This window comes from Ornithorhynchus anatinus, chromosome X1, assembly GCF_004115215.2.
Source record: "Ornithorhynchus anatinus isolate Pmale09 chromosome X1, mOrnAna1.pri.v4, whole genome shotgun sequence".
Classification (NCBI taxonomy): domain Eukaryota; kingdom Metazoa; phylum Chordata; class Mammalia; order Monotremata; family Ornithorhynchidae; genus Ornithorhynchus; species Ornithorhynchus anatinus.
In genome coordinates, this window is record NC_041749.1 from 25,374,071 (window position 1) to 25,445,343 (window position 71,273).

At 45.3% G+C, this 71,273-nt stretch overlaps 3 protein-coding genes across 4 annotated transcripts; 1 reads left to right on the plus strand and 2 right to left on the minus strand.

Annotated features, from left to right (window-relative positions):
• Positions 1–3,820: 3,820 nt before the first annotated feature.
• Positions 3,821–26,673, minus strand: HMMR (hyaluronan mediated motility receptor). Its single transcript, XM_029051031.2, has 15 exons — positions 26,581–26,673; positions 23,659–23,757; positions 22,285–22,376; positions 21,181–21,237; positions 16,722–16,910; positions 14,565–14,651; positions 14,380–14,480; positions 13,767–13,841; positions 13,470–13,645; positions 11,363–12,528; positions 10,977–11,191; positions 9,835–9,934; positions 9,269–9,445; positions 4,718–4,880; positions 3,821–4,331 (listed from the first exon to the last, which is right to left on the minus strand). The coding sequence occupies exons 1-15, from the start codon at positions 26,624–26,626 to the stop codon at positions 4,312–4,314; spliced, it is 2,763 nt and encodes a 920-aa protein (XP_028906864.1). The 5' UTR covers positions 26,627–26,673; the 3' UTR covers positions 3,821–4,311.
• A 494-nt stretch (positions 26,674–27,167) lies between these two features.
• Positions 27,168–33,145, plus strand: NUDCD2 (NudC domain containing 2). The gene is made up of 4 exons (XM_029051032.2): positions 27,168–27,394; positions 31,358–31,406; positions 32,072–32,223; positions 32,433–33,145. The coding sequence occupies exons 1-4, from the start codon at positions 27,206–27,208 to the stop codon at positions 32,514–32,516; spliced, it is 474 nt and encodes a 157-aa protein (XP_028906865.1). The 5' UTR covers positions 27,168–27,205; the 3' UTR covers positions 32,517–33,145.
• Positions 33,146–34,846: 1,701 nt separating this feature from the next.
• On the minus strand, positions 34,847–43,748 carry CCNG1 (cyclin G1). Of its 2 annotated transcripts, none has more exons than XM_029051612.2 (7): positions 43,701–43,748; positions 40,534–40,797; positions 38,950–39,203; positions 38,131–38,209; positions 37,947–38,045; positions 37,568–37,758; positions 34,847–35,991 (listed from the first exon to the last, which is right to left on the minus strand). In XM_029051612.2, coding segments are annotated over exons 2-7 (888 nt in total). In that variant the 5' UTR covers positions 43,701–43,748; the 3' UTR covers positions 34,847–35,990. The 2 variants fall into 2 exon arrangements, with proteins under 2 accessions (XP_028907445.1, XP_028907443.1); XM_029051610.2 differs by having other exon boundaries at positions 34,847–35,995.
• Positions 43,749–71,273: the final 27,525 nt, after the last annotated feature.

A 71,273-nucleotide genomic window follows, 5' to 3' on the forward strand; every position in this document is an offset into this window, starting at 1 on the left:
GGTGACTTTGGGCAAGTCACTTCGCTTCTCTGTGTCTCAGTTCCCTCATCTGGAAAATGGGGATCAAGACTGTGAGCCCCACGTGGGACCACCTGATCACCCTGTATCTACCCCAGCGCTTAGAACGGTGCTTTGCACATAGTAAGTGCTTAACAAATGCCATCGTTATTATTATTATGAGAAGCAGTGTCGCTAGTGGAAAGAGCATGGGGCTGTGAGTCACCAGACTTGGTTTCTAATCCCCACTCTGCTGTCTGCTCTGTGACGGCGAATCACGACTTTCCAAGCTCTTAGCATAGGGCTCGGACACAGTAAGCGCTCAAAAAATATGACTGAATGAGCTTATCTGGGCCTCAGTTGCATCTATAAAATACAGTTTAAGACGGTGTCCAAGCGGATTACCTCCTACCTAGCCCTGCATTTAGTCACATGAGTTCATATTCCACTCCATTACGCTGATTCTCCACGATGTAGTGATAATGTGTTCCTCAAGAGTGGGAAGGTATCCTCCCTAGCCCTATCACTGGGTTCCCTTCCCCTATACGCTTGCATGAAATTGAGATCAGCCCCTCTGAAAAATATGACATAATTCCTCTATGCACCGTTACATTAGAAATCACTTTTGTTTAATCTCGGTTAAAGTAACTCAAAGCACATCATTAGTACGATTACACACGCTTGCAGGAAGCTGCAAAAGTAAAACGTTGTCTTGCTGAATCATTTGTCCAATATAAAAATATATACATGTATATATATATATATATCCTTTATAGATTCTTCTTTTCATAAAGGACTTCGTAGCCGGCCATTTCCTCCCGAACATCTCTTACTCTTCATTCAATCGTATTTATTGAGCGCTTACTATGTGCAGAGCACTGTACTAAGCGCTTGGAATGGACAATTCGGCAATAGATAGAGACCACCCCTGCCCGTCGACGGCCTTACGGTCTAAGCGGGGGAGACAGACGGACAAAAACAGTAACTTCCTTACAACTCCCATTTGCTTCAGGATCGGCTTCATTCGTTTTGATGAATTCATCTTCTTTAAAAGAGGTGCAAGTTAATTTGATCCCCAAGTCTTGTCTGGCAGTGAAACGTACACAACTTGATCTGTTCTGGCATCTTGCAATTTGCATTAGAGAGTCGAGATGTCCAACTGTAATGACTGTGTCCCGGAGTTGTATGTAAACCTGAGATATGCATGAATAAAAATGGATACCCTACTTCCGGCTCATCCCTTCTCCCAAATTCTCCTTCTAACTTTGCCTCAAGCTCATCTCTCCTGCATCTGATCCCTTTGCTCAAGTTATTTGTCCAAACTGAAACTCCCTTCCCCCAAAATTCTACAAGACTACAGCCCTTCACTTTTTCAAAGCATTCCTAAAAAAAAAAAAATCCCACCCCGTCCTCCTCCTTATTCTAATTCATAAGAATCCAGTTGCATCAATCCAACCCTGTTTTTTTACACTCTGCTCTTCAGATGGATTGTACGTATTATATCCTAAATTTTTGCAACTCTCTGCTCTATCTCTGTTCTTCCTCTTGCTTCCGCTGTTTATCTCCCCATAACACGTCTTCCCTATTTCTTGACTGGATAGTCTAATCTGCTCGTTTCACCCGCTATTGTAGAGATTTACTTGGAAAAAGCTCAACTTCCTTGGTTTGCAGATATCCTGTTATCTAATGCGGTTTTAGTCAATGTACTTCAACGATGCTACTTTTCTTTCCTACCAGTGTGAAATAAGCACTAAAACTGTGATTTTTTTTAGACTACAAAAGAGAATTGTTTGAAACTTCTAAATCGTAAATTTGCACTTGTATGAATAAGCATTCGCCACTCAGACTTCAGATTATATCAAATGGAATCTTTAGGCATATTGAGTACAATACACTGACTTGAGTTCATCGTTAAGCTAAAAGTAGCAGATATTTCAGATAATCACGAGTTTGGCTTGTACACACGTTCTTACGTTTATTCAGGGATCGAAGCCTTTATTCCTTTTCACATTTTTCAGTCACCCACTAGATTAACTCATTTGGATAATGATTCACATTCTATATTTCACATCTCAAAGCTTAAAACGGTCAGTGAAAGCAAATATTTTAATGAAACCAGGGTATTAAAATTGACTAGTCCAAGTAGAGATGTTTAGGACCTATGATTCATATAATTAGCTTTTCAGGGATAACGGTAATTTTGTTCAGAGGAACCATCCAAAAAGGACAATATTCAACTTCAACAATCCAATGCCACACTGAAAGTTGGAAAAATAGAACGAATGAGTTCACGACCCACAGCTAAAATTAAAGTTGTCAATTTTCAAGAAAAGTAGATTTGTAGTATCATTGAAGAAGACTAATGGAATGGCATTCAAAAATTGCACAACTGTTCAGGGTGAATTAATTTGCTACAAGGTACTTCATTACAGTGTATACCGCATAAAGGAATTTCATATTATTTTTCTAGAGGTTCTGGAATGGATCCTAAGGTGACATTCTAATTTACCAATGTCCCCCTCTTTATAACCCCTCAAAAACCAGTTGTATCACAGCCTATAAATCAATAGTACTCATCCAATTAGCCAAATAATTGCCCTCTGGCCTAGAGAAGGAAGTTTGGCTCTTCATATGAATTGTAATTATTTCACTGTGATGAAAGCCCCTTTAATTTCAGTCTACTGTTTCCCCAAGTATGAGAACTAAGTCCAAGAGAAAATCTACATGGCAAAACTGTAAAATCAACACCATTCTTGGAGTACTTGGTAAAAATGGTGTTGATTGCAACGTCTCAGAGAAATGTTTAAATTTTCCGTAACCACATGAAGATAAAATGACATTTTACACGTTTCGTTGTATGAATGTTTATTCATTAGCTAGTATAGTGAGGGACTACACAAAGGTTTGGAGAAAAGGAAAACCCAGAGACTGGAAGTTTTGACATTCAGAACCTACAATCTTACATGCTGCAGCAGAATACCTTTATTCCTAGGAACAAGGGTAAATGTGAAATTAATTCTATGAGACTGTAACCTAAAATTCAGGCATAACAGATATTATCTCTTCTCTCATGCAAAAGTGAGTTTTCAGCAGCATGGCTCAGTGGAAAGAGCCCGGGCTTGGGAGTCAGAGTCATGGGTTCTAATCCCGGCACCACCGCTTGTCAGCTGAGTGACCTTGGGCAAGTCCCTTTACTTTTCTGTGCCTCAGCTACCTCATCTGTAAAATGGGGATGAAGACTATGAGTCCTATGTGGAACAACCTGATGACCTTGTATCTCCCCCAGCGCTCAGAACAGTGCTTGGCACAGAGTCAGCGCTTAAACACCAACAACATTATTATTATGAAAAGAGCTTCATGGGAACACTTTTCCATCTAATGAACTAAATCATTCGTATATTAAATTCCCTACCAAAAGGAGGATGTCACAGCTCTGACAGAATGTTGCAGGTGTATATAATTACCTTGTTTTGCAAAAACCTTTAATATGCAGTGTGGAAGTAAGGCCTACTTTAATAGACCACGATAGAGCAACACAAACTCAGATATGTCTAACACTGGAGGGAATTTCTAGGAAACACTGCTTTCAAGTCGATGTTTTTGGTTTCCATTAAGATGCGCACAGGGAAAAAGAGAGAGAAAGTTAACTGCCTAAATAGTAACCCCACATATTCTCATCTGGATGAAGTACAAAACCAAAATAAACAACTGTTCCGGAGACAAAATAAAATTTCCCTCCGATAAATTAAAGGAAGGTCAATACCTTATTTAAATGAAGGATGAGGAATAGCGTGGTGTATAAAAGTACAAGGTATGAACGCTGTTAAATTTTGTATTCAGTTTTAATTATCAAAATATAAAGCTTTATCTTACAACTGATTGGTTTTCATATCGATTAAATCATTATCCCAAACACCGTGATTATACTTGTCTATGTTAGCCCCTGAATCTGAAAAACACCATTTCACACATAATAGTGAATAAACTGATTATCATTCTTCTGGCCTATTTCAGTACACTCTTCATCAGACTGCAGCCACCAAGTTGCAATTTTAGCAGACAGCACATTCGCGGAATGGACCTATTAACAAACTCTCCAGAGTTCGCGGCCAGAACGCAAGCTGGCAATTTACTCTTTAGGTAAATCTTATCCACCGTAGAGTGCTATTATTCTCCAACATATCAAATGTAAAAAGACAAAAGACACATAGATGTAGAATTTACATATACCCACTTGCATATATTCATTAGAACGATACAACTGTGCTCGGTTTCCCGTGAAATTCTCCTCGGTTTTAAGCAATCCACAGGAAATCAGCAGTAATTTATCTTACCTGCAAGATTTAAAATGTTAATAGATTAAAAAGTAATCTTTCTGCAAAAAAAAAAAAAAATCTACCCTCATTTCTCACAGCTTGATCACCAAAAGCATATTTTTCCTGGAAAGGAAAACTATACACACCCCCACGCTCCCTCAAGCACATAGCCTCTCCCATCAAAGGTGAAAAGCAATCTCTCATTCCCTTTAGCATAATTCCACCTGTGACGATATGTAGTATATTTATTGAGGCCGACTAATACCTTTCTCAATGAAAGGTGTCCATAGTTTAATCCAGCACTTAAAATCAAGCAAACCACTGTTACTCAAAGTAGCAAACTTTCAGAAAGCAAAATCGTTTTACTGGTTAGAGTTGAAACTTTAAAATCCGAGTTCCCTTACTTTCTTTTAAAGGCATTTTAGGAACAACATTTTCTTTGCTCTCATGTTGAAAAGCTTTGGCAGGGTCAAACCGCCTTATACCCTTTGCTTCATTCAGTTGTTCTTGAAGTTTCTTCCCAGTTTCTTTTTCTTTCACCAGCTGAGAACGCAATTTGGAAACTTCCTGAAGGAGAGAAATATGATTATTGAAGGATTTCTCTCCAAAGTATATTAAGCAGCCATGGGTGACAAATCGCTACTTTCAGAGAAAGAACTTAAAAGTTGTTGAAGCGTACTTGCTATCTTTAGGAAATTACTCCACACAACCTCTAATATTTTGAACAATTTAACCTAAATGTGGACTTGGCCTAGTAAAAAATACTAACTTCTAAATTGGTGGGCTTCCAATTTTCACTCTCCTACTCCCAAACCCACGAGTGTCACTTCCATTTCATAACTCTTCTGACCAGGGTCCTGGGTGGCAAAAATAATAACAACAGTAATTGTGTCATCTGTTGTTACTCTGTAGAAAGCACTGACTAAAATGCTGGGATAGATAGAAAATAATCAGAGCAGTCACATTCTCTGACACAACCGGATCTTACCATTTAAAGGGGAGGGAGAACAGGTATTTTGATCCTCATTTTACTGATAACGAAACCGAGACTGAAAAGTGAAGTGACTTGTCCAAGTTCACACAGTAGGCAGAGCTGGGATTATAACTCAGGTCCTCCGACTCCCAGGCCTGCCACGTTGCTTCCCGTAATTAATGGCCGAAAACCGTGGCATTATTTGTGGCATAAGGACGGCCTAGATGTGGAACGGACATCACAGCCGCAGGTAAGGCTACAAAGCTTTATGAAGGATAGCTCAGAAATAGAGGATGATCGTATTCTTGTTTTGGAAAAGTCCTTGCTTTACTTTCTGGAAGGGTGGCTGTTAGGGATGGCTCTGTAGTTAGGCAATTGCCAACGAATCAATCGATGGTATTTACTGAGTGCCAACGCAGGGCAGAACACCATACCAATTACTTGACAGTGTACAGGACAACCGAGTTGGTGGACATAACTGGGAGCTGACAGTCTACCGGAGAAGACAGACTAACATAAATGACGGTTATATACACAAATGCTGTCGGGCAGAGGGCGGGTGAATATCCAGTGGGAGAGAGCGTGGAGAGTAGGAATAAGAAGGATTAATCGGAAGGCCGCTTAGAGGAGGAGATGGGCTGACATACATGGAGGGGGAAGGAGTCCCAGGTCCGAGGGAGGATGTGGGAAAAGGATCAAGAATCACGACTTCCAATTTCTGCCTAGAAGCAGCTATTAGGTGCTACTGCGCTGCCAGGTGACGTAGCAATTCTTGGCTCGATGCGTCCTCTGATAACCCTGCTATCTTTCTACCTCCAGGTATCTACCTGGATAAGGTACAAATACACATATATCTGTTGATGTTGTTTTTTCATTTCCTATTTTCACACTAAAGATGAAAAGTCCCCCTGGCCCTTACTGCCTCTGAGTATCAAAAGTTAACTCTGGCTTAATGGGTGGGGCATAGTAACGTATGCCGCCCTTCAAGTTTCAGAGATCCTCTGTTCTGTAACCACATACTACACCTGTTCTCCCTTGCAGGGTGTGATGCTTGGCACAGGGGCCTGGGTGAGAGTGTGAATGGCTCACAGCAAACCATCACCACTGCTGAAACAACCGTGGGAGTGGGCTCTGGGTGGAAAGACATAATTTTCTCCATTTAACCACTGGAGACTCATCCCAAATTTGAAAGGGCCAGAAAAGGTGCACTCTTGTATTTTCATGGCCACAAAATCAAAGCGATTCCCTCTCAAGGACATTCACAACGCACAGATACAACTCCAACACCAGTGTCATCTACGAACTCGGGGACAACTTTTCAAACTCATTCCTAACTTCTAAGACTGCACATTTGAATATGGCAGAATTTTTTAAAAAGACTATACGTTATTAATACGTTGCTTAATACGGTGGTTGAAAACCTCTACTGTTATTCACAAGAACCAAAGGAAATTAAAATACAGAATTGAATTCACTTTTTAAGGATAGAATATCTACAGCAGGGCATCCGGGGGAAAGGTTCAGTCATCCAAGATTAAAGGAAAAGGTAAAAGCAGGCAATGGAGACGGGGCAAAGAGAACAAAGATAGAAAGATGCACGGGAAGAAAACGGGCGTCGGAGAAGATGAGAGAGATGGAAGGGAAACAGCTAGACCTAAAAATGAAGACGACGGAACTTCGCAACACACTAGAATTTACCCTTTCCTCTCCAACTATGCATTTGACTGCCTTAAGCCCTTCACTACTTTCGCACATATCCTTATACTCTGTTATTTTCCCTCTCTGTAATTTATTCTAGGGTCTGTCTTCCCCCGTACGCTGCAAGCTCCTCACGGGAAGGGATGTCTACCAACTCTACTGTGCTGTACTTTCCCAAGCTCTCAGTAGGGTGTTCTGTCCACAATAGGTACTAATAATAATAATGTTGGGATTTAAGCGCTTACTCTGTGCAGAGCACTGTTCTAAGCGCTGTGGGAGATACAGGGTCATCAGGTTGTCCCACGTGAGGCTCCCAGGCTTCATCCCCGTTTTCCAGATGAAGAAACTGGGGCCCAGAGAAGTGAAGTGACTTGCCCACAGTCACATAGCTGCCAAGTGGCAGAGCTGGGATTCGAACCCATGACCTATGACTCCCAAGCCCGGGCTCTTTCCACTGAGCCACGCTGCTTCTGTAAATATCTAAATATCATTGATTGACTCACTGCTCCTAAGGGCTTCTCTCCAGGACTTCTATTGCCAAGGCCAATTCTATAGGAAGGAAGAATTGCATATAGGAAGGCCTCTTGACACTCCTGAAAAGCAGCACCCAGCATTAGCTCGGAGCCTAGAACTGGTCTATTTTTTTATGGTATTAGCAATTACCGTTAGTCACTGTTTGAGTTATTAATAATGTAATAATTATGTTGGTATTTGTTAAGCACTTCCTATGTGCAGAACACTGTTCTAAGCGCTGGGGGAGATACAGGGTCATCAGGTTGTCCCGCGTGAGGCTCCCAGGCTTCATCCCCATTTTCCAGATGAGGAAACTGAGGCACAGAAAAGTGAAGGGACTTGCCCACAGTCACACAGCTGACAAGTGGCAGAGCTGGGATTCGAACCCATGACCTCTGCCTCCCAAGCCCGGGCTCTTTCAGCTGAGCCACGCTGCTTACCAGGCACTGTATGGGGCAGCCGGGTAATCATCCTAATTAGGATAACCAAGCGTAGGGTAACCAAGCTAATCTTCCTCCTCCTGCTCCCAGAGTAGTCACCTTCCTTGTGCGTGCCATGGACAAGCTGACAACGAGCTGTACGTGATCCATCAGCTGCCTGTTTGCCATGTCTGAACTGGAGTGTAAATGCATTTTTTTTTAATTTCAGAGCGCTCTGAGCAACCAAGCAACTCAGAGAAGCAGCGTGGCTCAGTGGAAAGAGCCCAGGCTTGGGAGTCGGAGGTCATGGGTTCTAAATCCGGCTCCGTGTGACTTTGGGCAAATCACTTAAACTTCTCCGTGCCTCAATTCCTTCATCTGCAAAACGAGGATGAAGACTGTGAGCCCCATGTGGGCCAACCTGATTACCTTGCATCTACCCCAGCGTTTAGAATAGTGCTCGGCACATAGCGAGCGCTTAACAAATACCAACATTATTATTATTTATCAGATGCCTGTGTGTAGAACACTTCACCAACTGCTGGGGAGAACCCTCCCTTATAGTCATAGCTGTAACAAAAATCACAATTCATAGCCACATCTGCAAAAAATCTGAATGATCTTTCACAAATAGCAAGAATAATTTGTTCTTAACAGTATGATCATTATTGCTTATGTTTAATACCGTTATTATTAAGCATAAAAGTCCTGTTTATTCATTCAATAGTATTTATTGAGCGCTTACGATGTGCAGAGCACTGTACTAAGCGCTTGGAACGTACAAATCGGTAACAGATAGAGACAGTCCCTGCCCTATGAAGGGCTTACAGTCTAATCAGTCTATTTCACAGCCACCTAGCTCGCTATTTTCTCACTTTACATTTTCATAGACAAAGGATCTAAGTGTGCAAATTCTCAACCACACTCACATCAACGGAGACAATCTTAATGACAATAAATCGTACAATCCAAGCGCTTAGTACAGTGCTCTGCACTTAGTAAGTGTTCAATGAATACTATTGAATGAATCTCCTTCCAAATGACTAACAATTCTATAGAGAAGCAATTAGCTTTAGTACCTATTATTAATATTTTGCCATTTTATGCTAATATTTTGCTATTTTAGCAGAATGGTGCTAAAAATATAGTTTCAGTTAGAAAAATTTTAAATCCAATTTGGTATCTGCATCAGGCACTGACTCTGGCTTCTGAAATGCCTGTTTTTAATGTTGAACTTTAGTTGTCGATACTGTTGTTCTATAGATATATTTCATAATATTTTTGATTCACCTATTGAGGCCTCCTTCTACAAAATCACAAATATTAAGCATCAAGTATTTTAAGTTACACACCGATTTAAGCTGGCCATTTTCTTCTTTCAATTTCATGACGTGTTTGATTTTCTGCTTTTGATTCTGATGACCCAATAATTTAGCATATGATTCACTTAATTTGGTTAGCTCTTCCTGGGCTGCACCGTGTTCATTCAGTAAAGCATTCTTTTCTTTTTCATATGCGTCTAGTTGTTGCTGAAAGATAAATTGTTTTTAATAAGACACTGAATCTTAATTGTAGAAAAGAAAATCACTCTTTACTTATGTATTTGATCAAGCTAATCCTTTAAATGGCCACAACCAAAACCCATATTACAGCATTTTCCCACTTCGGTTACTTCAGTTTATAAAATTTAAGTTTTATGATTAAAGTTTTCTCTAGACATCAGAAGAGAACTAAAATGAGTTTCCTTGAAAGATGTGAAGGGATAAGAAAGCGGTTAATAAGAAAACAGGCTGAAAATCAGATTCAACTACCTAGTTGAAAATTTCACCTTCTAGGCAATAAACCGTGGCATAAGAGATGAACATAAAATGTTTCTTTATATCCTCAACGTTATCAAATTGTTTCGAAGGGAACAAACCTCAAAGGGCTTGGTTTTATTGTGCAGTTCTTCATAGAGGAAACGCCATGTTTTTATTTCTTCTGTTAGCCCTGCAATAGTATCCTCGTTCCCCATTTTCCTAGATAAAAAAGAAAAAGTTTTGATCAAGAGCATTTATTGAGCATTTCCTCGAAGAAGAGCACTACACTGAGGCCTTCGGAGACTGCAATAAAGATAGAAGAGATGATCCTTGTGCTCTAGCTTACATTCAGGGAAAAAGTCACACAAAAATTTACAAATATGAGGAAGAAGAGCATGAAAAGAACTGAGAAATGTACTTCTTTACTGTGTATTGTTTTAGTTCTGCCTGACTCAATATCTTGTCTTTGTAAAGTACATGGAATCCTATGTAATTCCCACACTTGTGGAGTTTTACATATTTAGAACAGTTCCCTGGCAGATAATTTTGTTAAATTAACCAAAGGTTTTCTCTCAAGTATTAACATGGTTTGAATCTGATTGTTGACGCCAGTTTGCTGGCATAAGTTCAGTCTCTGTTTTACTATTTTGTAATAAAGCGATTCACATTGCAAATGCTCAATTTTTTTTTTATTTTTTTTTTTACAAAACAGGCTGAATAGAAGGAAAGCTGTGATATTTTCAATCAAGCTACTATGCATTTTACAAGAAAAAAACAATGCATTGTGTCAACTTGAAAAAAATCCTTGCTGAATTTGAGGAGTATATCCTAACCTTGATTTTTCTGCATTACAAAGTTAGTATTGTCATCCCTCCTTAGGGATATAATAGTTAATATTGCTGACTAGATGAAAATAACAATATGGCACAATTTTATTTCCTCAAAGGATTTAGGTGGGTCTCAAACAGTATAAAACGACAGAATATTAATAGGAATACCACAGTACCTTTCACCCAAACTGAGAATATTTTTAAATAAAGCAAGATACTAAATAAAAAGAACGCTGCTCGTATGGGGAAGAGTGAATTTGTAATAACCATAGTGTGTCAAATGTATATCCCCACATTACTGAGGATACCAAATAAATTAAAACGGGGGTAAATTTTCAAGGACAGAGCAAGAATGTATGCGTGAATGGACTTCACATTTCTGTGCGCACTTCAAAATCCACAAGCCATAGGCCACAAGTCCTTCTACAAACCTTTTTAGCTCTTCTTCTAAATGTTTTAGCTCTTTGATCCTCAGTTTCATTTCCTCTTCCAAGTCCTTTACTAGGTTTTCAGCCCGTTCTTCTTTCTCTTGTAACTTATCCAGCTCATCTAATGTTTGTTTCAATTCTTCTTCCAAAAGGTTTCTCTCATTAGTCATCTCCTCTTGAAGGTCAAGTAGATTTTTTTGCAAGCCACAACACAAATCCTATGGGCAGACAATTCAAATCTTTTTACCACGAAATAAAAGCTGGCTTATTCCAGTGGTGAATTATTATAAGCTGTCTGATAATCCAACAGTGGAAATTAAGTTGAAAAGTTGGGAAGCTCTAATTATCGAAGCACTGTTTATGCTAGTAATTAGTCAAAAAAAACATACCTTCTCTCGTTGCAGGAGTAAAGCAGTTTCTGTCTGTTCCTGCTGTAGTTTTTCATGTTCTTGTTCTTGGAGTTTTAATTGATCTTTCAGGCTCTGTATCTCTGTAGCTAAGCTGCTTTCCTGCTCCTGCTGCTGTTTCTCATGCTCTTCTTGTTCTAGTTTTAATTTCTCCTTCAAGCTCTGTATTTCTGCCCGTAAACTGTGCTCCTGTTCCTGCTGCGCTTTTTCATGTAGTTTTAATGTATTTTTCAAGCTGTGTATCTCAGCACCTAAACTGCTTTCCTGCTCCTGCTGCTGTTTCTCATGCTCTTCTTGTTCTTGTTTTAATTTCCCCTTCAAGCTCTGTATCTCGGCACTAAAACGGTGCTCCTGTTCCTGTTGCAGTTTTTCATGTTCTTGTTCTCGGAGTTTTAATTTATCTTTCAATTTCTGTATCTCAGCACCTAGACTGCTTTCCTGCTCCTGCTGATGTTTCTCATGCTCTTCTTGCTCTAGTTTTAATTTCTCCTTCAAACTCTGTATCTCGGCACTAAAACTGTGCTCCCGCTCCTGCTGCAGTTTTTCATGTTCTTGTTCTCGGAGTTTTAATTTGTCTTTCAAGCTCTGTATCTCAGCACCTAGACTGCTTTCCTGCTCCTGCTGCTGTTTCTCATGCTCTTCTTGTTCTAGGTTTAATTTCTCCTTCAAGCTCTGTATTTCCACACATAGACCGTGCTTCTGTTCCTGCTGCAGTTTTTCATGTTGTTCTTGCAATTTTAATTTATCTTTCAAGTTCTGGATCTCAGCACCTAGACTCCTTTCCTGCTCCTGCTGATGTTTCTCATGCTCTTGTTCTAGTTTTAATTTCTCCTTCAAGCTCTGTATCTCGGCATAAAAACTGTGCTCCTGCTCCTGCTGCAGTTTTTTGTGCTCTTGCTGTTCTAGCTGTAATTTCTCTTTCAAGCCTTGTATCTCGGCACTAAAACGGTGAGCCTGTTCCTGCTGCACTTTTTTGTTTTCTTCTTGTTCTTTTAGTAATTTCTCCTTCAAGCTGTGTATCTCAGCACTTAAACTGTGCTCCTGCTGCAGTTTTTGGTGTTCTTGTTCTAGTTGTAATTTCTCTTTCAAGCTCTGGAGCGACACATTTAAGTTGTGTTCTTGTTCTTTGTGTTCAGCAATAAGTCGCCCTGTAAAAATACATTTCCAAAGCATCCTCAGAAGACAATACCAAGGAATACAGGCAGTTACATTTTTCTAGTTCTCTCTCACTCAAAATGTCAAAAATAAGAAGGAATGCTTGGGTAACAGCAGTACATTATTGCAGGAAATATTTTGAATATAATCTTCAGCAACTCCTATAATAATTTATTGTTAGTAGAATGCCAAAATTACATTCTTTTTCATTATTATCTATCATCCTTTATCTGCAGACCCACAGTCTGACAGTAATTTTAGTCCGGAGTAACTAAACTTCAAGGTAACTTCAAATTCCAAGAATCTACAAAGGCTAAACGATTTCAAGGGTAACATACAAAGCAATCCACAAAGTATTTCAGGTGTTGCATTTTCAATCGGTGCAGTCCCACCGACGGCAAAGATTTATTTACGCGGCCTCTACTTACCCTTGAGGCCTCGGTCCCTGACCGGTTAGGGTGCACACAGTCTGGGTCAGAGCCATTCGAAGCATACTAAAATACTATAACATGACACTGTTGAGCCCACAAAACGCCCCCACATTATTTAGTCGAGCTTAACCTTGGAAATTTTAACACACTTTCCATGGACAATTATGAGACAGAGCGTGGCCTGGTGGAAAGAGTATGGAGCGGGGCGTGAGAGGGCCCGGGTTCTAATTCCAGCTCCGCCTTGTACCTGCTGTGCGACTTCGGGGAAGCCACTTAACTTCTCTGTGCCTCAGTTTCCTCGGGTGTAAAAGGGGGGTTTCCGCAAGTGTAAAATGGGGAGTAGATCCTCCTCCCTCTTAGACTGAGAGGCCAATGTGGGACAGGGACTAAGTCCCACCTGATAAACTTGTATCTACCCTAGCTCTCAGGAACAGTGCTCGACACAAAGAAAGCGCTTAAACACCATAAGGCAATCAAAACGATTCATACGGCAGTTCAATTACCATTTTCTTCTTCAAGCAGCTGACACGCAGAAGTCAGTTCTTTAATTTTCCTGGATAACGCACAATCCTTTTCTTCAAGAGAATTTTTCAGGATTGAAAGTTCATTGTTCTTTTCCTTGAAAATCTCCTCCAAATAGAATATATCTTCCTTATATTTCTCCCTTTCACCTAGACAACTTTATTAAAAGAAACGATTCGTTTACGGATCGTATGTCTTTGAAAAATATTACTGTTAGTATTTCTCCAAATCCGGAGTACTAAACTTTGTTTTCAATAAGAAATAAGCATTGACAGTACCTGAGCTGTTCAATATAGTCCAAGAGTCTCCCTGTATCAGATTTTTCTTCTACTATTTCTTTCTCCGTACTTAAACTTAAAAAGAAAAAAACCCGATCAAAACATAAGGTACTAAATTCAGGTTCTACTTGTGACTCAAAATAGATCAAAAACATCAGTGTGGGCTGAATGAAAAACCAAACAACTAAACGTAACACTTTCCCCCATATCCAAAGGTTTTCTAAATTAAATATTTAGAGCAGTGGTTCTCAGATGTAGTCATACAATAATTGTGTGATGATAAAGCACATCATGAAGTAATCAATATATTTTCAAATATAAGAAATGGGAATTCAGTGATAATATTTAAGCCGCTTTTTGCTTTGATACCTCCGACTTAAAATACGTTTGCATTGGTGGTCAGATTTTAAAAACTTCAGACAGCAAAATATCCTGCTTTAGAATCTTCAAAGCAGGGTCTGCATATAAATTTAGACTCCATAATACTTACTCGTGAAAGCGAAATTATAAACATTAAACCTCCGCACATTGGTAGACAAAGACTGACCGGAAGAGATTTTCTAGAGGTTAATTCTGCTTAGAATCCGCCCCACCTCCCCTTTTGTGAGCTTACAGTTTTTCCTCAATCTGTGCCACTATTCCTTGGGTTTGCTGGAGATTCCTCTGAGCCAACTGCAGCTTCATTTCCATGTCTTCTTGTTTAGCGGCAGCACTCTAAAAATCAAAGGTGACAGTTGCGGGTAAGTGAGGTTTCTTTCAGAACTTTTAAAAATAGGCTCTCACCGAGATATATCTAACCTTGGTCTTGGCTTCCATCTTGCTCCTCAGTTTCATTACTTCCATACTCAGACTGCTCATTTTCTTTTGGGTCCCGTCGTCTGAGAACTTCGCGAAGCAAGAGAAATACGAGGAGAACCGTAAGGAATGAGCATAACCAAAGCTGTTACTCTCATTATTATTTTTCTGGTATTTGTTATGTGCTCACTAGGTGGCAAGGACTCTTCTCAGTGCTGGGGTAGATAGACGTTAATCAGGTTGGACAGAGTCGCCGTCCCACGTGAGGACCACAGTCTAAGAGGTAACTGGGGCACAGAGAAGTGAAGTGACTTGCCCCAAGTCACCCAGCTGACAAGTGGCGGGGGCAGGGATTCGCACCCATGACCTCTGACTCCCAAGCCCGGGTTCTTTCCACTGAGTCACAGTGTATTCGTCTATGATTCTATTTATGTTGGTGAAGCATCAGTATTATTATTATTAGTGGAAGCAGCGTGGACCTCAGCACTGTGCATATTTGTATATGTTTTTATTACTGTATTTATTTTGTTAATGATGTGTATTTATCTATGATTCTATTTATCTTGGTGAAACATTAGTATTGGTGAGCCCGTCACTGGGCAGGGATTGTCTCTCTCTGTTGCTGAATTGTCCATCCCAAGCACTCAGTACAGTGCTCTGCACATAGTAAGCACTCAATAAATACTATTGAATGAATGAATGAATAAGAGGAAAAGCAAGCCCCGAATCCCCATTTTGCAGTTGGGGAAAATGAGGCACAGAGCAGTTACATGACTTGCCCGGGGTGACACACCAAGGAATTGGCAGAGGTGAGATTATAACCCAGGTTCTCCGACTCCCTGGCCCGTGCTCTTCCGACTAGGCTTAGAGAGCGTTTCAGGAGAACGGAATGGTCAACGGCAGATGGGAGGTTGAGGAGCTCGACAGAGAACGGACTGTTTTATGGCAAGAAGGAGCTCACCGGTAATGATGGAGACTTCAGTTTAGTCAAAGGAAGGGGAAGGAAACCGTATCCTGACAAGCTAAGAAGGGCCTGGGGAGAAGAGGAAGTGAAAACAGCAGGTGAACCCCCTGCTTGAGAAGTTTGCACGGGACAGAACGAGGGATATGAGGCAGCTGGGATAGAGAAGAAGCAGCGTGGCTCAGTGGAAAGAGCACGGGCTTGGGAGTCAGAGGTCATGGGTTCGAATCCCGGCTCCGCCACTTGTCAGCTGTGTGACCGTGGGCAAGTCACTTCACTTCTCTGTGCCTCAGTTACCTCATATGTAAAATGGGGATTAAAACTGTGAGCCCCACGTGGGACAACCTGATCACCCTGTATCTCCCCCAGCGCCTAGAACAGTGCTCTGCACATAGTAAGCGCTTAACAAATACCAATATTATTACTAATATATAGCCTAAAAAATTTAGTTGCCCGTTCACACTATAAAGGGAACCCACTGTGTCTCTCTCTGTTGATTAAGTACAGTGCTCTACACACAGTGAGGTCTCGACAGATATGCTTGAATGAATGAAAGGATCTCGAGGTTTACAGAGTAATCAGATTTCAGTAATTCAGCTCTTTGAAACTATTTTACGAGTCTAATCCCGTACATGGAGAAGATTAATACGGTCATTTCTTCCATACTGGGCAACATAGAGGCTGTGTAACTGTGGACGGGTCACCTAACTTCTCGGTGCCTCAGTCACCTCATCGGTAAAAAATGGGGATTAAAAGCGTGAGCCCCTCATGGGACAACCCGATGACCCTGTATCTCCCCCAGCGCTTAGAACAGTGCTCTGCACAGAGTAAGCGCTTAACAAATACCAACATTATTATATTCCCAGAGGGAATGCCCCCCGGAGAGTTCAGTCAACCAATCGACAGTACTTCTCATCACTATTACGGAATTTGTTAAGCACTGTGCCGCATGTTTCCACTTCACGCTTTGGAATGAATACGACAGGGGGATTAGGGAATTCTCTTCCGATCAGATACGTCTCTCGGGGGTCCGGCGTGACTCACGTGATACCGGAAGCAAGACGCACAGAGTAATACCACGGGGATTTTCCCCAAACGTGGGGTGCGGCAAAACATGCCCTTTGCGGGTTCTTACTATTAACGCTTAGATTGAGAAACTAATCCACATGTCCAGGAGGGCATTTAAAAAGCCCCAATACCTTTAGTTTCAGAAATTCGTTCGCTCTAGTTAATTCCATGAGCTGTTTTTCTAGGGAAGCAATATTTGCAGAGAGAGAGGTCTTCTCTCTGACGGCTGCATTTAATTTCACTTCCGTCTTCTCCAACTCGGCTTCTAGATCCCGATGACGCTTGTCCTGCATTCCACGTTCTTTTACCAGATCACGAATCTAGAAGAAAAAGATATAAATGCAACGTCAGTGCGCTTAGAAGCTGTGTAACTACGGGCAAGTCACTTAACTTTTCGGTGCCTCAGTCACCTCATCGGTAAAATGGGGATTGAAAGTGTGAGCACCACACGGGACAACCCGATGACCCTGTATCTACCCCAGCGCTTAAAACAGTGTTCAGCACATAGTAAGCGCTTAACAAATACCAACATTATTATTATTATATATAGGGAATGCTCCCTGGAGAGTTCAATCAACCAATCAATAGTACTTCTCATCATCATTATGGTATTTGTTAAGCACTTAACTATATGCCGAGCGCTGTTGGAAAGATGTTACTTATCTGGACACAGTCCGTGTCCTCCATGAGGCTTAGTTTGAGTAGAGAGTTAACACCGGGCAAAGCATTATACTAAGAGGTGGGAGTGCCAAGTTCCAAGATAAGTAACCTAGTTAGCCATATCGCCCTGCAGTAGAGTTCTTTTTTTAAATAAACTTCTGAATATACGATGAACACACTTTTCAAGCTTTTGAAAAAGCATTCTATCCCCCCAAGGATGTGCCAGAGCAGGATCTGGATTTTTAATCAATTTGAAACGAAAAAAGAAACAAAAAATAACTCCCCTACCTGCCCCAAAATGGATTTTCGGATTTTCTCCTTTCATATTAATAGCCGTGGGTTTCTGATCCCAGTTCTCCTGAGGCGAGGTAGCCTCAGGCCTATTTGTTCTGAGCACCTTATAGCTTTCTTCTATTTCAAGGATCGGAAACCTACAACTCTTCATTCCAAATACGGTTCTCGGCCTCCACAGACTTGGCATGCCGAGGAGGATGATGATGTTGGTATTTGTTAAGCGCTTACTACGTGCCGAGCACTGTTCTAAGCGCTGGGGGAGATACAGGGCCATCGGGTCGTCCCTCGTGGGGCTCACGGTCCTCACCCCCATTTTACCGACGAGGGAACTGAGGCCCCGAGAAGTGAAGCGACTGGCCCAAAGTCACCCAGCTGACAGAGGGAGGATCCGGGATTAGAACCCATGACCTCTGATTCCTGAGGCCGGGCTCTTTCCACTGAGCCACGCTGATAATGATAATAATAATGTTGGTACTTGTTAAGCACTTACTATGTGCAGAGCACCGTTCTAAGCGCCGGGGTAGATACAGGGTCATCAGGTGGTCCTACTTGAGGCCTACAGTCTTCACTCCCATTTGACAGATGAGGTCACTGAGGCCCAGAGAAGTTCAGTGAATGAAGTCACTTCATTCATTCAATAGTATTTATTGAGTGCTTACTATGTGCAGAGCACCGTACTAAGCGCTTGGAATATACAATTCGGGAACAGACAGAGACAATCCCTGCCCGGTGACTTGCTCACGGTCACCCAGCTGACAAGGGGCAGAGCCGGGATTCGGACCCACGACCTCTGACTCCCAAGCCGGGGCTCTTTCCACCGAGCTACGCCGCTTCTCTACGCTGCTGAGGCCACCTGATCTGCCTCGGGCAGGACCCGGCTGCATGACCCTCCTCAAGATAGGGCTAAAGGGGAGCTAAGGTGGTGCCTCAACTCTTAATCCCGTGGATGGCAGCTTGCCAGGTCGGCCGGGGCCCGGGGGCATTTCTGTCGTCCTCAGTAGCACAGAGGTGAGCTACAGCAGCGGGAAGCAGCTGTACACGGAGAAGCGGCGGGGCTCAGTGGCAAGAGCCCGGGCTTGGGAGCCCGAGGTCATGGGTTCGAATCCCCGCTCTGCCATTTGGCAGCTTGGGTGACCGCGGGCAAGTCACTTCACTTCTCTGGGCCTCAACTGTCAAATGGGGGATGAAGACTGGGACCCTCACGCGGGACGACCCGATGACCCTGTATCTCCCCCAGCGCTTAGAACGGTGCTCTGCACAGAGAAAGCGCTTAACAAGTACCGACAGTATTATTATGACAGCTGTTATTCCGTCACTTCCCCTACCCTGCCGTTGGCTCTTGGCAGGCTACGGTGCTTCGCACCTAGTAAGCGCCGAACAAATCACCAGTACTAAATCAGGATGAAACGGATGAGTGGTGCAGACCCTACCCTTTGACCTACTGTAGGGCAGCAGTGTGGCCTAGTGGAGAGAGCACAAGCCGGGGAGTCAGAAGGACCTGGCTTCTAACCCCAGTTCTGCCAATTCCTTGCTTTCGTTCATTCGATGGCATTTATGTGCCACAGTGGGCCAGTCGCTTCACTTCTCTGTGCCTCAGTTCCCTCATCTGTCAAATGGGGATGAAGCCCGTGAGCCTCACGTGGGACCACCCGATGACCCTGTATCTCCCCCGGCGCTTAGAACGGTGCTCCGCACCTAGTAAGCGCTTAAATACCAACACTATTATTATTATTGTTTATTGTGTGCAGAGCACTTGGGAGAGGACTCTCTCACATTAAACGGGCACATTCCCTGCCTATGACAAGCTTTCTGTCTAGAGGGGGAGAAAGGTATTAATATAAACATAAATTAATTTCAGATGTGCACCTAGGTGCCGTGGGGCTGGGACGGGGGGGATGATTAAAGGGACCAAGTCAGGGTGACCCAGAAGGGAGTGGGAGCTCATTGTTGCGGGTGGGGAACGTGTCCGTCCGTCGTCACGTCGTCCTCTCCCGAGACCTCAGCACCGTGCTCCGCACACAGTAAGCGCTGAACAAATACGACCGAATGACTGAGAAGAGGACAAGTCACTTGACTTCTCTGTGTCTCGGTTTCCTCGAGTGTCAAATGGGGATACCTATTCTCCCTCCTTCTTAGCCTCTTACGAAAAAAAAAAAAAGTTGGCATTTGTTAAGCGGATTCGAACCCATGATCTCCGACTCCCGAGCCCGTGCTCTTTCCACCGAGCCACGCCGCTTCTGTAATAGTAATGTCGGTATTTGTTAAGCGCTTACTATGTGCAGAGCACCGTTCTAAGCGCCGGGGGAGATACGGGGTCATCGGGTTGTCCCACGTGAGGCTCACGGTCTTCATCCCCATTTTGCAGATGGGGTCGCTGAGGCCCAGAGAAGTGAAGGGACTCGCCCACGGTCACACAGCCGACAAGGGGCAGAGCCGGGAATCGAATCCATGACCTTTGACTCCCGGGCTCTTTCCACTGAGCCACGCTGCTTCTAAGCCCCGGGCAATTCCTTCCTTCCCGTGTCCAACCTAATTAACTCGTACCCGCCTCAGCGATTACACCAGCGCTTGACGTGCAGAAAGTGCTTAACGAATACCGTGGACAAAAATAAAACCGAGGCATTCAGTTCCAACCGGTTGTCTCCCTCCCTTCCCCTTGACTTATAATAAGTGCTCAATGAAAACCGTGGAAGAAAATAAAACAGAAGCATTCAATTCCAACCAGTTGTTTCCCTCCCTTCCCCGGCCACTGATAAACAAATCTGTTGATATGTTTGATATTCCCAGATTCTTTTGTCCCCTGACACCTTGCCCATGCCCTTCCACGAGCCCCCTTTCTAGCCTCCATGGTAGCACCTCTTCCCCCCTCCAATGCTCTAATAGTAATGATAATAAAAAAAGATGGTATTTGTTAAGCGCTTACTATATGCCAAGCACTGTCTTAAGCGCTGGGGAAGACACAAGGTAATCAGGTTGCCCCACGTGGGTCTCCCAGTCTTAATCCCCCTTTTACAGAGGAGGTAACCGAGGCACAGGTAAGTTAAACGGCTTTCCCAAGGTCACACAGCGGACGAGCGGCAGAGCCGGGACTAGAACCCACGACCTCCGACTCCCAAGGCCGGACTTTTACCGCTAAGCCACGTTGTTTCTTCTTTCCCTAGTGACAGAGACGTTGCCGCTTAACTTAGCTGGAATCAGGTTTATAACACCTATTAACAAGCCTGCTTATAGAGAAGCAGCGTGGCTCAGTGGCAGGAGCCCGGGCTTTGGAGTCAGAGGTCATGGGTTCGAATCCCGACTCTGCCACTTGTCAGCTGTGTGACTGTGGGCAAGTCACTTCACTTCTCTGTGCCTCAGTTACCTCATCTGTAAAATGGGGATTAAGACTGGGAGCCCCACGTGGGACAACTTGATTCCCCTGTGACCACCCCAGTGCTTAGAACAATGCTCTGTACATAGTAAGCGCTTAACAAATACCATTATTATTATTATTCCTCACTGAACCATGGCCAGTTAGAAAAAGAGACAACATAAGAACTAGTTGGCTTTCCCTCTCTCTCTCGCTTGTTCTCTGCCTCTAATATTACTTCATAAGAGAACAAATTTTCATTTTAATGAGCTGCAAAGATGACTCACCTCTTTTTCAAGCATCTTCACCCTTTTAAGGTCTTTACTGTCCTTCTGAGCCTTTTTCTATTAAAAAGGAAAATATAAAGTGAATATACTAAGAGAGCCAAACAGCCTGCTTGTCGCCTATAATAATGTTGGTGTTTGCTTAGCGCTTACTCTGTGCAGAGCACTGTTCTAAGCGCTGGGGGAGTTACAGGGTCCTCAGGTTGTCCCACGTGAGGCTCACAGTCTTCATCCCCATTTTACAGAGGAGGGAACTGAGGCCCAGAGAAGTGAAGTGACTCGCCCACGGTCACACAGCCGACGAGTGGAAGAGCCGGGATTCGAACCCGGCCGCTCAAATCATCGACAAACGTTTAGCAGTTCACTCCACGCAATTCTCACACGGAGAAGGTAATGAGCAGTTTTACTTATTTTATAAAACAAATGATTAGCAAGGTCCTTTCGACCCCAAAGGAAACGGGTGCTTAGTTTAGGACCCCACCCGGGTCTGCTTTAATAAGCGCCGCTTTGGCTTATTACTTTTCAGTTTCATCATTAGAGTCCCCACTTCAAGTGAGAAACTAAGTAATTTACTAAAATCACAGAGCAAGTCAGAACCAATTACTTGACTTTGAGACCGGGGCTCGTTCCATTAGACAGAATGATGAATCGGAAGGTCCCTTCCCGAAGGTCCCTCCGATCTCTTTTTGGCATTAGGACTTAAAAGTTTGTCATTACACTTTGGCCACAGAACAATAAATGAAATAATGAATAAATAATGAAACAGTACCTGACAGGTAGCGGTCCACAGTTAACATTTTGTAATCCACTTTGCAAGAATAGTCTGTCACGTTCTCGTTTACAATACAAATCTGCGTTTAATCCTTAAACTAAATATGAACATCAACTCTCAGATCTGTCACTGGGCAGGGACGGTCTCTATCTGTTGCCAAATTGTCCATTCCAAGCGCTTAGTACGGTGCTCTGCACATAGTAAGCGCTCAGTAAATACCACTGAATGAATGAAAGATTTGCACTCACGGACTCAAATGAATAGATCTTCCACCTATTCCAACCCACAAATACGAATGCAGAAAAACAGATCCACAAAATGGAAAAGGGCCTTACCTGTGATTCTAAGATCTTATGTTTTCTCGCGGTGGGGGGTGAAGCAGCATCTTTGTCACTGTTAAGACTTTGTTGGCTTCCCACAAAAGTTGCTATAAAAATAAAGTTCACAGATCATAGGGATGGAGGTGTTGCCGATTAGACTGTGAGCCCGTCATCGGGCAGGGACTGTCTCTATCTGTTGCCGAATTGTCCATTCCAAGCGCTTAGTACAGTGCTCTGCACATAGTAAGCGCTCAATAAGTACTATCGAATGAATGAAGTTGTCCAATGCCACGCTCTAGGTTTACTCACAATGTGACAGGTTAATCACCACTCAAAGTCAGTTTATTCGCCCTGAATAACTTCCAAATGATTCATTTCAACAGCTTCTCGTCATCGATATTCACTTCTACTTTTTAAAAATGTAGTTATCGAGTGCCTACTATGTGTCGGGCCCTTACTGAGTACTGGACTAGATATACGATAATCAGGTGAGTCCCTGTCCCTAAAATGGGGTTCAGGTCTTAATTCCCATTTTACAGGGGAAGTAACTGAGGCACAGGGAAATTAGGTAATCGGCCCAGGTCACAGAGCAGACACGCGTCAGAGGTGGGATTAGAACCCCGGTCCCTTAACCCCCGGCCCAAATGCTCTTTCCACAAGGCCATGCTTCTTCACTATTATCAGCCACTCTGCCACTTGGCAGCTGTGTGACTGTGGGCGAGTCACTTCACTTCTCTGGGCCTCAGTGACCTCATCTGTCAAATGGGGATGAAGACCGTGAGCCTCACGTGGGACCACCTGATGACCATCATTATTATAAATTATTATCCTGCTAACAAGTTCTAGCGCAGGGCCATTTAGAGGAGGGTGAAATCAGTTAATGAACATGCTTAATTTTGCTAGACTTTTAAACTCTGATGACTGTCATTTAATGCTGTTATAAAATATGGTCAGTGACCAAATCTGACATCCTTATACTTTGCGTAATAATAATGTTGGTCTTTGTGAAGCGCTTACTATGTGCCGAGCACTGTTCTAAGCGCTGGGGGAGATACAGAGTCATCAGGTTGTCCCACGTGAGGCTCACAGTCTTCATCCCCATTTTACAGATGAGGTCACTGAGGCCCAGAGAAGTGAAGTGACTCGCCCACAGTCACACAGCTGACAAGGGGCAGAGCCGGCATTCGAACTCATGACCTCGGACTCCCAAGCCCGTGCTCTTTCCACTGAGCCACGCTGCTTCTCAATTAACACTACTCTCAGGCTTTCAGGACAGCCAAAACCTCATGTTTGCCGCAGCATGTCTTCACTGAAATGGTATTCGCAGGAGTGTCTTATCAAATTAGAACACACAAAATGCGATCTTTTTCACTGTAAGCGATTTCTTACCTTTTTGCTTTCTAAATCGTTGTGATTTCTCAAAGGATACGGGTCCTTTCAAAACCTCTGAGGACTTAACATCATAGGATCCCGGAGGTGGGGCACAGCCTACACACGTGAAAATGAAATGTTCTTTATCAGCTCTCTGAAAACTCCGTCAAGCAAAAGAACACTAAACAGAGTACAGTTTTCCATATCGGTGCTGTGATCTAGATCCAAAAAAATTCATCAAAATATAGAAAGCAGGGATAAAAAAAAATCAACATAAGTAGCAACTGCTTAGAAGGCTGTAAGATTTGTACATTCCAAGAGCTTAGTACAGTGCTCTGCACATAATAAGCGCTCAATAAATACTATTGAATGAATGAATGAATGAATCACCTCTCAAGAGATATCAACTAGCGAGCTGAGAGTCCTCTTCATTATTGTTTAGATTATCATTTAATAATAATAATAATAATAATGTTGGTATTTGTTAAGCGCTTACTCTGTGCTGAGCACCGTTCTAAGCGCTGGGGGAGATACAGGGTCATCGGGTCACAGTCTTCAGCCCCATTTTCCAGCTGAGGTCACTGAGGCCCAGAGAAGTGAAGTGACTCGCCCACAGTCACACAGCTGACAAGTGTTGGGGTCTGGATTCGAACCCACGACCTCTGGCTCCCAAGCCCCGGCTCTTTCCGCTGAGCCACGCCGCTAGCATTTATTACTAAGCACCCAGGACCCCGTACACGAAAGGGCCAGGAATCCCCCCGCCCAAGGGCTTATTGTGACAAGCACTGTACTAAGCGCTGGAGCAGGGACAAGAACTCGAACGCAGCTCCTGCCCCGCGGGGCTTTGCAGATCCACGCAGATCCTCCATCTTCTGGAAATGGAAGCCCTCTGACGGAGCGGCCGGTTTCCTTCTATGCTCCCTGGGCTTTTCACAGACCTTTGCCCGCGCCAGGACTCCACTAAAGAAGAGAGCCCAACGCTTAGAACAGTGCTTGTTGCATAGTAAGCGCTTAACAGATACCAGAAACGAAAGAGGGCCAGCTAAGATACCCACTCCAGGCTAGGAGGAAACCTGCTCACATTAGCCGCTTCCGCTCAGTTAATAATAGCGATGGTGCTAGTTAAGCGCTTACTAACTTGGAAGCAGCGTGGCTCAGTGGCAAGAGCCCGGGCTTCGGAGTCAGAGGTCATGAGTTCGACTCCCGGATCTGCCCCTTGTCAGCTGTGTGACTGTGGGCGAGTCACTTCACTTCTCCGTGCCTCAGTTCCCTCCTCTGTCAAATGGGGCTGAAGACTGGGAGCCTCCCGTGGGACCACCTGATGACCCTGTCTCTCCCCCAGCGCTTACAACGGCGCTCTGCACATAGTAAGCGCTTAACAGATGCCAACATTATTATTCTCTGTGCCTCAGTCTCCTCATCTGTGCCATGGGGATGAAGACAGTGAGCCCCACGTGGGACGACCTGATGATCTTGTATCTCCCTCAGCGCTTAGAACAGTGCTTGGCACAGAGTCAGCGCTTAAGCCATACCGTAATTATCGTTGTAATCGGCAATCACTTCACTGAGCCTCGGTCACTTCATCTGTGCAATGGGGATGAAGACAGCGAGCCCTATGGGGGACGACCTGATGACCTTGTATCTCCCCCAGCGCTTAGAACAGTACTTGGCACATAGTCAGCGTTTAACACATACCCTAATTACTATTATAATTGGCAATCACTTCACTTCTCTGTGCCTCGGTCACTTCATCCGTGCAATGGGGATGAAGACAGCGAGCCCCACGTGGGACGACCTGATGACCTTGTATCTCCCCCAGCGCTTAGAACAGTGCTTGGCACAGAATCAGCGCTTAAGCAATACCGTAATTACTATTATAACTGGCAATCACTTCACTTCTCTGGGCCTCAGTCTCCACATCCGTGCCATGGGGCTGAAGACAGCGAGCCCCCTGTGGGACGACCTGATGACCTTGCATCTCCCCCAGCGCTTAGAACAGGGCTTGGCGCAGAATCCGCGCTTAACCAATACCGTAATTATGATTATAATTGGCAAGTCATTTCACTTCTCTGAACCTCAGTGACCTCATCTGTGCAATGGGGATGAAGACAGCGAGCCCTATGTAGGAGGACCGGATGACCTTGTATCTCCCTCAGCGTTTAGAACAGTGCTTGGCACAGAGTCAGCGCTTAAGCAATACCGTAATTATCGTTGTAATCGGCAATCACTTCACTGAGCCTCGGTCACTTCATCTGTGCAATGGGGATGAAGACAGCGAGCCCTATGGGGGACGACCTGATGACCTTGTCTCTCCCCCAGCGCTTAGAACAGTACTTGGCACATAGTCTGCGTTTAACAAATACCGTAATTACTATTATAATTGGCAATCACTTCTCTGTGCCTCAATCTCTACATCCGTGCCATGGGGCTGAAGACAGCGAGCCCCCTGTGGGACGACCTGATGACGTTGCATCTCCCCCAGCGCTTAGAACAGGGCTTGGCGCAGAATCCGCGCTTAACCAATACCGTAATTATGATTATAATTGGCAAGTCATTTCACTTCTCTGAACCTCAGTGACCTCATCTGTGCAATGGGGATGAAGACAGCGAGCCCTATGTAGGAGGACCGGATGACCTTGTATCTTCCCCAGCGTTTAGAACAGTGCTTGGCACAGAGTCAGCGCTTGACCAATACCGTAATTACTATTATAATCGACAAGCACTTCACTTCTCTGAGCCTCAGTGACCTCATCTGTGCCGCGGGGATGAAGACAGCGAGCCCCACGTGGGACGACGTGATGACCTTGTCTCTCCCCCAGCGCTTAGAACAGCGCTTGGCGCAGAATCCGCGCTTAAGAAATACCGTAATTAGGCTTATTAGGGCTCAGCAAGAAATCCCCCGCAGCCCAATTCTCCCCCTCCTCCGCCCAAAACACGTACCGGCAGCATCATTGAACCGCTTCAACGGGGCCTTGGAGAAGGACATGTCGGATGGGACGGATCCGGGCGGGTTGTGCGAACCGCTGCGCTCCCTCCCTCCCTCTCTTCCCTCCCCAGTCAAATTCAAACGGAGCGGGCCGGGCCCGCCTCGCCGGCCGCAGCCAATCCCCGCCCGCGCCGCCTCCGGGCATGCGCAGACGCCTCCGGGAGCGGCCCGCAAGCGAGCGCCGGAAGTGACGTCCGGGGGGCCCGGCCCCCGTCCCCCGGAGGCCCCGTTTTCTGGCTCTTTCCGGCCCTCCGCCCCCGGCGAGCGCGTCGTAAACGGCGGCGCCGGCTTTCCTCCTCTCTCCCGAGGCGGCCGGGCCCGGGGGTCCTGGCGCTGGGGCCCCGGCGCCCCCCGTTTCCGGCCGGGGGTGAAGCCGGCTTCCGCCAGGAGAGCGGGTGGGCGCCTGCGCCGCCAGGAGAGGGTGAGTGGGCGCGTGCGCCGCCCGTCGTGGCCCGAGGGAGGGGGCGGGCGGGCGCCTGCGCGGGCGCCTGCGCGGCTGGGGGAAGGGGGCGGGGGGTTCGCGTGCGCCTGCGCGGGAGGGCGGTCCGGGGGTCCGGGGGGTCCGGGGGTCCGGGCGCCATGTCGGGCAGCTTCGAGGAGCGCAGCGGGGTGGTGTGGTGCGGGACGCCGTGGGGCCGCTGGTACCAGACCCTGGACGAGGTGGTCGTCGAGGTGCGGGTCCCGCCGGGCACCCGCGCGCAGGACATCCGCTGCGGCCTGCACAGCCGACACCTGGCGCTGCGCCTCAACGGCCGCCACATCCTCCAGGTAGCGGGGGCCGCGCCGCTCCCCCCGCACGCCCCCACAGACCACACCCGCCTCCCCCATCGTCCCCATCATCTTCGTCACCCCCCATCATCCCTCCATCATTCTCCTCCATCCTCCCCCCATCATTCCCCTGATCATCCTCCTCATCCCCCCTATTCCCTCTCCATCCCCCCATCACCCCCCCATCATCTTCATCACCCCCCCATCATCCCCCACATCATCTCCTTCATCCTCCTCCATTCCCTCATCCCCCCTCCATCATCCTCTTATCATCCCACCCATTATCCTCCTGTCATCCCCCCATCATCCCCCCTCCATCAATCATCCCCCCTCCATCATCCCCCTATCATCCCCCCGATCATCCTCATCATCCCCCTCCATCCCCCCATCATCCCTCCCTCCCCCCCATCATCCCCCCCCATCATCTTCATCACCCCCCCCCCCGTCAACCCCCCCCCCATCATCCCCCACATCATCTCCTTCATCCTCCTCCATTCCCTCATCCCCTCTCCATCATCCTCTTATCATCCCCCCCATCATCCTCCTCCTACCATCCCCCCCCCATCATCTTCATCACCCCCCCCCCCGACATCCCCCCCCATCATCCCCCACATCATCTCCTTCATCCTCCTCCATTCCCTCATCCCCTCTCCATCATCCTCTTATCATCCCCCCCATCATCCTCCTCCTACCATCCCCCCCCATCATCTTCATCACCCCCCCCCGACATCCCCCCCCCATCATCCCCCACATCATCTCCTTCATCCTCCTCCATTCCCTCATCCCCTCTCCATCATCCTCTTATCATCCCCCCCATCATCCTCCTCCTACCATCCCCCCCCCATCATCTCCTTCATCCCCCCCCCCCCCCCCACCATCCCCCGCATCATCTCCTTCATCCCCCTCCATCCCCTCATCCTTCCTCCATCATCCTCCCCCCCCCCCCACCATCCCCCCTCCGTCCTCCCCCAGAGAAGCAGCGTGGCTCAGCGGAAAGAGCCCGGGCTTAGGAGTCCGAGGTCATGGGTTCGAATCCCGCCTCTGCCACTCGTCAGCTGGGTGACCATGGGCGAGTCACTTCACTGGGCCTCAGTTCCTTCCTCTGTCAAATGGGGATGAAGACTGGGAGCCTCACGTGGGACAACCCGATGACCCCCTATCTCCCCCGGCGCTTAGAACAGTGCTTGGCACAGAGTAAGCGCTTAACAAATACCAACGTTGTTATTCCGGGGCCCGGCACATAGCGGGCACCTCACAAGTACCGCCGTTATTAGTATCCAGCGCTTAGAACAGTGCTCGGTACATAATAAGCGCCTAACAAAAACCATAATGATTACTATTAACTTCTCTGTGCCTCAGTTCCCTCATCTGTAAAATGGAGATGAAGACTGGGAGCCCCACGTGGGACGACCTGGTTACCTTGTATCTCCCCCAGCGCTTAGAACAGTGCTTGGTACGTAATAAGCGCGCAACAAAAACCATAATGATTATTATTATTATTAACTTCTCTGGGCCTCAGTTCCCTCCTTGTAAAACGGGGATGAAGACTGTGAGCCCTATGTAGGACGACCTGATGACCTTGTGTCTCCCCCAGCGCTTAGAACGGTGCTTGGCACAGAGTAAGCGCTTAAAAAAATACCAACATCATTATTATTGGCAAGTCACTTCACTTCTCTGGGCCTCAGTCCCCTCATCTGTAAAATGGGGATGAAGACTGTGAGCCCCACGTGGGACGACCTCATCACCTTGTATCCCCTCCGGCGCTTAGAACAGTGCATAGTAAGCGCTTACCAAATGCTATAATTACTATTATTATTCTCATCATAGACGGTCTCTATCCCTGCCCCTCGATGGGCTGACAGTCTACTCGAATAATAATGTTGGTATTTTGGTATCTGTCCTAGGTGGGACTGGGACTGTGTCCCACCTGATTTTCTTTTATCGACCCCAGCACTTAGTACGGTGCGTGGCACGTGGTTAGAGCCTAATACGGCAATTATTACTATTATTTGGAAACTTAATCAGGAAAAACAGGAGCCTCCAATTCACGCTAAGCGATAAATGGTCCGGGCACTTACATGGCTGCAGAATGCTCTTGATAAAACGCTCATCAAAACAATTTACGAAGCACCCGTCATCAACAAACAGCTATTAGAAAGATTCATCTCACGCACACACACATCTTCTGTCACCAGGTTTCCACATAAATGCCTTAAAGTCCACCAGAATGCAAATAATAATCAACTGTAGAGTCTTGAGTAAAAAGAAAAATCCGGATCATCTGAACACGCTGCCCTTCCCTCGGCATCACGAGGGCCCAGAAGGCAGAGATCTCGGGTGTTTACTAAGTGCTTATATGGTTACCCACTCTGATCTATTATACTCTACAGAGGTTTTAGCACAGTGCAGTGCGCGCGGGAAATACGATCGATTGACTTGCAGATACTCGGGCCGAGGCGATCCTTTTATCGCGGCGGCTTGTAGACCGAGGTTTTCGGTGATTTATGTTAAAGCGCTTTACTGTGTGCCGGGCACCGAACTAAGCGCTGGCGTAGATTGATTCATTCATTCAGTCGTATTTATTGAGCGCTTACTGTGTGCAGAGCACTGGACTAAGCGCTTGGAACGGACAATTCGGCAACCAAGTTGATCGGGTTGGACTCACTCCCTGTCCCGCGTTGGGACCCACGGTCTTGCCAAATTGTCCATTCCAAGCGCTTAGTCGAGTGCTCTGCACACGGTAAGCCCTCAATAAATACGATTGAATGAATGACATCTAGTCCTAGACAGGAGTTGGATTTACAGATGAGAAAAAATGAAACCCAGAAACCGTGTGCTTGTCCAGGATCACACAGCAGGCAAGTGGTGGAGCTGGAATCAAATGAAGATAATAGTAATCATGTGGGTATTTGTTAAGCGCTTACTTTGTGCAGAGCACTATTCTAAGCGCTGGGGGAGATACAGGGTCATCAGCTTGTCCCCCGTGAAGCTCACAGTCATAATCCCCATTTTCCCAAAGAGGGAACGGAACTGAGGCCCAGAGAAGTGCAGTGACTTGCCCACAGTCACCCAGCTGACAAGTGGCAGAGCGGGGATTCGAACCCATGACCTCTGACGCCCAAGCCCGGGCTCTTTCCACTGAGCCACGCGGCTTCTCTGATCATCAGAATGGTTTTATGTTCCCATCAGATGTTCATATATTGGGGCTATGACCTCAGATCCAACATCAGTAGTAATCCCGCTGTTACTGCGGTTCACCCGTCTTCCTGTTTGGATCGGATTTATGACGGCGCGGAGGTGCGGGCGGGTTTGCCGAAGGCTGGAGCCACCGTTTGTTTCCCAGCAGTCAGACTGGAGTCGCAGCAGCAGCAGTAGGAACCGTATTTCTGAAGCGCTTCCTAGTTGCGGAGCCCGGTACCGAGCACCGGAAAAGAGAAGTGGAAATTCGACATTGATTTTGTCCTGGGGGGGCTGACAGTGGATTAAGTTGTCTTGTTCTTTGTCCGCCTGTCTCCCCCCCGATTAGACAGGGAGCCCGTCAGTGGGCAGGGAAGGTCTCTATCCCTTGCCGACTTGTCCGTTCCAAGCGCTTAGTACGGTGCTCTGCACATAGTAAGCGCTCAATAAATACTATTGAATGAATGAATGATGGTCAATCAGTAAATATAGGTGGGAGAGAGGCTGGCGCCAGATCCATCAGGAGCAATACAACAATAAACCGTTAAAACACTAGAAGGATTCTTTAGCACCCTCCATTTAACTAGAAGGGAGGTTACTCCTCAAGATTTACTTTTCCTTATTGAAATACATGTCAGTTCATTAAGCCGGGAGCCTGCAATAAACTGGATACACCTGTATAAAGCCAGGGAAAGCAAAACCCGATATGTAAACAGTTAGCTTTGTATTAAAGTGTAGGCTTTTTTTAAATTAACATACTAAATGGAAACCTTTGTTTCTTTTCAGGGTAAGCTCTTCGATTCTACAATAGCGGATGAGGGAACGTGGACATTAGGTAAAATTATTTATTTGCTAAGTTTGAAAACCTGAATTCCGCTTGCTTTTTCCAAAATGTCTTGATGAAAAGCGCCTTCTCTTTCTTACAAAAAAATTGGGGGCTCGCATCATTTGTTTTCACTGATCACATTTTAAACCTGTAGACTGATGATGATGATTTTTTTGAAATTTAAAAAATCATTTTTCGAGAACTGCAAGATGTATATGTAACCGTAATAGCTGCGCATCAGTTTTAGCACCCGCCATAACATAAATGTGCACGTATAGGTTGCCGTAAAGATCCACGTTAATTCCACACCTAATATAAAATTGCGACTCTTGAACAACTCTGATCTTATAGACTCCGAGCGTTGTGCCAGTTTACAAGCCGGGGAACTTCAAAAATTAAAGTTTGCTACATAAAGCCGACTTTTAACCGAATAACCAAAAGCTGACTTCCAGAGTGAATTCGTGAGAAGTCACGGGTGATGATCGGAAACGTTCTTTGAAAATGCCTAGGTTTCTCGACCGACGTTATTTACTATCTTCATCCTCAGTGACTGGCTTTGACTAAAGATGCGGGAGCTGAAATTGATCCAGAGAAACTGTCACAGGTGGCCTGGCAATTGAGAAACAGGAGGCTCCTTTCTAAGCCGAGGCGTATTAACTCTGTTTTTGTTTTAGAGGACAGAAAAATGGTGCGCATCGTTCTCACCAAGACCAAGAGAGATGCTGGAAACTGTTGGAGTTCCCTGTTAGAGAACGAGTATGTGGCTGATCCTTGGGTTCAGGACCAGATGCAGAAGAAACTTACGCTGGAAAGATTCCAAAATGAGGTAAGTCAGAAGAGTTTAATCAAAATAGAAATTTGGGGCACAAACGCACAGAGGTCGCTGCAGTCTTTGGAAAAGCGGGGCCTCTGGGAGGAACGAGCGCTGATCGAAATTGGTACGAAATTGCTTTATATGAGTTAGGTTTGATAGCTTGGAGTACTTGGTAAAATTCCGCTCACCGTGGAGTTCATAAACCTCTCCTTTCCATCTAGAATCCTGGTTTTGACTTCAGTGGAGCAGAAATCTCAGGAAACTACAGCAAAGGAGGCCCGGACTTTTCCAGTCTTGGAAAATAAAAACTGTTGAAGTTTTATAGCTGGAATACTCGTTTTCAGTGCACATTTCAACCAGAATACGACGGCAGAATCAGGACAGCCTGTCTAGAGTCAGCACAGCGTGGTTTGGGAAGAAGCAGATGAGCACCTCCGTGCAGTGGGAGACGACTACAAGGATGGTTTTCTTTCATGTGTCTCTGTACGAGAGTGTAGTTTCAAGTAAATATTGCCTGTAAATAATCTTTAGGTAGCAAAAAATCCAGTATATCAGTGAGGTCCGATGCTTAATAAAGATAGTTGTATCTGATCGAAGCAAAGATTTTTGAACTTGGCAGCCCCGAAATCATGACTGGACCAAGACTCTTCTGTTGTTTTAACTGGAGACTCCATCCGGCAACAATTGGAAAAGATGGAAGTGTTCAGGGGCAAATGGGCATAGAGTGGGTGAAAAAGACTCATCATTCCTGGACAAAATATTATTGAGATAGATCTAAGATGTTCATATACTGGAATAAAATTAGTTCCATCGGAGAGCAGTGATTTTCACGGGATGGGATTCCGTAGAGTTCATTTCAAGAAAACAAGGACTGAAGGAAATGCATTTACTGTTTGCTTTCCAGGATTGGTAAATTAAAACTATAATAGAATAAGGAAAATTCCTTCAATCGTATTTATTGAGCGCTTTGAAGGAAAATGTGATTTCCTAGTCGATTCTGAAAGACTGTCGATATCAAAAAGGAATATTTTGTTGATTTTCTTCAGCTGTTCTATATTTTTGGGGCAGCAGTAATCGAGAAATACATCCAAGATGAAATTTTGTAACCAATTAAAAGGTTGCCCATACATCACCACTGCTTTACATCTAAAAAAAAAATCTGAATCCCCAAAGTTGTTTAAATCATGCTTTCAGAGATTCTCAGTTTTCTTAGTTTATTTTGCATATTCAAGCATCAAAGCTTTTGTCAAGCTGAGTGTACATTTGGGAAGATGGGGTAGGATGGAAGACCTGTGGGATAGACCACAGGTCATTTGGATAATTTAAAATAGAAAAAACAGTGAAATCACTAACATTGCTTTTTCACCTCTGAGTGAACAGAGATATTTTAATATAAGGTGAAGTATAGAATCAAAAGTGAAAATGAGCCTAACCTCTCTGATGGGTCTGGTTATCCCCAGAGGGGAACCGATCCGAGAAGCCTTGAGTTAGAATTAGAGTATTAATCTCCCCTAACCCGCAGAAAGAAGGGAACAAGATATAGATTTCTTTTAATACAATTTAATAGCAAATGACCCGTAAGCTGTGTCAGTAAGGAGTGGAAAAAATTTCCCTTAAGCAACTACTGCCTTTTTTGAGGGGAAAAAAAAAGTCACAAACCTTCCCCCATGCTGTTTTTCCATGCATTTGAAACAAAACATGAATCTGTATGACCCTTCTTTCCCTCAAACTGCTGTGCCCTGCACCTAGTAAGCACTCAAACATGATTGAATAAATGAATAAAAAGGCACTTGGAAGGTAGAGGGGATGCAGTCCATAGAGAAGCAGTGTGGCTCAGTGAAAAGAGCTCGGCCTTGGGAGTCGAAGGTCATGGGTTCGAATCCCCTCTCTGCTCCTTGTCAGCTGTGTGACTGTGGACAAGTCACTTCACATCTCTGTGCCTTAGTGACCTCATCTGTAAAATGGGGATAACTGTGGGACAACCTGATCACCCTGTATCTACCCCAGCGCTCTGAACAGTGCTCTGCACAGAGCGCTTAACAGATGCCCACCTCACTCTATGTGTACCTCTCACAAAAATCAAACACCAGTAGCTTATCAAAAGCTTTATTGAAAGGACAGTTCCTACCAGAAATGCATAATGGCACGATAACAGCCCCTTCTGCCAGCTGGAAAACCTCGATATTTAGGCATCTTAAAAAATCAGGTATTTTGGTGAATTGAAAAATATCTGCAAAGAACCCCTTACAAAACTAAGCACAATCGACAAGATGTCGTCTTTGGTTTGTCCGGAAAAGGAAGTATAGGTCAATCCCACTCATTCTGGAAAGAATCTCTCTGAGAAGCCGGGGAGCAATTCTTCTGCGGCGCTATAAGCTGTTCTTCAGCTGCCCCAAAGTGGGGAGCCTTTTAATAAACTGTATGTAGCACTTTTGCTCCCAAGACAGAGAACACCACAGGTAACCCTGCGGCCTACGTCTTGAAAAAAATCACATTTGAGAACAGGTGCTCTAGAAAAATGGAATTAGCTTGTAGTGCCATAATATCAAAAGGAATTTGAACTTCTTATACCCATCACGGCGTAATGTAATAAATTGCACTGAGGAAGGGTCTCCCACTTTCACAATTTGTTTAGATGAGACGACACACTACTGATATACTAAATACTCCAGAGATTGCATAAGTGAATTTGTAGATTGCATTTTTTCATCGTAGGAAATTACAGAAAGGAAGTCCTGCCCTCTGCTTCTTTTAACTTTTGAGTGGCACAGTGTCTCTCCAGCAATACTCTACTTGTCTACTTTCTTTTTAAAGCTGAAGCACTTTCACACCACTGGAGCGCGATATTTGGGCTATAAGATGAATATGATTCTAGAAGCCAAATGGTTTCATAAAAGAACAACAACTTCTGGAGTGTTCTCAAGCACAACTTAAGGCATCTTATTTAACACTGGGTCTGAATTCACATTGGCAATGCAAAGCTGAAGTTTCCAAAAGATTGTGCTTTTTATACAGAAGATCTCAGATGACCCAGCTGAAGTTAGGGGCATCCACAATTCAGAAGATTGGATGGTGCAGTGAAAATTCCCTTTTTCTACAGAATGTAATAAAACATCATTCTGTATAAAATTCTGTATAAGGAACATAAAAATCACTCGTTCAGGAAGATAGTTTATTTAGGCAGTAAGTCGGAGTACTTCAAATTCTGTTTAAGCTGGTTCAGAATCATTCCAAGCACTAGGGGAACTCCCCCCCAAAAATATACTTTCTACTCTTCAAATTATCTACCATAAATTCTCTGAAGGTAGTTTATCCAGTTTTGAAATGTAGCAGTCACAGCCGTACTAAAGTGCATGTTGCATTGTTTGGTGACCTATGTTTTGAGGACCTTCTATCAGAAGACTCAAGATTATTTAGTTTTTACAATTCAATAGGCCCTGTTGCTTTCAACATCACCAAAGCTCATCGTACTGACCCAAATGAACTATAAAGCCGTATAGTTTTGGTTCTGGAAACGTCAACTTGAACCCGAGTCTTTCTTCTTAGTATCTCGAAACCCATGTAAATGTATCTAAGTTTCATATTATGATTTAGTCACACACTTGCTTCAAAAAGGGTCATCCTCACAACAGACTATAATAGCAGTAACTAGTCTGAACTTCAGTGCTAAACTCGTTGCTACGCGTCAGGCTTCACAGCTTAAATGCCCTCTCGGCGAAGTTCACAGCTCGGTTCGGGTAGCGAGTCTTCCGCAAGTTGAATCCTTCTTCGCTAGTAAACCTATCTGAACAGAGAAACAGCGGTTGTAAATTTTCCATAAGTAAACACTTGTCTAAGCTAGCAACTGACGGTGGAACGGTGATGTTGAGAAGGCTGCATAGAGTTTAATTTTATGGAATGCAGGCAGACTGCAAAACAATGACAAGCTGCAACTAAATGACCTGTATTAATACACAGTCTAATCCATAGGCTCTAAAAGAGACCCGTGATTTGACCCATGGTTCCCCACCACGCCCCGCACTGATGTTACGGTATTTAGAGCGCTTACTGTGTGTGCAGTACACTGTACTAAGTGCTTGGGAGAGTACAATACAACAGAGTTATAAGACACGCTCCCTGCCCAAAACGAGCCTGTAGCCTAGAGGGGGATGACAGACATTAAAATAAATCATGGTGTACACGCATATACATATGTGCATGTATATATATATATATATATATATATACACACACACACTATATAGGTGTGTACATAAGTACTTGGGAGAGGGTGGGGTGAATATTAAGTGCTTAAAAGGTACAAATTCAAGTGTGTGGGTGACACAGAAGGGGTACGGAGTAGGGACGATGGGGGTTTAGAGAAGTCCCAGTGCAGTACGGGCTGGAGTGGAGAGAGCCAGAAGGCGGGAAGGTCAGCAGGTTACAAGTGGCACGGCCTAGTGGAAAGAGCACGGGCTTGGAAGTCAGAGGACTTGGGTTCTAATTCCAGCTCTACCGCTTGTCCGCCGGCTGACCTTGGGCAAGTCACTTCTCTGCGCCTCAGTTACCTCATCAGTAAAATGGGGATTAAGACTGCAAGCCCCATGTTGGACAGGGAGGCTTGTCCTAATAATTACGGTATTTGTTAAGCGCTTACTGTGTGCCAAGCACTGTTCTGAGCGCCGGACTAGACACGAGGTCATCAGATTGGACACAGTCCCTGTCCCAGGTGGGGCTCCCGGTCTCAATCCTCATCTGACGGACGAGGTGACTGAGGCCCAGAGAAGTGAAGTGACTTGCCCACAGTCACACAGCAGACAAGTGGCAGGGTCGGGATTAGAACCCACGACCTGCGGCTCCCAAGCCCGGGTTCTTTCCACCGAGCCACGCCGCTTCTGCTGCTCTCTCCTTTGAGCCAGAGTCAGCCAAGAGAAATGCCAGGTAGAGGTCCCCTTTCTAGGCTCAGGCTTGGTCTGACAAGTGTAGTAATCACCGTTTTCTCTCCTCACCATGAAGCATTTTAAATTCTCAGATTTTTTTAAATCTTCTTAATAATAATAATAATAATAATGATGTTGGTATTTGGTAAGTGCTTACTATGTGCCAAGCACTCTTCTAAGCAGGTCGTCGGGTTGTCCCACATAGGGCTCACAGTCTTCATCCCCATTTTACAGATGGGGTCACTGAGGCCCAGAGAAGTGAAGTGACTTGCCCAAGGTCACCCAGCTGACCGGTGGCGGAGCCGGGATTCGAACCCATGACCTCTGACTCCCCAGCCCGGGCTCTTTCCGCTGAGTCAAGCTGCTTCTCATTCTTAATCGACAATGCTTAATGGTCGGCCACACCATTTCACTAATTTGAAACTCAAATTACTTACTAGAGCCCAGTCTCAGGAATCGTCGGAAGATGTGCTATTTTGTAATAGCTGTGCTTTAATTGCCGGGCCGTACGTCCAGACACGATCCATTTCAACCTGTGACCGTTTGGTTGGGAACATTTGTTGGAAGAATACTCTGCGAGGCACTTTGTGACGAGTTCTTGCCAGAAGGTCAGATCTCTGGCATTTATCTAGGTTAGGTGACAAGTGAAAAAAGAAAATTAAGGTAGAAACACAACTAAGCCTACATCGGATTTCACTGCTGCATTTTTCCACGGGACGGGGAAAAATAAGCTCAGGCAACCTATCCGATCGAAGACGAACGATACGGTCCGTTTACAGATATTAAAATAATTTAATCTGATACCTGCCGACATACCTTGGAATGCTTTTGAAGAGCCTCTATAGTTTCTGTTAATTCCAGAATTTTTTGGGCTTGAATCTCCAAAGCAATTATAGACAGTGCCAACACAGAAGGCTGAGGAGAAGTAAAGTTTTGCCATAAATTTCACAATGTCAAAAATCAGTATAAACTTTTATAAGTTGATACCGAAAATATTTACCTTAGCTTTAGAAAACACGATCCTGCAATGGCACGCTTTAAGTTGGGCTTCCAGTCTCTCAAAAATAAGATTCTTTCTCCTAAAAAAAAAAAAAAAACAGAAAACCAAACAAGTTTCCGAGCTCTTCAAAATTTTGGAAAAATGCCATTAAGTCCTTTTCTTAAGACAAAGCATTAGGCACATCTCACCCCTACCGGTCTAGAAGAGAAATGAATTTTTTAATTTACTACATTCTTCCCCTCAAGAGTTACTACGGTCTTGGTTTAGAATTTCCGACTCAAAGCGGATAACATATGGTGCTTTATTAATAGTACCTAAAAGTGTTGAAATGAAGGAGCTTCGTATTACAGCTGCCGGCAAACTATCCTCTTTGTATTCTTGGAAATGCTGCTCTCCCAAGCTTCAACTTCCAAGATTTGTTAAAGGTATTAAGCGGGCGCTCCGTGAGCTACTTAGTCCGCGCCCAAAAACTTTGATATACACAACTACCTGCACTTCCCTAACCCCAATCTACACACCAACGTTACTCGAGCTTTCGCAGCACAGGGCTACGGGAAGAAGGTTGAAATCATTTTTACTAGGGATGTTTGGTTAATGCCACTGAGGTTCGAAGATAACGGTCACGGGGTGAGACCACATCCCTGAGTGAGTCTCGGAGAAAATCTTTTGCACATCTGTACCCCGTGCTCGTGCCTGTGGCCATCTACTTATGCCAAAATAAATGATTACTAAAGAATTCAAACCAGTTACGGGAAAAGCTAAAACCAGGAAAATTCAGTTTTAGCCCCCTCAATTGTCACAATAATAAAGATCACCTACCTTTCCTGGGGTAAATTCTCATGAATGAGTGAATAATAGAGTTGGAGCAACTGGAAAGCTGTAGTAGCTTTGATCTTCCAACACACCTTCTCCAGTACGATCTTCTCCATCCTCATCAGGTCAGAAACGGTGAATTTATATTGGCTTATTCGGATTAAGTCAGAGGCTAGTGGGACATTTCTCTCCTCTTGTGTTGACTTTACAGCCAGATAGAAACAGCTCAATCCAACACACCCAAGATGTTTAGGTTGAACCTCCAAAAAAAAAAAAAAAAAAAACAGGCATCGCTCACGATAAGGAAATCACCTCTCTACCTTGCATAGCAGCACCCTTCTCCCCTTGTACAGAGAGCACTGATTTTTGTACGTGGACTGCACGGGGTCTGGGAAAGTAGTTAGGGCCCGAGCAGTGTAACGACACGGCTAAAGGGTACAAAGGGAAATCGGAGGGATCCAGTGAGATACCCCTAACGCCACTTCTTCCTAACTAAAACTCCTGAGATACTTAAAGTACTAATAAAAGGCCTTAAAAGTCTAATTTCATTCCATGTTAATATTAAGAAGGCATTAATAAGATGCTTTCGAAAGGCCTCTCCATTCTGCGACCTGATAGGAGAGGGAGTAGGAAACAGCTAAACTTGCCCATTAAGTAGAATTAACGATGTCTGGGAAGGTAGCTAGGGCCCGAGCAGTGTCATGAAACAGCTAAAGCGTACAAAGGGAAATCAGAGGGATTCAGTGAGATACCCCAAACGGTCACTTCTTCCTAACTAAAACTCCTGAGATACTTAAAGCACTAATAGAAGCCCTTAAAAATCTAATTTCATTCCATTTTAATATTAGGAAGGCATTAACAAGCTGCTTTTGAAAGGCCTCTCCACTCTGCAATCTGATAGGAGAGGGAGTATGAAAAAGCTAAACTTGCCCATTAAGTACAACTAACGATGTCTGGGAAGGTAGTTAGGGCCCGAGCAGTGTCATGAAACAGCTAAAGCGTTACAAAAGGGATAGCGGAGGGATTTCCCCTGACGGTCACTTCTTCCTAACTAAAACTCCTGAGATACTTAAAGTACTAACAGAAGGCCTTCAAAACCTTCAAGGTCGAATTCCACTCCGTTTTAATGTGAAGAAGGCATTAACAAGCTGCTTTCGAAAGGCCTCTCCATTCTGCAACTCGACAGGAGAGGGAGTATGAAAAAGCTAAACCTGCCCATTAGGTAGAATTAACGAGGGCGCACCATTATCACAATATAACTAGGAATAAACTCGACAGAGAGACGTGGTGCTGCAACTAAAGGCTGTCGGCTTTTATCAATATCACCTTCCCGGATCAATCAACGGCGTGCCGGGGACCGCACAAAGCGCTTGGGCGGGAACGAGAGAATGGGGCCGACGTGACCTCTATTCATTCACTCGATTCGGTCGAATTTCCCGAGGGCCGACGGCGTGACCCCCAAGCTTACGTTTTAGGGGCGGAGACGGACTTTAAAATAAATCCCTAGAGGCCGGACTCTCGAAACGGTCCGACTTCGAGTCGTCCCGGCCAAGCGACACGAGCCCCGGCACGACGGGCTTCACGACGTACCTTCATCTTTGACAGAAACCTGTCCAGGAGGTTCACGGCCAGAGAGAACGTCTCGCCGTCGAAGCCGAAGAACTGGGTTAAAGTGAGGAGGTCTTTCACTTCAAAGTCCCGGAGCCGCGCGGTCATCCGGAGGCCGTTATCGTGAGCGGCCTCCATCAGTCTCAGGCCGCAGACCTTGGGCTGACCCCGCGACTCCTGTTCCAGGAGGACATTCAGCTGGCGGAGCAGTTTCCCAGCCTCGGTCGTGCCGGGCGCCTCTATCATCTATAAATAGAAGAGACAGAGAAGCAGCGTGGCTCGGTGGAAAGAGCCCGGGTTTTGGAGTCAGAGGTCATGGGTTCGAATCCCGGCTCTGCCACCTGTCAGCTGTGTGACTGTGGGCGAGTCACTTCACTTCTCTGGGCCTCAGTTCCCTCCTCTGTAAAATGGGGGGTTAAGACTGTGAGCCCCAGGTGGGCCAACCTGATTCCCCTGTGTCTACCCCAGCGCTTAGAACAGGGCTCTGCCCATAGTAAGCCCTTAACAAATACTAACATCATTAAATAGAGCAAAACGCGGAGAAACATCGGTCGGGGCGCCCGGCCCTAGTAGCGGGCCTTCATTCATTGGTTCGATCGTATTTATTGAGCGCTGACTGTGTGCAGAGCACTAGACTGGGAGCTTGGAAAGCACAATTCGGCAACAGAGAGAGACAATCCCCACCCAACGACGGGCTCACGGTTTGTCTGGGGGGAGACGGGCGTCATTCTTTCTTCTTTCACCTGGGCCCGACGGGCGAGGACGGGCAAAACCTGTGGGCGGGGCGAGGGCAACCGGGCACGAGGGCTTTTTTGTTCATTCATTCATTCATTCAACCATATCTATTAAGCGCTCACTAAGCGCTTGGGACTAAGCAGAATCCATCAATAAAGAGTGGCAATGCCAGCCCACAACGACCTCACGGCCTAGGGGGCCGGGGGGAGACCGACATCATCCATTCAATCGTATTTACTGAGCGCTTACGGGGTGCAGAGCACTGGACTAAGCGCTTGGAAAGTACAACTTGGCAACCAATAGAGCAATTCCCACCCAACAACAGTCTCCCAGTCTGGCGGGGGGCAGGGAGAGACATCCTTCATTTCAGTGGTATTTATTGAGTGCTTCCTGTGTGCAGAGCACTGGACTAAGCGCTTGGAAAGTACAATTCGGCAACAGGTAGAGACAATCCCCACCCAACGACGGGCTCAGGGTCTGGGGGGGGAGGAGGGGAGACGGACTTCATTCATTTATTCCAATCGTATTTAGTGAGCGCTTACTGTGTGCAGAGCACTGGACTAGGCGCTTGGGCAAGTCCAATCCGTCACTAAAGAGCGGCAATCCCCGCCCACAACGACCTCAATGTCTGGGGGGCGGGGGGGAGACATCATAAATTCAGTCCCGTCGTATTTACAGTGCGCAGAACACCGCACTGAGCGCTTGGGAAGTAGTAATAATAATAATAATAATGTTGGTATTTTATTAAGCGCTTACTATGTGCAAAGCACTGTTCTAAGCGCCGGGGTGGATACAGGGGAATCAGGTTGTCCCACGTGAGGCTCCCAGTCTTAATGCCCATTTGACAGATGAGGGAACCGAGGCACGGAGAAGTGAAGTGACGTGCCCACAGTCACACAGCTGACAAGGGGCAGAAGCGGGATTCGAACCCATGACCTCGGACTCCCAAGCCCCGGTTCCTTCCACGGAGCCACGCTGCTTCTCCCAACTGGGCCCTAACTGATCATGTTGGTATCTGCCGAGCGCTTCCTCTGTGCAGGGCACCGTTCTCAGCGCCGGGGGAGATGCAGGGTCATCGGGTGGGTCCCCCGGGGAGGCTCCCAGCCTCCCTCCCCGATTTTCCAGATGAGGTCACCGAGGCCCAGAGAAGGGAAGTGACTCGCCCACGGTCACCCAGCGGCCAAGGGGCAGGGCCGGGATTCGAACCCGTGACCTCGGTCTGACTCCCAGCCCCGGGAGTCGATCTCCTTAGAAGCGGGGTGGAGAAGGGAGGAGGGGGGAGAGGGCAGAGGGGGGAGAGGGCAAAGGGGGGAGAGGGCAAAGGGGGCCGGCCCGACCCTGCACCTTCTTCAGCTGACCCTCGAATTGGGCGCCCCCCCCAGCCCCCTACACACACACACACACACACACACACACACACAAGCCCTCCTTCTCCTCCTCTTCTCCTCCTCTTCTCCCTCCCGCTGCTGCCTGTGCTTTCCCAGCGCTTAGTCCCGGGCTCTGCACACTGGCAGCGCTCAACGGAGACCACTGATTGAATGAATGACTGAATGAATGACTGAATGAAGGGTGAGGAGGCGAGGGGGGGCGGGGGCGGGGACGGGGACGGGGACGGGCCTGGCATGCCCGGGCTAGTCAGTCGGACCGGCTCTGCGCTCGGCTCGGCGAGGGAGGGAGAGGGAAGAGGGAGAGAAAGGAGGGGAGGGAGAGAAGGAGGGAGAGAGGGGAGGGAGGGAGAGGGAGGGAGAGAAAGAGGGGAGGGAGAGAAAGAGGGGAGGGAGAGAAGGAGGGGAGGGAGAGAAGGAGGGGAGGGAGAGAAAGGAGGGGAGGGAGGGGGGAGGGAGAGAAGGAGGGGAGGGGGGGAGGGAGAGAAGGAGGGGAGGGAGAGAAGGAGGGGGGGGGGAGGGAGAGAAGGAGGGGGGGAGGGAGAGGGAGGGAGAGAAGGAGGGGGGGAAGGAGAGGGAGGGAGAGAAAGGAGGGGAGGGAGAGAAGGAGGGGAGGGAGAGAAGGAGGGGAGGGAGAGGGAGGAGAGAAAGGAGGGAGGAAGAGAAAGGAGGGGAGGAAGAGAAAGGAGGGGAGGGAGAGAAAGAGGGAGGGAGAGAAAGAGGGGAGGGAGAGAAAGAGGGGAGGAGAGAAAGAGGGGAGGGAGGGGGGGAGGGAGAGAAAGGAGGGGAGGGAGAGAAGGAGGGGAGGGAGAGAAGGAGAGGAGGAAGGGGGGGGAGGAGAGAAGGAGAGGAGGAAGGGGGGGAGGGAGAGAGGAAGGGACGGAGGGGAGGGAGGGACGGAGAGGGAGGAAGGGGGCAGGGAGGGAGGGGGCAAGGAGGGAGGGGTGGGGGTTAGGGAGGGGGGTTAGGGAGGGGGGTTAGGGAGGGGGGTTAGGGAGGGGGAGCACGAGGGCCCCAGTGGCCACCCACCTCTCCGTCAGCCCACAGCACTCGTCCAACCGCCGCCACCGCCGCCGCCTCGGCCCCTTATATAGCCGGGGGGGGGGGCGGAGCCTCCGTCCCGCCCCTTCCCCGCTTCCGCGTCGCCGATTGGCCGAGCCGCTCTGACGGACGTGGGCCGCAGCCCATGGCCTCCCGCCCGTCCTCCGGCCCGCGGCCCCTCCCCCCACGGGCTGGGAGGCCCCGCCCCTTCCGGAGATCGCCGAGCCCCGCCGAGCCCCGCCGAGCCCCGCCGAGCCCCGCCGAGCCCCGCCGAGCCCCGCCGAGCCCCGCCGAGCCCCGCCGAGCCCCGCCGAGCCCCGCCGAGCCCCGCCGAGCCCCGCCGAGCCCCGCCGAGCCCCGCCGAGCCCCGCCGAGCCCCGCCGAGCCCCGCCGGGCATTCATCCGGCCCAGAACCATCCTAACTATAAGAATAACCAACCACGCTGGCATTTATTCGTTCATTCAATACTGTTTATTGAGCGCTTACTAGAGGAGCAGCGCGGCTCAGCGGCCAGAGCCCGGGCTGGGGAGTCCGAGGCCATGGGTTCGAATTCCGCCGCGGCCACCTGTCAGCTGGGCGACCGTGGGCGAGTCACTTCACTGGGCCTCAGTGACCTCATCTGCAAAATGGGGCTGAAGACTGGGAGCCTCCCGTGGGCCCAGCTGATGCCCCTGTAGCTCCCCCAGCGCTTAGAACAGTGCTCTGCACGTAGTAAGCGCCTAACAAATACCAACATGATTATTACTATTCAGTCAATCGTAATGATTGAGCGCTTACTGTGTGCAGAGCACTGGACTAAGCGCTTAGGAACGGAGGAGAATTCAGCAACAGAGAGAGAGAGAGAGAGAGAGAGAGAGACGATCCCTGCCCAACGACGGGCTCACAGTCTCCCACGTGGGAGTCACAGTTTTAACCCCCATTTTACAGATGAGGGAACTGAGGCCCAGGGAAGTCAGGTGACTCGCCCGAAGTCACGCTGCAGACAAGTGGCGGGGTGGGGATTAGAACCCACGACCTCTGACTCCCAAGCCCGGGCTCCTGCCACTCACCACGCCACTTACATTAGCCAGTTATTCAATAGTTATAATATTTTTGTCTGATGTCGTTTAGACTGTGAGCCCGTCATTGGGCAGGGATTGTCTCTGTTGCCGAATTATCCATTCCAAGCGCTTAGTACAGTGCTCTGCACATAGTAAGCGCTCAATAAATACTATTGAATGAATGATCAGTATTTGTTAAGTGCTTACTTATGTGCCAGGCACTGGCCTACCCTCAGGTAATCAGGTTGGACAGAGCCCATGTCCCCTATAACGATAATAATAATAATAATAATGTTGGTATTTGTTAAGCGCTTAGTACAGTGCTCTGCACATAGTAAGCGCTCAATAAATACTATTGAATGAATGCATGATTGATATTTGTTAAGTGCTTACTTATGTGCCAGGCACTGGCCTACACTCAGGTAATCAGGTTGGACAGAGCCCATGTCCCCTATAACGATAATAATAATGTTGGTATTTGTTAAGCGCTTAGTACAGTGCTCTGCACATAGTAAGCGCTCAATAAATACTATTGAATGAATGCATGATTGATATTTGTTAAGTGCTTACTTATGTGCCAGGCACTGGCCTACACTCAGGTAATCAGGTTGGACAGAGCCCATGTCCCCTATAACGATAATAATAATGTTGGTATTTGTTAAGCGCTTACTATGTGCCGAGCACCGTTCTAAGCGCTGGGGGACATACAGGGTGATCGGGTTGTCCCACGTGAAGCTCACAGTCTTCAGCCCCATTTTACAGAGGAGGTGACTGAGGCCCAGAGAAGTGAAGTGACACCCACAGTCACACGGCTGCCAAGTGGTAGGCCTGGGATTCGAACCCATGACCTCTGGCTCCCAAGCCCGGGTTCTTTCCACTGAGCCACGCCATATGCGGCTCACAGTCTTAATCCCCATTTTACGGATGAGGTAACTAAGGCACAGAGAGTTAAGTGACTCACCCGAGGTCACACCACAGACGTGTAGGAGAATCGGGATTGGAACGCAGGTCCTTGGGACCCCTGGGCCTGGCTGGTACTTTTGGAGAGGCCACGCTGCTTATTTCACCTTCAAAGTCCTACTAAAATCACATTTCATTCATTCAATAGTATCTGTTAAGCGCTTACTCTGTGCAGAGCACCGTTCTAAGCGCTGGGGTAGAGACAGCATAGAAGCAGCGTGGCTCAGTGGAAAGAGCACGGGCTTTGGAGTCAGAGGTCATGAGTTCGAATCCCAGTCTGCCACTTGTCAGCTGTGTGACTGTGGGCAAGTCGCTTTGCTTCTCTGGGCCTCGGTTCCCTCATCTGTAAAATGGGGCTGAAGACTGTGAGCCTCCCTCACGTGGGACAACCTGATTCCCCTGTGTCTACCCCAGTGCTTAGAACAGTGCTCTGCACGTAGGAAGCGCTTAACAGATACCAACATTATTATTATCTTTCTCCTTCCCCGCAGTCTCGTATTTCCTCCCGTCTTTCCCACCATCACCTCAAACTCAATATGTCCAAAACAGAATTCCTTATCTTTCCATGGAAACTCTATCCTTCCCAAATCTTTCCCATCACTGTAGGCCACACCCCTATCTTCCCCGTCTCACAAGTAATCTTGGCATTATCCTCTACTCAGATCTTTCATTCCCCCCACATGTTCTGTTTGTTTCCAAGTCCCGTTGGCTCTACCTTTACAATATCACTAAAATCCACTCTTTCCTCTCCATCTAAACTACCCTCAGGCTGATCTGAGCAGCAGCGTGGCTCAGTGGAAAGAGCCCGGGCTTGGGAGTCAAAGGTCATGGGTTCGAATCCCCGCTCTGCCACTTGGCAGCTGGGTGACTGTGGGCAAGTCGCTTAACTTCTCTGGGCCTCAGTGACCTCATCTGTAAAATGGGGATGAAGACTGTGAGCCTCCCTCACGTGGGACAACCTGATGACCCTGTATCTACCCCAACTCTTAGAACGGTGCTCGGCACATAGTAAGCGCTTAACAAATACCAACATTATTATTATTATTATCTAAGCACTTATCACGTCCCACGTTGACTACTTCATCAACCTCCTCCCTATTCCCCCTGTCTCTCCCAACTCCTGGTCCCTAGTTCACTCTGCTACATGAATCCAGCCCGCTGTGGGTAGGGACTGTCTCTCTTTATTGCTGTATTTTACTCTCCAAGCACTTAGTACAGTGCTCTGCACATAGTAAGCGCTCAATAGATACGATAGAATGAATGCATCATTTTTCGATAAAGAATTATTTTTCTAAATCAGCTCACATTTCCCACTCCTCAGGAACCTCCAGGGGTGGTCCATCCATCTCCACATCAAAGAGAAATTCCTTATCGGAGGCTTTAAAGTTCTCAGTGAACTTCCCCTTATACTTTTAGTTCAGCATATTCAGGGAGGGCGGGAGAGTCTGAGAAGCATCTAATAGTGGTAACAAGAATATTAGTGCTCATTGTGGTGTTCAGGCGCTTACTGTGTGCTGAGCACTCTGCTAAGCCTGGGAGGAAGTTACAGCACGATACATTCAGGCCAGACAACAATAATAATAATAATGGCATTTGTTAAGCGCTTACTATGTGCGGCGTGGTTCAGTGGAAAGAGACCGGGCTTGGGAGTCAGAGGTCCTGGGTTCAAATCCCAGCTCTGCCCCTTGTCAGCTGGGTGACTGTGGGCAAATCACTTCACTTGTCTGGGCCTCAGTCACCTCATCTGTCAAATGGGGATGAAGACTGTGAGCCCCACGTGGGACAACCTGATGACCCTGTATCTACCCCAGCGCTTAGAACGGTGCCCTGCACGTAGTAAGCGCTCAACAAATACCGACATTATTACCTTTCCTCGCTGATTTCCTACTACAACCCATTCCACACACTTCATTCCTCTAACACCAACTTAATGTCTCAGTTTTATCTATTTTGCCACTGCCCCGTTCCCACGCCCTCCCTCTGACCTGCAACTCCTTCCCCCTTCATTTAGGACAGACCCCTACTCTCTTCACCTTCCAAGTTTCATTAAAATTACATCTCCTCCAAGTGGCCATCTCCAAATAAATCATCTTTTCCCCTCCCGTCCCGCGACACCTAGCTACTTGGATCTGTACTCTGTAAACACTTGATACTGCTCTCACCCCTCAGCCCCAAAACATCAATGTTAATATCCATAATTTATTTATTTAAGAGTTTGCCTAAATCCCTAGACTGTGAACTTCTTGTGGGCGGGGAACATGTCTACCCACTCTGTTTTTATTGTACTCTCCCAAGGGTTTAATACAGTACAGTAAGCACTTCATAACTATGAAGCAGTGTGGCCTAGTGGAAAGAGCGCGGGCCTTGGATTCTAACTGCGGCTCCGTCGCTGGTCTGCTGCGTGACCTTGGTCAAGTTACACGACTTCCCCGTGCCTCGGTTTCCTCATTTTAAAGTGGGGATTAATCCTATTCCCTCCTACTTAGGCTCCGAGCCCTATTTGGGACAGGGACTGTGTCCCATGTGATTGTCTTGTACACACCCCATTTCTTAAAACAGCGCTTGCCGCACCGTAAGGACTTAACAAGTGCCATTATTATTATAGATACCACTGATTGAGTGATTTAATGATGTACAGCGCAGGAGAGGGCTACTGGATACTTTGGTCTTTTTACCCATTCCCTGCACATGAGCAACAACACTTTCAGCAACTGCATCTTTACAGAGAAGAGCGATTTGATAGAGTGACAAGATAAAGAAGTTCCGCTTGTTTTTCTCTTACTTAATAAAAGACTAATTCTTAGGCATGAAATTCACATCACCGATGTTCACAAGAGATTATCAAACGACGTAGTACAAAGTGCTTCACCCTTTTTTGAAAGTATGAAATTCACATCACAAATGTTCACATGAGATTATCAAACGATATAGTACAGTGGGCTTCACCCTTTTTTAAAAACACGTTCACTGCCTCACTGCAACTTCGACAGCGTGACTTTAATACGAATGAAAGAGGCCCCCGTCTGCGGCCACAACACAACTCCACCTCCACTTTCACGGGCTTTTCCAGTAAACACGGTTTTCTGTCATACTTCGTTAGTCTGTGACTATTATTTTCTTTCTCTCTACTACACTCAAGAAACACTAAATGACTGAAATGGGGATCGAGGGAAAATTATATCTAACCGCATAGCCCAGGGGGTAAAAACATTCATCTGAGAAAGTGAGAATTTGGTGTTTCAAGCATTCACCCTGCAATACCAGGTATTATTTCTGCTTCCAGGGACATGAGCAGAAGAGTTTGGAAAATGCTAGGGTGGTTTGTAGCCGTGCTGCTATTAAGGAAAGGAACAGAACAGGGTTATTGTACTACAGTGGAGTAGGTAAGGTTATTCAGCTCCGAGAATTATCTGGCACCCCAAATCAAACCATATTCTGTGAATGTCAGTGAAAGGGACTGACAAGTGGCAGAGCAGGGATTCGAACCCATGACCTCTGACTTCCAAGCCCGTGCTCTTTCCACTGAGCCACGCTGCTTCTCATAGTAAGCGCTTAACAAATACCGACATTATTATTCTTATTATTAATTATTCTGCAAACACCTCATCAAATGGTCCCTGATTTAATAATAATAATAATACTGATGTTGGTATCTGTTAAGCCCTTACTCTGTGCAGAGCACTGTTCTAAGCGCTGGGGGAGATACAGGGGAATCAGGTTGTCCCACGTGAGGCTCACAGTTAATCTCCATTTTACAGATGAGGTAACTGAGGCACAGACAAGCGTAGTGACTTGCCCACAGTCACACAGCATTTAAAGGGTATTAATTTGGGAGAGAACAGACAGACATGATCCTGACAGATTTATTCATACTAAAAGTAAAACATCTTTAAATACTTTCTATCACCTTTTGAGGAAGCAGTGTGGGCTAGTGGAGGACCTGGGTTCTAATCTTGTCTCTGCCTGTTGCCTGCTATATGACCTTGGGCAAGTCTATGTGCTTCAGTTTTTTTATGTGTTAAGTGGGAAATGAATGTCTATCATTCCTTCTTAGAATGTGCGCCCTGTATGGGACAGGGACTGTGTCAGATCTGCGTATACTGAATCCCAGCATTTAGTACAGTGCTTGGCATATAATAAATGCGTAACAATTACCTAAATTATTATTATTATTACCCTTATGCATATTGCTGATTTCTCAAATTATTCATATGTGCCTCCCCAGTTATAACTTTATACCTTTCAGGTGTTGCTTTGAAAGTTTAGTGTTGAAAAATGTGAAATGTATAATGTATAATGTAAAATTACAGGATGAAGAGTAAATCTGTGGTCTTCCCCAAATAGCAGCTTTGATTGGAAGCTATCCATGAAAATATTCAACTCAACAGATTAGGTTTTTCCGATCAATCAATATAAAATCGATTATATAACATTATATATATATATATACATATAAAATATATAACTAATATATATGTGTATGGCTCAGTGGAAAGAGCCCGGGCTTGGGAGTCAGAGGTCATGGGTTCGAATTCCGCTCTGCCCCTTGTCAGCTGTATGACTGTGGGCAAGTCACTTCACTTCTCTGTGCCTCAATCCCCTAATCTGTAAAATGGGGATGAAGACTGTGAGCCTCACGTGGGACAGCCTCATTCCCCTGTATCTACCCCAGTGCTTAAAACAGTGCTCTGCACATAGTAAGCACTTAACAAATACCAACACTATTATATATGTGTGTATATACATATATATATATATGTTATATATACATTTGTGGAAAAAAAAGTTGTAGCTAGCTAGATATGAAATGAAGCTTGGAAAGAGCATGGACCTGGGAGTGAGGGTACCTAGGTCCTAATCCCAGCTCAGCTGCATGACCTTGGGCAAATCACTTTTTGCCTCTATTCCTCAGTTCCCTCATCCATAGAATGGGAATTCAATACCTATTTTTCTTCCTACTTAGATTGTCAGACCCATGTGGGATCTGATTATCTTTTATCTACCCTTGTGCTTAGTACAGTGCTTGACACAGAGTAAGCACTTAACAAATCCCACAATTATTATATATGTATAAATAAAAATTACGTAATACTTATTGCATAAGAACAGTCATCATGAAAATGTATAAGGACAGCTAGTCTTCTCCATAAGACTTTTTTCTCCTAAGATACCAGATTGAAAATACCCTAGCTTGGTTGAAGAAACCACAATCATTAGAGCCAATTTTATCCTATTCTAACTTGAGGCATGTGCTGTTATATATGTTCAGCTTGATTTTCCCAGGACATCAATTACTTCTTGACTGAGGATTTAATTCTTTCAGACAACTAGAACACTAGTGACTTCTCCACGCAGTAATTTGCTGAATATAGTAAATCCTTCGGGTGGTGTCAGGGTTTTAGGGCACTATTTAGCAAGTCCTTGCTTCAGTGTACAGTTCTGACACTCCAAATGTTGAACGGGGAGTTAGGACCGGGATTTGAAACAAAAGTGCTTTGGTTCAGTTTTAACCTTTCTTTTTTGGCGTAATTATATATGCAAATTCAGTAGGTGTGCACATTATTTTATAAACACATGCACAGGGTAAGCTCTCCGTTACTGGCTACGGCTCATCTATGTGACAATGGTTTCTTTCCTTCGATTATTACTGGGGTCACCTGAAAATTTCCAGCCTTCTTCACAGGGGTCACACGGCGCAGTGGAAGGAGTGAGGCCTGGTGGAGAAAGTTCAGGCCAGGGAGGAGTCTCTTCTCACAACAGCAAGCTCTGGAGTCAGTCCTGGGTTTTTTTCTACCCCCCACAAGTGTCAGGATGAGGGGTTTGGCTGCCGGAAACGATATCCCCTAGACACCATCCCTTCCCTGAAGCCTCCACCACCAGTATCTATAGGGGCATTTTTGCAGGAGGCTATATGCTCTGCCAATAGGTTGAAAAACCCAGGCCAATTTCTCCTGAGGCAGAAGCTAGGAGATTTCAGTCAGCATGCTTTCCTGGGTTTTATGGGCTTCGCATCAGCTGCCGGCAGAGTTTTCACCATCCCAAGACGTATCCGTGTGGTAAAACATTTCTCTCGGCTTATGCTATAAAGAAGAAGCCAGGGAAAGGTAATTGGGAAACTATTTTCACTTAAACTCTATTTCCAGCCTCCTACCCAAGCAAAGCCTTCAGCCAGCCTCAGGGACCAAATACATGGTGTTTGGTTTCTGTTAATCGGATTACTACTACTATACCGGTAATAATAACAATGTTAGTATTTGTTAAGCGCTTACTATGTGCAAAGCGCTCTTCTAAGTGCTGGGCGATACAAGGTGATCAGGTTATCCCACGTGGGGCTCGCAATCAATCCCCGTTTTCCAGATGAGGTAACTGAGGCCCAGAGGAGTTAGGTGACTTGCCCAAAGTCCCAGAGCTGTCAAGCGGCAGAGCCTGGATTCGAATCCATGACCTCTGACTCCCAAGTCCGGGCTCTTTCCATCGAGCCACGCTGACTCTCTGTACTTCTCCTCCTAAAGCGTGGACCTCGCAGTTTTGCCCAACTGTGAGTTTTTAAATATTACCTTGCAAACCTCGACTTTTGGTTGTTTTTATTCTTATTTCCAATTTCTAGTACTGATTAAATCCAACTTTCGTCATTATTTTACTGGGGAATACGGCTCAACCACGGTTGCTGGGTCCTTCACAGAACTCTCAGAAATCCATTTTAATTCCATATTAGAGTCACCCTTCTTCCCCCCGCCCACAGATGAACAGATAAAAAATAAATCGTCTCAGTAGATTTCTTTATTTTCAAGGGAAAGCGGTGGGGGTTTATTAGGGGAGGGTGAAGAAGAAAAAGGATGAGTAAATCAAACTGAAGATGGCTGCCTTGCATGAGGCAAGGGCAGGGGAGGGGGCGGTGCTCTGCACATGCACAGTGGTTGGCTTGATGAAATCGCTGTTTTGGATGCTATACTAAGTGTTCCACATGGCTGTAATAGGGTCAGGATGCACATGGCCACCCCATAAATCGATTGCTGACCTCACTTACTGTCTGAAGCCAGTCTTGAATGCTGCTCAAAAACAAGTAATTTGGGGTGAGCATTTTTGTAACGACGATAAAAAGGCTTAGCCTCACCATAGACGTATTAACACTCAAATATAATCTAGAAGACTATAAAAGCTAAGGCCGCATCATTTCTTCTCCCTCCCAATCCGCTCTTCTCTTAATAATAATAATAATAATAATAATGTTGGAATGGGCTTTTGAGAAGGAAGAGAGTAAGCCCTAGCAAACAGAGGGGAACCAAGGGAAGGAAAACGAGCAGGAAACAAGAATTGCCTTTATTTTTAGTTTTTTCTATATGTTTGAGTCTCTCCTTCTAAGAGACTCTGTGCTTGGCTTTATCATTCTCTTATTTTGGGGTTCTGAGTATCTCACTTTCAGTTACCTCAAGTGAAGCTTCCCCCTTTCTCCTGCTTGGAACTTTGGTTACACTTTATTGAACCCTTCACTGTGATTATATTGACTCTTAGTTAACGGTGGAACTTTTGACTCAAGATAACTTGCATTTTTCAAATATGCAGTATACCAAAACTTTGCTGGATATAGATCTGTGAGGATGTTTGCGTTTATGTGTTTGAAAGAAAGAGAAGAGAGGGAGAGAGAGAGAGCAAAAAGGAGAATTAGATGATGTTTTTGATGGTGATATTAACCATCAAAGACTGTTTCTTCTACACTGTATCCAGAAAAATAGCAAGACATATTTTCTAGTCATTAAGCTCTGAGGGAGATGAGAAAGCAGTAGGAACCCTGAAATGGGAGGCTGGGGGAAAAGAAAAAGTGTATGAAGAGGTGAATTATTTTTCCATTCTGAAGTATTACATTTTAATGGACTATCAGCAGGAAATCAGTGACAGGCTCAGTTCTTTCCATCTCAAGAATACACTTGGATCTTGTTCTAAATGAGGCTCACCGAGGGGAAAGAGCCTGGGAGTGGGGGACCAAGGTCAAGTCACTTAACTGCTCTGTGCCTCAGTTTCCTCATCTGGAAAATGGGGTTAAAATACCCATTCTCCCTCTCCTAGACTGAGAGCCCTCTAAGAGACAGATATCGTGTCCAAACTGATTATTGTTGTATCACCACAGGGCTTCACACATAATAAAGCTTACTAAAAAGAAATTGTTAAAAGAAAAGCCTTATTTCCATGGGGATCTGGTTCGTCGGTCTGTAGTCGCTACAAAACCAAAAAGACAAGCATTAGTTCTAGGTGAAGGTTTGGCTCATTATAAACCGCTAAGTTCCCCGAGCTCACTTTGTCTCCGACATAGCCGATGGCTCTCTAATTCTTTAAACTGCCTTTCGCTGCCCCTCTCAGATCCAGGGCCACTTAATTAGTCATTCTGATTAGCAGTAAGGGTACGAATCCAACCAGGTAGTAGATTTCCCATCCAGGTACAGGGAATAATCTTGAATCAAAGATTGACTTGGGTTTTGGAGCAATGAGAACTGGCCAGAGGGAAGAATCTGTCAAGATACTAAATATTCAGAAAGCAAGTTTGCTGGTTGATGGATGATACGGTTTTGAAATACAATGGAACGTTTATGGTAACTCCATTAATTCTGAAAACCATTAACGGACTAAAGATTGATCAGCTGGGGAGATGTGAAAAGTTCGGTTGGCCTCAGAGTTCATTTCTTTTCTAACAAATAATATATCTAGCCCTGATTTCTCGGGTATGCCCCTGCTTCTGCACACTTGCTTTTCTTAGGGGTGCTCTTGAAATTGATCTCATGTCAAAGTAATGTTGCAGGCGATCTTAGATTCACTATCCACAACATTTGTCCTCCAGTCCTTTGAGAGAGAAGCAACATGACCTAGCGGATAGCGCACGGGCCTGGGAGTCAGAAATACCTGGGTTCGAATTCTGGCTCCACCACTTGTCTGCTGTGTGACCTCGGGCCAGTCACTTAACTTATCTGTGCCTCAGTTACCTCATCCGTAAAATATGGATTAAGACTGTGAGACTCGTCTGGGCAGGGACTGTGTCTAACCTGATTAGCTTGTATCTACCCCAGCGTTTAGAACAGTGCTTGACCCATAGTAAGTGCTTAACAAATACTGACTATTATTATTATTATTGAGAAGCTGTTGCCTCGGAAACCTCTGAGATTTAATGTCAGGACTGAACTTTGTTACTGGAAACAGAGGATTTGGAGAGTCAGTGGCTTCAATGAGCAGGGCTGAACTACCACTTCAAATATTCATACTAGGTCACCGGACAGGACTTCCAAAACATAAAAAATAAAATAAAGGATGGTATTTGTTAAGGGCTTACTTTGTGCAGAGCACTGTTCTAAGTGCTGGGATAGATACAGGGTAATAATAATAATAATAATAATAATGTTGGTATTTGTTAAGCGCTTACTATGTGCAGAGCACTGTTCTAAGCGCTGGGGTAAACACAGGGGAATCAGGTTGTCCCACGTGGGGCTCACAGTCTTAATCCCCATTTTACAGATGAGGGAACTGAGGCACAGAGAAGTTAAGTGACTTGCCCACAGTCACACAGCTGACAAGTGGCGGAGCTGGGATTCAAACTCATGAGCCCTGACTCCAAAGCCCGTGCTCTTTCCACTGCGCCACGCTGCTTCTCTATTAGGTTGTCCCACGTGAGGCTCACAGTCTTAATCCCCATTTTACAGATGAGGTCACTGAGGCCCACAAAAGTGAAGTGACTTGCCCACAGTCACACAGCTGACAAGTGGCAGAGCGGGAATTCGAACCCATGACCTCTGACTCCCAAGCCCGTGCTCTTTCCACTGAACCACACTGCTTCTCTTAGTCTCTACTCTAGATTAAACTGCTTCATTATAACATGATAATGATATACCTTGAGAATTAATGAATGATGCTCAGATTTAGAGCTCTTCAGGCTCAAAGGGCTTAGCCCTGATGAAGAATTTACTAAGAAGGGCCAGTATACGTGGAGTAGGAGTGAGGATTGATGCTTAGCCGGTGGAGGAATCAGGACCCGGAGACCTTTGTCTGCTTCAGAGCTTGTGGGAGAGAGAAGGAACAAAGAGAAAGTGACAAAAGCGGGTTAAAAAAGAGCCAGGGTGCAACTCCAGCTGCTAATCTCACTGCTGATCCTGTGAACAAGACAAATGTAAATCTCCAGTCTGCAGTTCACCCCTCTTTTTAACTCATAAGGACCTGCTGGTTTTCAGCTGCGAGGAAAATCCAGGGGAGACCACCAAGGGGAAGCGACAGGGCAGCTGGGGCTGAGGACAGAGTATGTGAAGGGAGAAAGCGATGCCAGTCATCATTATTATAACAAGAGAAGAGTTTGAGTCGTTCTAGTAGCAGGGATTGCTTGTTCTGAGTCATCCACATATTTATCCACTTGCCCTGTGTCCTTAGATCAAGACGGCTAGCAGAGAGAGGAGGTGGTCACTGGAATGGGAAGTGAATATTTCTCTCACCAAGTTCATAAACCACTAAGTATGACACTAAGAATGTTGAGAGTTGGTTGCCACTTGTCTAGTTTTCAGGGTTTGGTGCATTGTACACATTTCTTCTTTGAATTTGACTTCCTTTCCTCCTCATTTTTGTGCTTCCCCTTCATTTCAGAGTCCCCTACCTGAGCGTTTGGGATGGATTGAGCCTGAGAGAGATTGAAAGTGGGAAGTACTTAATGTAGGAGGATATAGTGTCCTACAGTTCTAAGCCAACCCTGACCTGAATGGGAACTTTAGTGATAGAGGTAGTACAGAAGAGACCAGCAAATACATTTTTAAAAAAAATGGAAATGCGTGTGTGGACACTCAATATCTTCCTTTGGAGACAGGACAATCAATCAATCAGTGTTATTTATTGAGTGTTTACTGTGTGAAGAGCACTGACCTAAACGCTTGGGAGAGAGGGCAGAGATGATGCTGTGGAAGGGATGGGTCAGAGAGGTGGAAAGCACACGGGCTTGGGAGTCAGAGGTCATGGGTTCAAATCCCAGCCCAGCCGCTCATCAGCTGTAGGACTTTGGGCAAGTCACTTAACTTGTCTGTGCCTCAGTGACCTCATCTGTAAAACGGGGATTAAGATTGTGAGCCCCTGATCACCTTGTATACTCTCCAGCACTTAGAACAGTGCTTTGCACATAGTAAGCGCTTAACAAATGCCGTAATTATTATTATTATGTTTAAGGAGAGGGCATTTCCTGGCATGTAGGAGGGACTGTGAAATTGTGCGACAGATTCAGAATGGAGAGAGGAGGAAAAGAAAGAACGAAGGGAGACTAGGAGGATCAAAGAGGGGAGTAAGAGACTGAGATGGTAACTTTGAAAGGAATGGGGCCCGGGCAGATTTGGATGATGATATAAGTGTTTAATATGGGGCTCTGCACATGGGACGTGCTCAATAAATACCACTGATTGATGATTAGAGATCAGGGTCAGGGGAGGAGTTGGGGAAGCCGGTTTTAGAAGGGAAGTTTCCGAGCGGTTGAAGAAAATCTCATTCATTCACACAGAAACGGGAGTTAAACCCAGAAAGGACCAGAACCAATTGGCTGGATCTTTTCCCCAGCAGCCAGGGATAGACACCCTCATCTCTCAGGACAGAGTACGGAGGGAAACAGAGGTCCCTCGGGATGAATCCTGGAAGTCTCCTTCATTCATTCATTCAATCATATTTATTGAACGCTTACTGTGTGCAGAGCACTGTACTAAGCGCTTGGAAAGTACAATTCAGCAACAGATAGAGACAATCCCTACCCGACAACGGGCTCACGGTCTAGAACAACGACGTCTCCCCACCTTCACCCCACTGGGCTCCTCTGACCTGGTCCAGGCTCCTGCCTAACTCGCTCCTGCTGGTGCTAGTTAGCCCCGTCACTGCGGCTCTCCCAGTTCTGTCTTCCAAAGAGAGAGGAATTGTCTCGCGCTCCTTAGGACAGAAGCTACTGTCTGAAAGAGTTTCCCTGCTATGAGAGGCTGGAGGAAGAACCACTAGGGGAAAAGAAGGAAAGGGTGGGGGGGATGGTGGATCCAGGGATGGTAGGGCAGGGTGGGTCTTCCTTGAGACAGGTCTGTCTCCAAGCGGACACTGTGGAGGGGAACTCAGTGGGCTATTCTAAGCGCTTAGTACAGTGCTCTGCACATAGTAAGCACTCAGTAAATACTATTGAATGAATGAATAACAGTGCAACAGCGCAAAGCTTTCTGAGCTCTCCTCTACAGCCCTCTTGGCTATCATCCCCACTACCTCACTCCATCATCCACTCCCTGAAACCCGTAACTGATTCACTGCTCTGGGAAGAAAGCCCCTACACACACGCACGGACACACGTTCACCTGTCTTTTTCTCCTACATTCCATGACTCATTTCCTCTACGCCTCCAGGCTTCTGTAGAGCTATACGTATATATAATGCACTTACTGCATATCGGGGAGACGGAATCTATATATTAACCATACGGCGTCATTTTGTTCTGTGCCATGCAGAAAATCCCAGTTCAAGCTATTAACTGAAAATTGTCCTGAAATGATCGATGGGCAGTGCTGTAGGGCAAATTCAGAAGCAAGGTTATTTAGTATGTTTTGTTTGCAACCTAGGTCTTGTTTTCGAAGCTGATTTTTCTCCATCCGCATTGAAAACTTAGGTCAATTCTACTTTTTTTTGAACTTTTCATGCCTTGTAAGGTTTCACATATTATTAAACCGTGAGGCCTAGTGGACAGATCAAGAGCCCGGAAGTAAGAAGGACCTGCGTTCTAATTCCAGCTCTGCCTCTTCCCTGCTGTGTGACTTGGGCAAGTCACTTAACTTTTATGTGCCTCAGTTACTTCACGTGTGAAATGGGAATGAGGACTGCCCAGTCTGACTAGCTTGTATCTACCCCAGTATTTAGTACAGGGCCTGGCACATGATAAGCACTTAACAAATGCCATAAAAAAATCAGTATGGCTTTTAATCTACATTCATTCATTCAGTCAGTCAGTCGTATTTACTGGGTGCTTACTGTGTGCAGAGCACTGTACTAAGTGCTGGAATGTACAAGTGGGCAACAGATAGAGACAATCCCTGCCCAGCAATGGGCTCACAGTCTAAAGATGAATGTCCTACCTTGAAATAGCCACGCTTCTGAATTTCATTTTCATAAATTAGCACTCGTGAACTCATTCTAGCCTTTATGAATTTATTTACATGCCTCTTGGCACTCAAGGTATCTATGCCTGCCCACTTTATTGACCAGAATGGGTGTAAATATTTTTATGTTTGTCTCTCTCATCACAGAGTATGTCCTCTAGGGGCAGGGAATGTGTCACTTGGTTATTCTGTACTTTCTGAGCATCTAGTATAGTACACTGCCCTGAGTGGGCATTCAGTACAGACTAACCACCACTATTCCTACTGCTACTTCTACTATTACTACCAAGAAACATCAAAGAATGAACAAGAGAATGAGAGAATACAGCCTAAAGAGCAAGTGCAGCGTGGATACCGCCATGGAAATTGCCCTACTGTCTACATTTCCTGATCAAATATTTCCTTGCTGAAGCTACAGCTCATGGTTTCATTCCAGGATTTGGATGTGGAAAAATACAATTATCACTGCCATTTTTCTTGAATCATACTCAGTCCTACCTAAAATTATCATTGAGCCTCACTGTTTTCACTGTGAATCATCATCTCCTGAAGCACCTGAAGCAAAAGAATCGCATGTCATCAGCCACCTAAATCAGTAAATGAAACCAGCAAGTTCACAATGAGCCCCCACTTGAAAGTGTGTTAGACGAGACGATTCTCTGTGCCCAACCTGGGAGGAATATTAATAAAGGGATTGGCATCCTGATGAATCAGATTGAAAGTACTGTAAGAGTTGGACTTTGGGAATAAACGTCCTCAAATGCAAAGTCCTCCATTTCCAGGGAAAATGTCCCATTTTTCTAGCGTATAATGGAACCCTCTGTATTTTTTCTGTTCAATAGAGATTTGGGATTCTAACTGAAGATGGCAGCCTTGCACTACTTCTGGTCGCTGACAATTCATGCACCATCAATCTAAATTTAGACAGAAAATGTTCAGCCTCAGAGTTTAATGAAGGTTGCTAGCTCATTTGCGTTGATCCTGCTTACAGTTTTGACATCCACCTCCTTGGGATTCTTCCATAAATTATGACACTCAAAGTTTCTGCTGTTGTAAAAATGTCTGTTGAAAGGTATATAGGTGCAGCTTAATTAAACCCCTGAGTACTTTGCTTCCTGACGTGGAAAACTGTGAATCTTGGAGGGGAATCCATTATTCCTAATGGATTACTAGGATCCTCTATACATTTCAAATGAGTAAGACCAAAATTCTTCCTTGCGATGAATGACTAAATCTCTTTATTCCAAGGAGGAGTTTTGCCTCTCTGGCTCTGGTTTCAGAAATCCAAAAAAAGATGCCCTTGAAGGATTGCACTGGCTTTATTTGCCATAAATTTCATATATGAAACACACATTTGACCAATTTTTTCTCAGATCTCATATTAAGATCCCGTTTGCATTTAGAAGGAATTCGCCGATGTGTCTTACTGATCTTTTCATCATCCCAATACAATCTCGCTCCTGCTTTGGTGTGCCCTTCCTCCTTTCCTCCCAAAACTTTCCAGATGTATAAAATTGATACTTATGTCTTATCTCTGGGGACAATCTCACCACTAGGTTGAAAGCACTATAAGGAGTGTGTGGTCGTCTTTCTAGCCCTAACAATATTCCACTTGCCAGTCAAATAACAAAAGGAGGAATTTTATATTAGCGGTGTAATAAATACTTAGTAGGAGTAGTTTTTAAGTGCCCTTTGATGCAGTACACTGCAGTACTCCTGGGAAAATTAACAGTAAGGAAGTCACATATTCCCTGCCCCCAAGGAGCTTATATGCTATTGGGGGAGACAAATATAATCAATCACATTTATTGAGCGCTTACTGTGTGCAGGGCACTGTACTGAGCACTTGGGAAAGTACAACCTAACAATGTAACGGACATATTCCCTGCCCGCAACAAGCTTATGGTCTAGAGGGACAAGCAACATAAAATATTCAAAGCGTTAAGTTAATGTGGCATAGGTATGGAACTATTGGAGAAGTTCTACACTAAAAAACAAGTCATGCTCTCCTGGGGCCCAGCAGATTCATGCTTGGTTTGGGTCTTCCAAGTGATTGCGTCCTGTTTTTTGATATAATAATAATAATATTGTTGGTATTTGTTAGGCGCTTACTATGTGCTGAGCACTTTTCTAAGCGCTGGGACAGATTCAGGGTAATCAGGTTGCCCCACGTGAGGCTCACGGTCTTAAACCCCATTTTACAGATGAGGTAACTGAGGCACCGAGAAGTCAAGTGACTTGCCGAAAGTCACACAGCTGATAGGGCGGAGCCGGAATTAGAACCACGACCTCTGACTCCTAAGTCCATGCTCTTTCCACTGAGCCACGCTAGGAGAAGCAGCATGGCTCAGTGGAAAGAGCACGGGCTTTGGAGTCAGAGGTCATGGGTTCAAATCCCGGCTCAGCCATTTGTCAGCTGTGTGACTTTGGACAAGTCACTTAACTTCTCGGTGCCTCAGTTACCTCATCTGTAAAATGGGGATTAAGCCTGTGAGCCCCACGTGGGACAACCTGATTCCCTTGTGTCTACCCCAGTGCTTAGAACAGTGCTCGGCACATAGTAAGCGCTTAACGAATACCAACATTATTATTATTCTCATAATATTATACTGTATAATATTATACTCAAACCTTCTCGGGGGAAAGTCCAACTGCCTGAATGCTCCCCATATAATAATAATGGTATTTGTTAAGCGCTTACTATGTGCAAAGCACTGTTCTAAGCGCTGGGGGGATACAAGCTGATCAGGATGTCCCACGTGGGGCTTGCAGTTTTCATCCCCATTTTACAGATGACGTAAATGAGGTACAGAGAAGTGAATTGACTTGCCCAAAGTCACATAGCTGACAAGCGGCGGAGCCGGGATTAGAACCCATGACCTCTGACTCCTAAGCCCGGACTCTTATGTTATCACAATTCAGATTCATGCAGCTCAAAGAGTGTTGGGTTCAGCATGTTTCAGACATGTGTCCTGACTGATTCAGGATTCTGCCCAATTGATACCTGCTGCTCAAAGTTCTTCCATCCCTCCATCAGCTGCCTGTGCACTTGGCTTTTGGGCGCAATCCTGAAGCCACCTAGAGTAGGAATAGAGTTGTGGGACAAGACTGCAAGAGCAGAAAAGCCCAAAATGTAACCTGCCAGTCAGATAGAAATGGTCAGGGTTCCCAGTATTGGTTTGCATTTGGCTCCAGAAACATGAATCTTGACTCTTGGTTCTAAACCTCTCAGTTAGATTTTTCCATTGCTGACTCTGACCAACAGAAAGACTCTTCATACCTAGTGCCACTTTGTGGCTTTTCGAATTGGACTCCTAACCTCCTTCATCCTAAATCTCTGACGACACCCGAGAGTTTCCAATCAAGTTGGATATGACCCAAGATGGTGGATTTCTGGCCTATTCGTTCTTTAAAGCCTGATCCTTCTCAGTCCTCAGCCCCAGTAAAATTCCTGATCTCCTTTTGCTCCCACACTTGCAATGAAAAGTTGGTAACAATTTCAAAGTGGTGAACCAAATCTCTGTCAAAAAATAAGCGTGACCCTTGCACACATTTGACCTTATATAGAAAGCATCTGATATTCCAGGAATGTTACTGGACAATTCGCCTGGTCCCTAAACTCCAATACTTTTCCCTTAAATTACAATTTGCCAAATTAAAGAAAAATCAGTCAGTAGGAGGGAGGATTGAGTCTGAAGAATGCATCCCAGCTCAGGGGAATTTCGGAAGGCTTAGAATATTTCCTTCAGTCTACGAAACCAGAGAATAAAAATGACATCGGCTTTTCAACAAACATAGAATTAGTTAAGGACCCTGTCAGCAGCACTTAATTTCTCCTGGGAGAGATGCCAGGGCAATGGGAACCAACAAACTGGCACCTATCCCTGTGACAGAGCAATCTCCTCTTAGGAGACTTGACAGAAGGGCAAGGAGAGAAAAGAGAGGGGTGAGAAGCAGGAGGTTCAAGTGGGAGTTTCACTTCCATGCAACCTCTTATTTCCAGTCTCATAGTTTGCACAGATTCAGTCTGATCACCCCTCTTGGGGCTGGTGCAGGGGATTTTACCAATAACCCCAATGATCTAGAAGGGTTCCAATCCCCTGTCCTGAACCTGAATTACAGTAGAAATTCAACTCTTCCCTCCAGCGATGGCAAGGTAATTGTGAGGAAAGAGAGGAGTGATATGATGGTAGGCCAATGCAGAGTTAACTAGAAGAACTGGTCCAAAGGAGCTTGGGAGGAGAAATAGGAAGGCCATCTCTAATTCCCCACAGTTAGTTTTCTCCCACTTCCTTCTTCCTTTCTCCTGACACTCTCCACCAGTGCTTTCTTATATTGGCTCTAGCCCCAGCTGCCACTTAAGCATTTCAGGCTACCGAAGATTTCAGGCTACCGAAGGACTTGGGTAGTCACATCCTCGCATAGCATATATGCTACTTATGTACTTAGCTTTCTACACTATTATGGTTTAGTGGGAAGAGCATAGGCCAAACCAATCAGGAGACCCAGATTCTAATCCTGGCTCTGCCACCTGATTTCTGTAGCACCTTGAATAGTATTCAGCTTCTCTGTAAATAAATTTCCTCATCTGTAAAATAGGGATAAAAACCTGTTCTCCCTACCTCTTTGAATGTGAGCCCCCTCTGGGAAAGGATTGTGTCCGATTTGATTATCTTATATCTACTCCAGGACTTGGCACAGTGTTTGGCATATTTAACAAATATCAAAATTACTATTTCATTATCATTCCACTTATCTGTAGTTTTCTTAAAAATGGCTGTCTCCCCTGCTATATTGTAAACTCATCAAGGGAAGAGATCATTTTTTTCTAATTTTATTGTACTAACCCAAGCTCTTAGTCCTATGTTTCTGTACACCTTAGCCACTCAGTAAACTCTACTCATTGATTATAACTGAGGGGTTGTGAGATTTGCCCAGCATCAACGATACCAAAAGCATTGGAAAATAAGACCAATAAGGAAATAAAGGTCTTGGGATGATTTCAGCTGGAAAAGAAAAATACAAAATATCTTGAAGCCTCTGAAGTGCTTTATAACCATGATTAAAACTAGCTGATCTTCAATTCTGCCATAGACAGGATAATTGAGTGGTTTTAAATGTTAGCAGGAGTAATTTGGGCAAGTTACAAGGCATTGAGTTGTCTGGATAATTCAGGACTGAAACGTCCTTTGGTTTTAGCCAACTGGCTAATTATCTGGATGTCTTTCAGTGACCAAGTAATGGTAGTCAAAGGGAGTTTGGGAATCTGGATTATTCACAATAGAAGGATGCTATGAGTGTAGGCCATCTATCGAAGGTAAGTCTGAAGTTATCGAGGGCCCAGAGAGATTGATTTAGGTAGTGTGGTGAGGTAGGAAAGAGAAAATGAAGAAGAAGGTGATATAGGTGGGGTCCTCAATCTCAGTTTGGATATTTCAAATTAATGTGGATGGAGATGATAGGCAATGGAGAGTTTTGAGGAATCTATTGATTTGCTGGGAGAAATTGACCTGAAGGACTATTTTAACAGTTTCATTTTGAACTGATATGAACAAGAAAAATTCTGAAGGCTTGAACATCTGTGAGGACAAAATTGATGGTGGGTAAAAGTCCGTATGTTAGTTGTGATGACACCCTGAAGCAGGAATGGAAAGGAAAAGATGGACCTTGGAGATGAGACATATAAAGGAATTTTTTTTAAATGGGAAGAGATAAAAAGTGAGAGGTACTTTATTATAATTGGAATACTAGAGTTTAAATAGGGGTCCATTTGACTGCAGTAGGTCATATTCAGTAGTCTAAATGGAGACTTTAACAATGGTATGTGGTAGTGCCTAATTGGAACATTTTATCAGTCATTTCACGTGTTCCAAGTTTACTACCGTACTCCTCCAAAAGCTGAAAAAGTGGAACGACTGGAAGGATGGGATTTAATGTTAAATAACGCTGAGACTCAGGGAGTCAGAATTGGATTGCCCTCCCACCCCTGTTCCAATCATTCCAACAAGGCTTCTCATTAGAATTTATATTCATTATTCATACTCAATACTCTGAAATGAGATTATTCAGAATACAGATCTTCAGCTAGTCCTGTTAGAGCTGTGTAAACGTATACCTTGAGGACCCGTGCCATTGTGGGAAACCATGCTCTTCCATTATCTCTATGTCTATCACGATATGTCTGCCTTTCTGTGTTTTATAAAGTTTGAAAGATAAAGCTTCAAAAGGGAAGTATATAGCTCAGCACCTGGATAGGGATACTCTGGCCCTTCTCGTCCTTCTGGGACACCAATTTCCCTGACAAAATCGCACCAATCAAGTGCAGTTAATGTAGTAGCGCAGATGAGGTGATTTCTATAGTATATATTTTCAGGAGAAGGGGAAGACAGGGAAGCTGCAGAGTCGTTTTGCTTTTTTTTGATTCTTCCTAACTCTTTCATGTTCTTAGTATAACCTACTTTTCTTTTTCCAGCATCTCCTTTGAGAGTTTAACTTTCTGTTAAAGCCTGGAGGCCTGCAGTGCCTAGTAGAATAAGCCAATCAATGCTCTTCTTGAAGATGAAAAGCTATAGCTTCTTAAAAGTGCCTACCTTCCACTGGCATTACCAAGAAGAAACTTGCATTTAGGGTCCTCCGATAATGAATGCGTTTGAACTTCTAAAGATAGAAAGGTGATGGGTGATTAAAAGTCTTCCTATGAGTTTGCATAATTGAATAGCCATATTTTCAACTAATTTTAATGTTTCCAGGCAAAATGTGCCCATTGAGATGGGTTTCAGATTATACTGGCTGCTTTCTGTATTGCCGGTCTCCACAGAACTTCGTGGTATCTCGAATCTGGCCTTTACCCAGAGGTGTTACCCCAGTTGCAGTAAGAGTAATATCTACTGAACACCCACTGGGTGCAAAGCATTGTACTAAGTGTTTGGGAAGAACCAAACAAGTCAGTGACATGTCCTCTGCCCACATGGAGCTTACGTCATAACTGGGCAGACAGACCTAAAAGTCTTTTCAAATTAAGCATACAAAATAAAACAACTGAGGTGTACAATTAAATAAATGCATATACATAAGTGGAGTCAACAGCATGGCTAGTGGCCTAGTAGAAAGAGCATGGGCCTGTCAGAGTCAGAGGACCTGCATGGCTCAGTGGAAAGAGCCTGGGCTTGGGAGTCAGAGGTCATGGGTTCGAATCCCAGCTCTGCCACTTGTCAGCTGGGTGACTGTGGGCAAATCACTTAACTTCTCTGTGCCTCAGTTCCCTCATCTGTCAAATGGGGATTAAGGCAGTGAGCCTCATGCGGGACAGCCTGATTACCCTGTATCTACCCCAGTGCTTAGAACAGTGTTCTGCACATAGTAAATGCTAACCACATACCAACATTATTATTATTATTATTATCCTCTGACTCCCAGGCCGATGTTTTTTTCACTAGGCCGTGCGGCTTGTCCATGATATTGCATAAAGGACATTGGATTGGATAATGGATGTGTTTGGGCACCCCTATCTGATCTATCTCTACCTAGCTGAAGGGGTTGATTAATGACCCGTTCATGAGCAGCATCCTGGTTCCGCAGAAGGGATCTGATTTGTTTCAACATCAGCTGTCCACCTCTCCCAGCTGCAAGGTATCACTGCCTTCCTGTGGGAGTCTTTGGCCAAGTCCAAGCAGTGTCTGAAGGTGAAGATGTTTTGGCCACGGGGTCGCTCTGCGGTTAGAAGAATCTCAGGGCCATCTTAGTCTCCCCAGCTAACGCAGACCCTGGGCACTTGCCCACTTTCCACGTCCCAGCTCTGGCTATACCAGATTATGCAGCATTATGCATGAGTTTTATCCAGAGGAAACTCCATATAGTCTGGCCTCTCTTCTTGCTGCTTGCCCCACAGATATTTGTTTAGCACCATATACTGGGAATAGGAAACAAAAGCCAGAGATTGGCAGAGTTCATCCGTACTAGGTCTGCCATTAAATCTAGCATGAGATGTGTGAAGTATTTTCTCTTCAGTCAATATTAGAGGCACTATGCTGCTGTAATGGGATTGTCAGCCTCGCTTCACTCACATAAAAAGACAAAGTGGGAAAAACGACGTTTCAATTCTGCAGTTGTGAATCGACTTGCTCCTTTTCCATAGTGAAACCGCTGAACGAGAAAAAAACTGTAACATAGGAGCTGAACGGATGAACACTAGGTAAGGCTTGCTTTTCCACAGGAACATGAAAAGCCCAAATCCAATTACCAGTGTTGATTTTAGTTGGTTTCACAGAGATGTTTGGGATCGACCCAGAATTTCAAGAAAGCGTGGTGCACTTTCTGAGCAGAGACTCCACGATGTAAACGGACTCTAGAGTTGTAAAGAAAAATGCAAACTCAGTGAAATCATCTTTCAGCCACTGGCCTAAGGAAAACAGGGAATGACTTCTAGTAGGATTGTAGGCCGTTCATCCTGGTGATGGTTGTCTATGAGCATGCGTATCTTGGACAAGGACACTGTCCTCTGTCTCAAGTGACAGTAAAGGGATAAATAGCAATGGTTTTGACTTCCGATAGCTAGAGAGCATGAAACCTAGCACAGTGCACTCCACCCAGCCCAGTTAGTGATTTAAAGGACCCCCAAATTCAGAAGGAGGCCTACCCTGAGAGGCTTAGAGAATGAATACATGATCGCATAACCATATACTAAGAAGCAGCTAAAGTTAGAGCCTGGAGATAAATGCCTGTCAAAATTCTGCCCTAGATAAAATGAACAGAAGAGAGAAAACCATCAAGGGTGATGATACTGTCCTTAGAAGAAAGGCCCAGGGCTGTTTGCACTGAATGAAGAAGTCTATTTAATTATGGTCTCGTTAAGGGCTTACTATGTTCCGAACACTGTAATAATAATAATAATATTGGTATTCGTTAAGCGCTCACTATGTGCCAAGCACTGTTCTAAGCGCTGGGGCAGATGCAAGCTAATCAGGTTGTCCCATGTAAGGCTCACAGTCTTCATCCCCATTTTACAGATGAGATCACCGAGGCACAGAGAAGTTAAGTGACTTGCCCGAGATCAAACAGCTGACAAGAGCAGCCGAGACAGGATAAGAACCCAAGACCTCTGACTCCCAAGCCTGTGCTCAGTGTTGGAGTAGATAGTTGTTGGAGTAGATACAAGATAATCAGGTGGGGTGGGGTCCACCTGGGGCTCCCAGCCTAAGAAGGAGGGAGCTTTTTTGCAACAGAGGAAACTGAGGCACAGAGAAGATGAGTGACTTGCCCAAAATCACACAGCAGACAAGTGGCAGCGGTGAAATTAGAACCCAGGTCCCCTAACTCCAGGCCTGTGTTCCTTCCACTAGGTAGTGCTGTTTCTCTATTGGCAAATGTTTTTGACTCCGCCTCTCCCGTTAGAATGTAAACTCCCTGTGGGTAGGGATTATGCCTCGGAGTTTTACTCTACTTGCCAAGAGCTTAGTACAGTGAATTGCCCACACTGGGCACTCAGTACTAATTGCTACCACGCTACCCCTATAAGAGCTAAATGTCAGGGTGTTTGTGTGTTGCTCAGACAGCTGTGAACATCTCTCAAAATAAGAGACTCCATCTGGGTTACTGAGTAAAACTAAGGGTAGGTTGAATTTAGATTGTATGTGGAAAGGTGCGGAAAAGATGATAATAATGATAATGTTGGCATTTGTTAAGCGCTTACTATGTTCAGAGCATTGTTCTAAGCGCCGGGGGAGATACAGGGTCATCGGGTTGTCCCACGTGAGGCTCACAGTCTTCATCCCCACTTTGCAGATGAGGTCACTGAGGCACAGAGAAGTGAAGTGACTCGCCCACAGTCACACAGCTGCCAGGTGGCGGAGCCGGAATTAGAACCCGTGACCTCTGACTCCCAAGCCCAGGCCCTTTCCACTGAGCCAAGGGAAAAGATGATGTCATATGACATACATTATACTCACCCGTTCCCCATCCTCACAGAAGCTATGTACATCTCTTAATACTCTGTTTCTTCCTCTTTCCATAATTTACTTTAATGTCTGTCTTCCGCACTTGATTTTAAGCACTCTGAGGGCAGGTGCTTACAGTTCTACCATACACAGTGCTCTGCACACAGCAAGCACTCGATAAAGAGAAGCAGCGTGGTTCAGAGAAGCAGCGTGGCTTAGGGGAAAGAGTCCCGGCTTGGGAGTGAGAGGTCATGAGTTCGAATCCCAGCTCTGCCACTTGGCAGCTGTGTGACTGTGGGCAAGTCACTTCACTTTGCTGTGCCTCAGTTACCTCCTCTGTAAAATGGGGATTAACCGTGAGCCTCATGTGGGACAACCCGATGACCCTGTATCTCCCCCAGCGCTTAAAACAGTGCTCTGCACATAGTAAGTGCTTAACAAATACCAATATTATTATTATTATTATTAAGTACTCCTGATTGATTGAGGACAATTATAAAGGCACCATTTTTCTCTGCTCTTTTCTAAACAATCCCAAATTTTTACATTAACCTTTCTTCAGAGGACTCATTTTCCAGCACTTTAAAAATGTTGTTCAACAAAAGCTTTTTTTTCCTTAAAAAGCCAGTGTCTTGAAGAGGTCGAGCCATCAAACAAGATTTCTGATTCAAGGAGGATAAATCTTCAACCATCTCTCTTATTGGCATCGAAGTTACTAACTTTTTCTGTGCATTAGTTTCTTCACCTGAAAAATTGGACTTTGGTTTGTTCTTTTGTTGACTGTCAATTCTGGAAAGCGGAAGAATGGAAAGACCTCCATTTATATAGCACCTCTTCTTTCCAAAGTGCTTCCACATCAGTGATCTCATTTGTTCTCCCAGTAGCCCCGAAAGAGAGTGGAAGAGCAGCTAGAGAGAAATTGAAGAATGCAGGCTATTGGTCCAGGGAAAATGTCCATGGAAATTTGTTACTAGCAGAAAGTTAGATAATTCTCATCTTGAACATTGTTAACCACCACCAAAGGCAACCAAGGGAAAAATGAGAATATTTTAGTGTGAATGCCTTCAAAATAGAATTGATAACCGTTTGAAGCGCATTAGATAGAGCTTGAGAGAGGAGAATGTACTAGCGGACCTCTAGAGGTCCTTCCAGCCCTATGATTCTGGGGTCCTTCTTTTTGTTCCCGTCCTTGTTCCAGTGTTTTATTTCGTAGGCTTCTCACATCTACTCTGTTATATTCAGTTTGTTTGCCATTTGCTCTTTCTCTATTTTTCTTTTCTTTTCAGGCTAAAAGTCTGTGCATAAAAGGTGAATATTCCTCTAGCTTCCATTTTGAATAGACTTTTTAAAAGCTTTTTTTAAAATTTGAATGAGATTTGTTAAGTGCTTACTATGTACCGGACACTGAAATAAGAGTTGGGGTAGTTATGAGATAATCAAGTTGGACACAATCCATGACCCCCAAGGGGGACTCATGGACTTAGTCTCCATTTTACGGATAAAGTAACGGATGTGCAGAGAAGTTACGTGGCTTGCTAAGGTCACATAACAGATGAGTGGCAGAGCCAGGATTAGAACCCAGGTCCTTCTGACTCTCAGGCCCATGTTTTATCCACTAGGCCATGCTGTTGCTCTAATTTGATTTTCCTTTGATTTCTTTTGATTCCCTCACTGAAGCTAAAGGAATAAATTATCAGCTCCACTGGGAAGAGAGTATAGCCGGCGATCTGACACCATAGCCCCGCAAAAGAAAATTGAAGTGAGACTGCTGGTACTACTAATTTCCCAAACTCTAAGTCAATCTATATTTCCCATGGAGATTCCCTTCTAATTGTCTAGGAACCAAAACTCAATAACTTAAAGTATTCACAAATACAGAACATCAGAAATAATGAACAGAGTAAATCAGACCATGAATATGCAGATTCTTCTGCTTTGAGATTTTGAGTTATTGGAATTAAAAATCCAACACTATATGTTTCAAAGAGGGTGACATTTTCAAACACTTGAATGGTTGGAAAACATCTTTAGGAATCGAGTCTTCATGTCTCATAATTCCAGAAAAGCATGCCATAAAAGTATTTTTTTTGAAGTCTTCTATGCCAGACAGGAGAATGTTAACCATCCCGCCTCTCAGGGATACGGGCTATGTCTCTCATCAGCCCCCAGATTTCATTTCCCCTCCCCTCTTCATTTTTCCTCTCTCATCTCATTACTCCCACCCAACTCCACCAACTTCTCTCATCATTTAAGGTAGTGGGATAGGGCCCAGAAATAGGATGAGATCTGTCATAACAACAACAATTGAAAAAAAAATAAATCCTTCATTCCTGGATGGGTCAGATTGGTTTGGCTCATCCTGAAAAAACAAATGTTCAATTTAGGAGGCTCCTGTGATAACAATAGCAGTGTTACAGTCCTCATTCTAGCTCCCTGGGGTGTATTCCACACAGGGAAAATTATCTTCACTATCTTCAAAAGGAAGAGCCAATCTTTGGGATGCC

Coding starts and splice junctions, on each gene's coding strand:
- NUDCD2 (XM_029051032.2), top strand. CDS start 27,206: ATGTCGGGCAGCTTCGAGGAGCGCAGCGGGGTGGTGTGGTGCGGGACG. Junction 27,395..31,357: donor ACGGCCGCCACATCCTCCAG/GTAGCGGGGGCC, acceptor GTTTCTTTTCAG/GGTAAGCTCTTCGATTCTAC. Junction 31,407..32,071: donor TGAGGGAACGTGGACATTAG/GTAAAATTATTT, acceptor TTTTTGTTTTAG/AGGACAGAAAAATGGTGCGC.
- CCNG1 (XM_029051612.2), bottom strand. CDS start 40,797: ATGATAGAGGCGCCCGGCACGACCGAGGCTGGGAAACTGCTCCGCCAG. Junction 39,204..40,533: donor GGTTTCTGTCAAAGATGAAG/GTACGTCGTGAA, acceptor TTTTTTTTGGAG/GTTCAACCTAAACATCTTGG. Junction 37,759..37,946: donor CTCTTCAAAAGCATTCCAAG/GTATGTCGGCAG, acceptor CACCTAACCTAG/ATAAATGCCAGAGATCTGAC.
- HMMR (XM_029051031.2), bottom strand. CDS start 26,626: ATGTCCTTCTCCAAGGCCCCGTTGAAGCGGTTCAATGATGCTGCCG. Junction 14,652..16,721: donor ACGAATTTCTGAAACTAAAG/GTATTGGGGCTT, acceptor TGCTTCGCGAAG/TTCTCAGACGACGGGACCCA. Junction 12,529..13,469: donor GCTGCTTGAAGAAGAAAATG/GTAATTGAACTG, acceptor GTATTTTTACAG/GGCGACTTATTGCTGAACAC.